Genomic DNA, 72,089 nt, shown 5'->3' with positions numbered 1-72,089 from the left:
CCATGATAGATTTATGTTCAGCATTTTTCTCGGTACCAATTCATGAGGATTCTCAAAAGATCTTTGCTTTCATGTGGGACAGTGCCCAGTGGATGTTCACTCATCTTCCACAGGGATTCTGTGACAGCCCAAGCCAATTCTCTCAAATTCTGAACAGAGACCTTAAAACAATATCATTTAAGAAAAGTAAAATAGTGCATTTTGTAGATGATATCCTCATAGCATCTCTATCTCTTAAAGTGTGTTTGAGAGATAGCAAGATTCTCTTGATTGAATTGTATAAACATGGACATAAAATCTCTAAAGCAAAACTTCAGTGGGTTTTGTCACGGGTTGAATATCTTGGTTTTTTTGTTGTCAGAGGGTTCCAGAAGTATCACTAAGAAAAGAATAGCTGATATCTAGAAACTGAGTACACCTAAGACCAAGAAGCAACTCAGAGCTGATCTTGAGACAACTGGTTTTTGTAGACAATGGATACCTGCATATAGTGAAATTACTAAATGTTTAACAGATCTAACCAGGAATACAGAACCAGAACCTTTGAAACTCAAACCTGAACATCTGTAAGCCTTAAGTAAGCTTAAGGAAGCAATTTTATCTGCACCAGCTCTTGGAATCCCAGTTCTAAACCTTTTCAATTATTTGTGCATGAGACTGAAGGTATTGCATCTGGTGTACTGACACAGACTTTAGGACAAAATTATTGTCCAATTGGATACTATAGTTGTCAGCTAGATCCAATTGCTACAGGTACAGTTCCTTGTTTAAGGCGTGTAGCTGCTGTAGCCGTGTTAGTTCAAAAGCCATCAGAATTAGTTTTGGGATGTCCATTGACAGTATTCTGTTCACATCAAATAGAAAGCGCTAATGAGGAAATTTCATTCTCAAGCATATTCAGACCAACCAATATCTAATTATGAAATTATACTTCTAGGTAGTGAAAACATCACATTGAAAAGGTGTAGTGTATTAAACCCAGCTACACTTCTTCCTGATTTGCCAAAGAACGGTGAACCATTACATGAATATTTAGAAGTAGTAAATCTAGTGGATATGCCAAGGACAGATTTATTTATTTTTCATCTTATTTTATTTTATTTTTTCCCCATTTGAATTAGTTTATTTAGTCAATTTAGAACATTATTCTTTGGTTACAATAATCACACTATTTCCCTCCCTCCCCACCACCCACCCTTCCCTCAATCAATGCTCAATTTCATTGAGAATTGCTTGTGTCCTTGATCAGAACCTATTTCCATGTTGTTGTTTGCACAAGGATGTTCATTTAGAGTCTATATCCCCAATCATATCCCTTCGATCTATGTATTCAAGCAGTTGTTTTTCTTCGGTGTTTTTATTCCCACAATTTTTCCTCTGAATGTGGATAGTGTTTTTTCTCATAGATTCCTCCTAGTTGTTCAGGATCACTGCATTGCCACTAATGGAGAAGCCCATTACATTCAATTGTACCACAGTGTATCAGTCTCTTTGTACAATGTTTTCCTGGTTCTGCTCCTCTCACTCTGCATCCATTCCTGAAGGTTGTTCCAATTCCCATGGAATTCCTCCACATTATTATTCCTTTGAGCACAATAGTATCCCATCAACAACATATACTACAATTTGTTCAGCCATTCCTCAATTGAAGGGCATCCCCTCATTTTCCAATTTTCTGCCACCACAAAGAGCACAGCTATGAATATTTTTGTACATGTCTTTTTCCTTATTATCTCTTTGGGGTACAAACCCAGCAGTCCTATGGCTGGATCAAAGGGCAGATAGTCTTTTAGCACCCTTTGGGCATAGTTCCAAATTGCCCTCCAGAATGGTTGGATCAATTCACAGCTCCACCAGCAATGCATTAATATCCCCACTTTGCCAAATACACTCCAGCATTCATTACTTTCCTTTGCTGTCATGTTAGCCAATCTGCTAGGTGTGAGGTGATACCTCAGAGTCGTTTTGATTTGCATTTCTCTGATTATATGAGATTTAGAACACTTTTTCATATGCTTATTAATAGTTTTGATTTCTTTAACTGAAAATTGCCTATTCATGTCCCTTGTCCATTTATCAATTGGAGAATGGCTTGATTTTTTGTACAATTGGTTTAGCTCTTTATAAATTTGAGTAATTAGACCTTTGTCAGAGGTTTTTTTTTTTTATTTTAAACATTATTTTATTTGGTCATTTCCAAACATTATTCACTGGAAACAAAGATCATTTTCTTTTCCTCCCCTCCCCCTCTCCCACCACATTTCCCTCTCCCATAGCTGACGCACGATTCCACTGGTTATCACATGTGTTCTTGACTTGAACCCATTTCCCTGTTGTTGGTATTTGCATTAGAGTGTTCATTTAGAGTCTCTCCTCAGTCATATCCCCTCAATCCCTGTAGTCAAGCAGTTGCTTTTCATCGGTGTTTTTACTCCCACAGTTTATCCTCTGCTTGTGGATAGTATTTTTTAGATCCCTGCAGATTGTTCAGGGACATTGCATTGCCACTAATGGAGAAGTCCATCACCTTTGATTGTACCACAATGTATCAGTCTCTGTGTACAATGTTTTCCAGGTTCTGCTCCTTTCACTCTGCATCATTTCCTGGAGGTTGTTCCAGTCTCCATGGAATTTCACTACTTTATTATTCCTTTTAGTACAATAGTATTCCATCACCAACATAGACCACAATTTGTTCAGCCATTCCCCAATTGATGGGCATCCCCTCGTTTTCCAATTTTTGGCCACCACAAAGAGTGCAGCTATGAATATTCTTGTACAAGTCTTTTTCCTTATTATCTCTTTGGGGTACAAACCCAGCAGTGCTATAGCTGGATCAAAGGGCAGACAGTCTTTTATCAGCCTTTAGGCATAGTTCCAAATTGCCCTCCAGAATGGCTGGATCAATTCACAACTCCACAAGCAATGAATTAGTGTCCCCACTTTGCCACATCCCCTACAGCATTCATTACTTTCCATAGCTGTCATGTTAGCCAATCTGCTAGGTGTGAGGTGATACCTCAGAGTCATTTTGATTTGCATCTCTCTGATTATAAGGGATGTAGAGCAGTTTTTCATGTGCTTATTAATAGTTTTGATTTCTTTGGCTGAGAACTGCCTGTTCATGTCCCTTGCCCATTTATCGATTGGAGAATGGCTTGATTTTTTGTACAATTGATTTAGTTCTTTGTAAATTTGAGTAATTAAACCTTTGTCAGAGGTTTTTATGAAGATTGTTTCCCAATTTGTTGCTACCCTTCTGATTTTGGTTACATTGGTTTTGTTTGTACAAAAACTTTTTAATTTGATGTATTCCATATTATTTATTTTGCATTTTGTAACTCTTTCTAATTCTTGCTTGGTTTTGAAGTCTTTCCCTTCCCAAAGGTCTGACATGTATGCTATTCTGTGTTTGCCTAATTTTCTTATAGTTTCCTTCTTTATGTTCAAGTCATTCACCCATTTTGAATTTATCTTGGTGTAGGGTGTGAGGTGTTGATGTAAACCTAATTTTTCCCACACTGTCCTCCAATTTTCCCAGCAGTTTTTATGAAATAGTGGATTTTTGTCCCAAAAGCTGGAATCTTTGGGTTTGTCATATACTGTCTTGCTGAGATCTCTTGCCCCCAGTCTATTCCACTGATCCTCCTTTCTGTTTCTTAGCCAGTACCAAATTGTTTTGATGACCGCTGCTTTATAATATAGTCTGAGATCTGGGACTGCAAGGCCCCCTTCCTTTGTATTTTTTTTTCATTATTTCCCTGGATATCCTTGATCTTTTGTTCTTCCAAATGAACTTTGTTATGTTTTTTTCTAAATCAGTAAAAAAATTTTTTGGAAGTTCCATGGGTATGGCACTAAATAGATAGATGAGTTTGGGTAGGATGGTCATTTTTATTATATTGGCTCGTCCTACCCATGAGCAGTTAATGTTCTTCCAATTGTTCAAGTCTAGTTTTAGTTGTATGGAAAGTGTTTTGTAGTTGTGTTCATATAGTTCCTGTGTTTGTCTCGGGAGATAGATTCCTAAGTATTTTATTTTGTCTAAAGTGATTTTGAATGGGACTTCTCTTTCTAGTTCTTGCTGCTGAGCTGTGTTGGAGATATATAGAAAAGCTGATGACTTATGTGGGTTTATTTTATATCCTGCAACTTTGCTAAAGTTGTTGATTATTTCGATTAGCTTTTTGGTTGAATCTCTAGGATTCTTTAAGTAGACCATCATGTCATCTGCAAAGAGTGATAATTTGGTCTCCTCCTTGCCTATTTTAATGCCTTCAATTTCTTTTTCTTCTCTAATTGCTACTGCTAGTGTTTCTAATACAATGTCAAATAATAGAGGTGATAATGGGCATCCTTGTTTCACTCCTGATCTTAATGGGAATGGATTTAGTTTATCCCCATTGCAGATGATATTAGTTGGTGGTTTTAGATATATACAGAGGTTTTTGTAATGAAGATTTCTTCCCAATTTATTGCTTCCCTTCTAATTTTGGATGCATTCATTTTGTTTGTACAAAAACTCTTTAATTTGATATAATAAAAATTATTGATTTTACATTTTGTGATTTTTTTTCTAGCTCTTGCTTGGTTTTAAAGTCTTTCGTTTCCCAAAGATCTGACAAGTATACTATTCTGTGTTCACCTAATTTGCTTATAGTTTCCTTCTTTATATTCAGGTCATTCACCCATTCTGAGTTTATCTTGGTGTAGGTTGTGAGATGTTGATCCAAACCGATTGTCTCCCATACTGTCTTCCAATTTTCCCAGCAGTTTTTATCAAATAGTAGGTTTTGGTCCCAATAACTGGGATCTTTGGGCTTATCATAGACTGTCTTGCTGAGGTCATTTACCACAAGTCTATTCCACTAATCCTCCTTTCTGTCTCTTAGCCAGTACTAAATTGTTTTGATGACCACTGCTTTATGGTATATAGTTTGAGAGCTGGGACTGCAAGTCCTTTTTCCTTTGCATTTTTTTTTTTATGATTTCCCTGGATATCCTTGATCTTTTGTTCTTCCAAATGAACTTTGTTATGGTTTTTTCTAATTCAGTAAAAAAGTTTTTTGGTATCAATGGGTATGGCACTAAATAAGTAAATTAATTTGGGAAGGATTGTCATTTTTATTATGTTAGCTCGTCCCACCCATGAGCAATCAATGTTTTTCCAATTGTTTAGATCTAGTTTTAATTGTGTGGAGAGTGTTTTGTAGTTGTGTTCATATAGTTCTTGTGTTTGTCTTGGCAGATAGATTCCTAAGTATTTTATATTGTCTAGGGTGATTTTAAATGGAATTTCTCTTTCTAATTCTTGCTACTGAAATGGGTTGGAGATATATAGAAATGCTTATGACTTCTGTAGGTTTATTTTGTATCCTGCAACTTTTCTAAAGTTGTTAATTATTTCACCTAGCTTTTTGGTTGATTCCCTAGGATTCTTTAAATAGACTATCATATCATTTGCAAAGAGTGATAGCTTGGTTTCCTCATTGCCAATTTTAATACCTTCAATTTCTTTTTCTTCTCTAATTGCTACTGCTAGTGTTTCTAGTACAATGTTAAATAATAGAGGTGATAAGGACATCCTTGTTTCACTCCTGATCTTATTGGGAAGGCTTCTAGTTTATCCCCATTTCAGATGATATTTGCTGATGGTTTTATATACTGCTTATTATTTTTAGGAAAGGCCCTTCCATTAATATGCTTTCTAGTATTTTCAATACAAATGGGTGTTGTATTTTATCAAAGGCTTTTTCTGCATCTATTGAGATAATCATGTGATTTTTGTCGGTTTGCTTGTTAATATGGTCAATTATGTGGATGGTTTTCCTAATATTGAACTATCCTTGCATTCCTGGTATGAATCCTACCTGGTCTTAGTGAATATCCCTTGTGATGACTTGCTGGAGTCTTTTTGCTAGTATCCTATTTAAGATTTTTGCATCTATATTCATTAAGGAAATTGGTCTATAAGTTTTCTTTGTTTTTGACCTTCCTGGCTTTGGGATCAGTACCATATTTGTGTTGTAGAATGAATTTGGTAGAACCTCATCTCTCATCTCCTTTGCCTCATTTTCAAGCTGGTTGATTTTGGTTTTCAAGACATTATTTTCTGTTTCCAGATGACTTATCTTAGTTTTTTAATTCTTTTCCCAATTGTCTTCAGCCTCTTATTGTGTTTTGAACTGCATTTTGAATTCTTCCAAAGCCTGTATCCAATTCGCTGGGATTTCTGTTTTATTGCTTGCCCCCTCTTTTGTTCCATTTGCTCTTAGATCGTTGCCTGTACAGAAGCTGTCGGTTGTAATTTCTTTCTTCTTTTTCTGTTGTTTGCTCATATTTACCCCTTCTTTGCTCCCCATATTTGTCTGTGCTCTTGCTCCTCTCATTTTTTTGGTTTTGGGGCTTTCTGTCAGTCTCCCCTCTTGGAGCTTTGTCAGGAGATCTCTCTGTGCAGTCTGTGGGGGATGGGTGTTGGAGTTTGAGCTTCCCTGTCCTCTGGAGGCTTTTGATTGGATTAAAGTCTAGCAGTCTGTGGGGGAGGGGTATTAGAGCTTGGGCTTTCCTGACCTCTGAAGACTTTTGATGGGATTAAGTTCAGCTGGGTTGGGCTGAATGTGCTCTGAGGCCAAAACCTCCTGAAAGGCTGGAGCAATATGGAGGGTCTCTGCAACTCTGACTAGGCTGCCCACTCTATGCTCCCTCTCCAGCTCCTTCCCCATCACCTGTGTTCAATACTCTGAGCCTGGCACAGCCCTGCCCACATGGTACACCCTCCAGACCAGCGCCTTTGCCCGTCCAGAGGTTCCTGCTGCTACTGGAGGCTTAGCGCTCTACGTGGGGGGAAGGGGTCCTGAGAGCTTCCTTCTGCCTTCCCCTTAAACCTGAGTGTTCTCGGATTCCGGCTTTTGGGGGGGGGCGCACCTTTTGAAGTGAGTCCAGCAGGAGGGTTCCTTGGCTCAGTCTTGTTGTTAGGTTTGATTTTCAGTCCCCTAGGAGCATTCAGTTTGTGATCAGTAAGGAAGGGTATTCAGAGGTCTGAACTTCTGCTGCTTCTAGGCCACCATCTTGACTCATCCCTCCCAAGGATAGATTTAAAAGACTCAGATTAAAAATCCATATTTGGTTTTATTCACAGATAGATCTTCATATTTGTGCAATGGAATTAGATGTATAGGTGCTGCAGTTGTCACAGAATTTGAGAAGCTGTGATATGGATCGATACCTAGTAACCTTAGCACTCAAACCACAGAGTTAATTGCTTTAAAGCAAGCATTTCTTCTGGCAGCTGGTAAAAGTACAAACATTTACATAGACTCTCATTATGATTTTTCTGTTTGTAATGCCACAGGAAAGATTTGGAAACAACGAGGTTTTATTACTGCTTTGGGAAAACCAACTGCTCATGCAGAAATAATAACCGAGTTCTTGGATGCTATTCAGAAGCCTAAACAGCTAGCGGTAATCCATTGTAGAAGTCATATTAATAGAAGAGATTCTGTTTCTAAAGGAAATCACAGAGCTGACATGAAGGCAAAATTTGCGGCCAGAAATGCTCCAGTGTATATTATGAACTTATCAACTACAGAATCTGATGATCTAGAAAAAGTTTATGTTGACTCAGAAATACAAAAATGGAAAGAAAAGTTTGGAGCTAGAAAAGAACATGGTATATGGTTAACAGATACAGGAAAGCCACTGTTACCAAAATACCTGTATACCTATTTGTGTCAAGCCATTCACACAAAAGGTCATTTTGGTAATCAAGTTGTAATTGACACCATAAAGAGACAATGGGTTGCTCCTGGAATTAGTACTGTAGCAAATAAGATCTGCTCAAGCTGTTCTGTTTGCCAAAAATTCAATCAAGGGGTATTCAGACAGAAAGGTTTAGGTGGTAGACCTTTAGCATATTGTCCATTTATGAGTCTGCAGATTGATTATATCAGCATGCCAAAAGCTAGAAGATATAAGTATTACTTGGTAATTGTTGATAGATTAACCAAATGGCCCGAAGGTTTTCCATCAAATACAAATTCAGCTAGCTTTGTGGTGAAAGTGTTGATTAAGGAAATTATACCTAGATTTGGAGTACCAGTAACAATAGACTCTGATAAAAGATCACATTTCACTCATGATATCCTGAAAAGAGACTGTGAAAATCTAGGAATAACACCAAAATATCATGTGCCATATCATCCCCAAAGTTCAGGCCAAGTTGAGCACATGAATGAGGAAATAAAGACTATGGTAGGGAAGCTCTGTGCTGAAACTGATCTCAAATGGCTAGAGATTCTTCCCATAGCTTTGTTTTACTCATGTCCAAGGCCAAGAGCAGATTTGCATATATCATCCTATGAAATGCTCTTTGGACATGCTCTACTACAAGCAAAAACTTGTAAGACAGTCTATACATCTCTCTTAGGAGGAGATTGTCAACGTGCTTCTTACTTAAGTGCTTTACAACAAAGACTAAAAGAATTATATGATATGGGAATATTAATTCAAACTGGTCCTTTGGATTATTCTCTTCATAATTATGAAGCAGGAGATATGATATATGTAAAAATTTTGCTAAAACATCGGCAACACAGGAAAGTTGGTTAGGTCCTTACACTATTGTGTTGGTTTCTCCATTTTCCGTAAAACTTTTGGGTAGAGATTCTTGGTATCATTGTTCACATATAAAATTAGCACATGGTATAAATAATGAAAATGTACAAATCACTGAAGAAGAAGGAAATGAAGAGATTGCAGAAAGAATCATCACAAATTGAGTGCGCAGTCAAAAAGATCAGTAAGGAGAGTACCATTCCTGCGGAAGAGGATAGAAGAGAACAATCCAGATGAAGAGGAGAATTCAGGAATTAATGGACAGTGATGAAAGACTGAGAACTTAAAAAATTTAAAGACTTTGTGAAATTTGCAATGAAGAGGATTACAGGATAAATGGACTAATGGTTTTATACTTTGAGTAATGTTTTATAGTGTATAACAACATACATTTATTCACATACAAACAAATATATTGAATACTATGGAATTGCAGAAGGATATTCAAGAGGAAGGAAGTAGGAGTAAATATATTGCATACAACAGTAACATAACTCTTATATAATAGTAACACTGACATTTAAATAGCAAAACAACATGACATAACAAAAGTAACAACATAATAAAATATAAATACTGTGAATCTTAAAACTGCTCAGACTCTACCTTAGGACATTTGGTTAAGGTTATTCCCTTATTATAACAAATGGAGGTACTTGATCAGGAATGTATTGAGAACTTTACATTACTTCACCCATACTTGGGCATACCTTAGGGGAAGATAAAGTTGTAAACTCCTTACTGAACAATGAAAAGTCCCCAACTCATACTTATAGTGAAGCAAAAACCCTTAAGCTAGGTCTATTTTTAGATCTAATACAAAAGGGTACTAAGTACCTATAAAGGCTAAATTAGTCACTAAAAAGGTCAAGCAACTTACAAAGGGCAAGCTTAGCAAGAGGTGTGAAGTTTTAGTCTACTCAGGGAAGGTGATAACAAAAGATGTGAATTAAGAATGGACAGTCCTGTGGAAAATGTCTACTGTGATTGGTAGATGTGAAAATTTAGGGGAGGTGACATAAGAAAAATTTCTCTTTAAAAGGAGCTGGTCTCTCTGAACTTAGCTAGTTGAGTTTGGAAGCTGAATTGGAGGGTCTCTCTGAACACTGGAGTTTTGCTTGGAAAGACCTTGTGGTGAGTGATTAAAGACTGACTAGTCTCTCTTAAAGCTCAGGCCTAGGCCATTTAATTCCCTTAATTCCTTCATTTGTATTAATTAAAATCTCCATAAAACCCAGGTGACTTGGGTATTTCATATTTGGAAATTTTTCCCATGGCGACCACTTATTTTTTATTTATATCAAGACACTAAAAATTATCTTTACAGTTTGGCCGAAACCTTCAGTTTTGGCAATTTACAGTCTTGAAACCCACATTTTCGCAGTCACAACACAAAACATAAACATGGTTAGGTTACATTGATTCACTACTTAAATAAGTGAAACAATGTGTAGTTAGGGTACTAACAGTGCTATGATTAGCTATAGATATGTTATTTTCTAACAAAATGTAGTTCTATACTTAGATTTAGTTTAGGTATAGAAATTTAGTTAGGAGAAGTATTTTGAAGTTAGGTAAAAAAAATACTTCTCCTAACTAAATTTAAGTAAGGTAAGAAAATTAGATACTGACTTGCCCTGCATCATACATTACATTACACAACAGAAACAACATATGACATCACACATGAAACAAAATTGTAATAAATATGTAAATATATGTAAATAGGGTATATAATAGGATTGTAAATTAATTGTATTAGTGTATGTAAATATGAAACTATGTGTAAATATGAAGTTTACATAAGTGTATATATAGCATACATGTATATATTATATGTATGCACTACATGTATATATGTAAATTATGTACACAGCTCACTCTTAGATGTATTTGCATAAATGAGTTTATTGTTTTGTTTAATTTTCATTGTAAAACTTGTGCAATGTTGTGTTTATTGTGATTTTCACATTTTTTTCTCTAAGTTTAATGTTAATATGCTGCAATAGTAGTACAATTTTCTATTTTAGCTGAGTATTTTAAGTTTGATATTTGCATGGAAGTTATGTTCATCTATTTGATGTTATTTGCTGTTCTGACTTAGCTTCTGTTTGACTTTTATACTTGTTCATTATTTACTTTGTTTTCCTTTTCCTTTTTCCCTTGTTACAATTCCTTAGAATAGGTTAGTATAAGTTAGAATAAGATAGTTGAGTGTAGGTTGTTTGTTATTTTGGGTAGATTTCTTAGTTTAGGTAACTGGTATTTTAGATTGTGCACAAATTGAAAAATAGTGTTTCCAACACTATTTTTGAGTCATGCAATAGGGGGAAATTGTGATAAAGGATGGAAAGGTTTGCAATTTGCAAAAATGAGCAAAAATTGAAAAGTGCAAATCTAGGTATGATTGACATTAGCATGTGACCAAAGGTCACATGGGAGCCTGAGCTGGAGCATCTGGGAAGATTCCATCTTGCCCCAATGGACTTTTCTTCTGGTCTCCTGAGGAAGTTGAGAGGAAGGTATCAAGAGGATTTCCCTGTGTTGAACAGAGGAAGGATTCCTGTATCTAGCTGCTGGCAGCATTCCGTCTCATTTGGACATCAGGACTTATTCAGATATCTAACAACAGATCCTGACTCTAACTGGTTCTGGACCCCTGCTGTGATATTTGCATATTTTGTTAAGTTTTTTTAGTTTAGTAACCTAGTTAGCATAGTTAGTTGGGTTTTTAAATAAGGATAAGCATAAGTAAATCCCTAAGCCCTTATTCCTTCCCCTTCCAAAAAAATAAAGTAGATTTTTATTTTTTTTTCCTCTTGTGTTTCCCTTATTCAAAATCTTATCCTAACAGGTGACAGTGTCAAAGACTGGCCAAAGCTGTAACAGTTAAAATTTAGGAATATGGGGAGACTGAGGCAGGTAGAAATTAGTTTCTCTCTGCAAGGAGTATTATATTTTTTAGAGGTTCATTAAGGATTAAGGATTAAAGAAAATACAGGATAAGGAAAACGTGCCTAGGCCAGAGGCCTAGACAGGACCTCACCTACATTATGGAAAGAGCCATGTCTGCTCCAAAACGGAAGTCCAAAAAGAGCGAGAGAGATCAAAAGCCTTTGCCATCAGCTTAAATCCTTCCTCCATCTTGGTCCACCTCAGAACTGCATGAGATTACAAAGCATTCTGGGGAAGTGGAGCAAGGGCTTGTGGGGATTGAAGTCCAGAGTTCAAATCTCAATTTTACAAAGCCAGAAAGGGATGAGAACTGACATGAGAAAAAGACCACTGGATTGGGGAACTAAGACATCTGGTTGGATGACAGCAGTTTCAGTTGGATGATGGCACTGTCAACTTTAAATCTGGAGACCCCAATTCTGCCCTGGTTCCCTGAGAATTCACCCCAGGGAAATCTCAGACTGAACAATAATCTTAGGTGGGGCTAGCAGACCTAAGCAAATGCTAAGTACCCTTTTAGTCTTGGAAGTTTCCCCTACAGTATCATATGGGTTCCCAAGAAGACTAATACCAGTGCAAGAACTATTATTTTAATATCCATTGTAAGTAGACTACTCCCCATGCCCCCCAGCCTCTGGCTAAGGTTTCTTTCCCAAGTCTGTCTGTATCCAGTCTGTGTAATTTGGACCTCTAGTTTCCTTATAACCATGGTAATGTCAATCAATCATACTTCTTGGTCCTTAGTTCCTCAAAAGGTATACAAGTTAACCAAATTCTATTGTTCTCCTGGAGAATCATCTAGCGGTGCATTCTGGGGGTGGGATGTCAACTTGAAATCTGGAGACTCCAATTCTGCTTGTTCCCTGAAAATGAATTCATAACATCATATCGTTTTAGGCCCTGCCACAACATTAAATAAAGGCAAATACACTCCATGTACGTTGACCTGAAAGTGTCTAAATAAAAATACTATTCCTAATTGTCCTAGGAGGGTTTACCTATCTAGACCACCCTGAAGCATCTGACCATGCTAATCTAAATTCTAACTCATGGGTTCCTAATACTTTGTGACCTGAAACAGTTTGGTTTACTTGAAATGTTGCATATTAGCCCTAAAGGAAACGAAGTATTTGGGGATGGGTCTCTCTTACTCATAACTGTTTTTCCTCACACATATCATCATCCATAAGTACCTTTATACAGGTTTTTAATTTAATTTTTAGTGTCCTCTGCCTTGTATAAGTTATATATCGAATGAAAAGCACCTTTTCAGTGTTGATTTATTTTTGTCCCCTCTGTATTTCAAAAAAATGAGATTTAACTATATTTCAGCTTTTAAGAAAAATTAATGAATTCTCAGGGAACAAGACAGAATTGGGATTTCAAGTTGACAGGGCTGAACGCCAACCTACAGTTAAGCAGAGGATGAGAAAGGGGGGAAGTGGAAGCCGAAATGCAGGCGGCCTTCTCAAGGAATCTAGCCAAGAAAGGAAGAAGGGAAGCCTCGACAGAGAGGTCAGTTCCAATTAGAAAAGGAGAAATCGGGTACTTTCTTCACTATGGGTCTCGTCCGAGATCCCTTAGCACGTAGGACGCCCAGGAGTGACTAGATTGCTGGGGGCAGACGGCCTCCTTCTTGTGGCCACATGCCCAGCGCACAGTGGGAGACCCGTAAGAGCTTCCCGAGTCTGTTACAAGAGTCCAAAATAGTCAGAGGGAGCAGAGAGCTGGCATTGGGTGCGTGGGGGAGAAGGGGGCGGAGACGGGAGCCGGATGTGAGTAACTGAGGTTCCCCTCTTCCTGACTCAGTTTCCTTATCTGTAGCAAGCCAGCCATTAGGAAAGTTTCCGGCAGAGTAGAAGTTTGTCTTGCTGGAGGAACTTGGGGGCTACAGAGGGTTAGAGGAGAAGAGGGCTGAGCCAGCAGCAAAGCCGGAGAGAATCGGCTTTTCAGTCTTTCTGGTCTAGGAAATAGGGTCACGTGAACACTACCTACCTACATGGGAGGTAAGCGCTTGGACCTAGGGCGCAGAGGAGACCGACTGGAGCCCCGCGCCCGCTGCAAGCCCCGCCCAGGACGTGACGCGCACCGACCCTCGGCCAATGGTAGCTCACCACGCTCCCCGGCAGCCGTCAGGTTGTCGGGATTCTGGGCGCTCGGCCCCGCCCCGCTGACTAAGTGCAACTGTTAAAACCTTTCCCGCAGCCCGATGGCTGAAACTGTTGTTCCGGCTTTGCTCCCGACCCGTAGAAGGCCGGGTCGTCTTTCTGATTGGCTCGCTTGAAGCGGGAGAGGGGCCGAAACAGTCAAGCTTTACGGGATGGACCACTTCCGACCGCGCGAGGCCGGAAGTCATGAGCTGCCGGAAGTTATCTGGTGCCTTCAGAATCCTTTCAGCAAAGTGGGAGGCTCCGGCCAGCGGAACAGTTGAGGAGTTGGGTCGGCTCTCCGATCCAGGTCCAAAGCCGCCTCCGCGAGCCTCGACTCGGCCTGGTCGCGGCGAGCTCGCCTCCGACCCGCGCAGCACCACGGCCCCCTCGTCCAGCCCGTGGCCCGGCGCGGCCGCCCTGCCCGGGACGCTGGCCCGGGCCCTGCCCAGGCTCCCTCCGGCCCCCCGGGGCCGCCCCCCCGCCCTAAGCTAGTTTACTTCTGCCGCGCGGCTCGGTCAGGCCATGTCTCCCACCCTGTCGCACAAGGACAGCAGCCGGCAGCGGCGGCTCGGGCCCATGAACCACTGCCTGGATATGAAGAGCGGGTCTCTGCCGCCGGGTACCTGGGAAGCCGAGCAGCCCGTCGACAGCATCGGGGGTGAGGGGGACAGCGAGGCCCTGCTACTCGCCACTGGCACCCGTTCCCCTCGCGGCCCAAGGGGCTACCGGGCCGAGCTGAGTAACATCCTGCTGCTGCTCTTTCTTTACGTACTCCAGGGCATCCCGCTGGGGCTAGCCGGCAGCATCCCGCTCATACTGCAGAGCAAAAATGTCAGCTACACCGACCAGGCATTCTTTAGCCTAGTCTTCTGGCCCTTCAGCCTCAAGCTGCTCTGGGCCCCGCTCGTGGACGCTGTCTACTTCAAGAGTTTTGGCCGCCGCAAGTCGTGGCTGGTGCCCACGCAGTACATCCTGGGGCTCTTCATGATCTACCTGTCCACGCAGGTGGACCACATGCTAGGCACCGCGGACGGTGGCAGCCCCGACGTCATGGCGCTCACCCTCACCTTCTTCTTGTTTGAATTTCTGGCCGCCACGCAGGACATTGCCGTGGACGGTTGGGCGCTGACGATGCTCTCTCGAGAGAATGTGGGCTATGCTTCCACCTGCAATTCTGTGGGTCAAACAGCCGGCTACTTCTTGGGCAATGTTCTGTTCTTGGCCCTCGAGTCTGCAGACTTCTGCAACAAGTATTTGCGGTTTCAGCCCCAACCCAGAGGGATTGTTACACTTTCAGGTATACTTTCTCTTTAATTGGTCATCTGGGGGGCAGTCACCGGGCTACACTTTATAGCTCACAGTGTGACCCTGAGTAAATCACTTAACCCTCACTGCCTATCCCTTACTGCTCTTCTGCCTTAGAAACAATACACATTATTCTTAGACTGAAGGTAAGAGTTAAAAAATGCAATGACATCCTCTCAAATATGATTTTTTTCGAATTAATGACATTTCTTATACAGTAATTTCCCCCAAATCACAATGTAAGAAAATCTTAAAACGTGATAAAAACAAAAAACAATATTATGGATTTAAAGCACGAAACAAAACAAGAGCTACCAATATGCCAGCTAGCCCCTCCCCAAGGAGCTCACTCTTCAGTGGGGAGATCTAGCACATAGAGGGAAAATGCAGCAGCAAAGCAGGTGGTGGTGAATCTTCTTTAATTGTCATTTCTATTGATTTTTACTAAACCATTTGACTACCAAGGACTTTGGTGGAAGTCCTTTATTGGTCTTTGGTAGTCTCAGCTTCAGCTGAGACAGGTCACAGAATCTCCTGCTCCTGGACTTTTGCTGCAGGAAGCCAGGCAGGCTTTGCACCTTATCCCTATCTATCCTATGTTGGTAGGCTTAGAAATGGGGTGCAAAGTCTGTGGATCATTCCTCAGCTCAAGAGGAAGTGATAATTGAGGTGGATGATACTTTTACCTGCTCCATGGATGTTTCTTGAACTCCTTACTGCTGACTCCAATTGGCTTTCCTGCCTTACTGGTGGTAGTTGATGACATTTGAGGGACGAGGGCCACCTCTGATAGGGCTTATTTCTCTGCATGTAGGTTTTGGGGGCCAGTTTGAAAGTGAGACCGATGGTTTGGAGGGTGTTGCTCCCTCTGGGGTTCTTGGGCTTACTTGCCCCTCCAAGGATGTTGGCTAATCTCATTTCCACTTGTGTCAGTTCCCTCAGTTATGCTTTTGGGGCATCTGGATCTTTGGTTTAAATGTAGTAACATAGAAATTATATGTGGAAGAGATCCTTTAGATCATTTAATTCATCCTCCTCCTTGTACAGTAAAAAAGTTGAAATCAGGGGTAAAGTGACTAGACTGTGGTAAAGAAGGTGGTGGAAGTTGCACCATCTTCATGTAGCTTAGATGACTTTTGAGGCAGAGAGATATGCATCTTTGGCCCAGCAAGCAAAGATAGACGATTGGATGCCATTCCACTGTATCTGATGTTCCAATTCTTTTTAGTTCTGGAGATTATTTGTTAGACAAATGTGGCAGCTGATCCAAGGTAGAACCTGCAAATGAGTTGACTGATTGGGATGGTAAGGATGGATACTCCATCCTGGAGTAACCTGGGAATTGTAGTCCATTTTAGTAAAGTATCCTTGTTCTGTAGGGAGGACTTAAATTACTATAGCAGTACCATTCATTTTGCTATTATTTTATTGATGCCTTCTGTATTTTATAGCACAATCATTTCCCAACACTATTCCCTACCCCTTGTAACAAATAAAAGCATTTAAGCAAAGTGGTCTCAACAACATATGCAATTTTTCAAACCTTCCAATTTTAACAAGAAGTCAGGAAAACATTTTTTCCCCCTCAAATTGATATTGGGCTTTATTTAGCTCCCTTCTTTTGTACAATCCAATGACTATTATAAACAGTTCCCAGAATTTCTTCATTTGGTTTTTCTCAGACTTGCTGCATCTTCCTCCAGAGGTTTATATATGCTAGCTCAGGGTGCGCCTGGCTTATGTAGAGTAAAAGCATCTGAACTCTGAAATTTTGAGTCTGTTAACATTTACTTCATTGGCTAATCATTTCCTAATGCATGCATAAATGGATTACATAGGTCATTTATTGTCCCCTAAAGAATGAGATGTGGACTAGTCATTAATATTTTCATATAGAAATCAAGGTCTGATTCAGCCATCATTTATTAAGTGTCCATGATGGGCAGAGCACTATGCTAGGTACTGGATAATATGCAAAGTTAGTCAAGATATAGCCCCTGACCTTGTAAAGTCTAATGAAAGAATAAGAAAGGCACAGGCAACATACCATATTTAATGTAGTAAGGAATTTCTAAAACATTGTGTTATGTGGGGCCTGGACAGCCTCTCAAGGAAGACTTTAATAAAAGATAAAGGTAGCATTTTAAATTGGGCTTTAAAGAATGGGAAAAAAGAACATTTGAGGAGCCAGGGCAAAAACATGGAAAAGAATAGAGGGTGCTAAGAGGACAGAAAGTAGGCCATTTGGTTAAAACAGAGCCTATAAAGGGTAACGATGGGAGATAAAACTGAAACAGAAGAGTGCTGGTCAAATTTTGGAGACCGAAGAATGTCAAAGTTTGAACTTTACTCAGTAACCAGTTGGGAAACATTGAGAATTTGGGAATAGAGAAGTGACTTATCTACAAAAGTACAATTAACTTGGCAGTGGCATGAAGGATTGATTAGCAAGGGAGAGAATAGGTAGGAATACCATTTAGGAACATGTTGAAATGGGTCCAGTAAATAGTAATGAAGCCTGTAGTGAGGTTATAAGAAAACCTGAAGAATGCCATGATTTCAGATGTTGAAGACCAACTGGGAAGAGGTTGGAACTGAACTTGTCTGTCTCATTTCTCATAAGAATTTGCTTGAATGGATATCAATACATAAGTTGTAAAAATAGACTCTCATCCTTTGCCAGCAAGGTATCGACAATAAGATGGGAATCATATTGTTCAACTTGTTTGAAAGATTATTCTGTATGGACTTTGAACTTTTAATTTCTGGAATCTTCCTTTAAAAGGTTGCATTACAGTTTTAATGTATTATTTTGAGTTTCTTGTAAAGATGCTGGAGTAGTTAACTATTTCCTTCTCAGCTCATTTTACAGATGAGGAAACTGAAGTCAACAGGGTTAAGTGACTTTTCAGGCATCATCAAGCTGGTAATTGTCTGAGGCCAGATTTTAACTCAGAAGATGAGTCTTCCTGACTCTGGATCCTGCACTCTTAGCCACCCATTTTTCATGATTAGAAATGTCTCTAGAAATCTTTACAGGTCTTTCTCCTTTTTGTTTATTCATCGTTTTCTATTTTCATCCAAAAGCTGTCTGGCTGATCTGACTTAGGGTCTCTCACCAAATTATCTATAAGTTCTTTTTTCCCTTTCCATTCCTCACTGTTTTATGAAGAGTATTGTTTGTAATCTTCCATCATTGTCCTTCATAGGATTTTTAAAATTATATTTTATTTGGGACAGTTCTCAGTGAATAGAGAATCTGGCCTAGAGATGAGAGGACCTAGATTGAAATCTAGCCTCTAACATTTCCTAGCTGTGTGATTCTGGACAAGTCACCTACCTCCCATTGCCTATTCTTTCAGCAAAAATCTACCTTCTCTATCTCTCATCCCAACTCACCAACCCACAACTGAGATAGAGTAGAACAAAACCACTCTCATGAATGCATATAATCAAGCAAAACAAATTTCCACGATGTCCATGTCCAAAAAAAATTTCTCATTCTGTACTCTGTGCCTTTCACTTCTCTGTCATATTTCATCATTAGTCATATTGGTCATTCTGCTGATCAGTGTTCCTCATTTTCTCAAAGTTGTTTTGTCATTATGTAAGTTGTCCTACTGGTTATGCTCACTTCACTCTACATCAGTACAAGTCTTCCAGTTCTCAGGTCGTACCCTTCATTATTTCATATGGCACAATAATATTCCATTACATTCATATACTATCACTTATCATCAATTTATATATTCAGATTGCCATTCTTTGCCATCTCAAAAAGAGCCATAAATGTTTTTGTGCATCTTTGAGTTTGGTTTGCTTCAGATTAATCTGTTTATGTTTTTTCTTCCCAGTTTATATGTGAGGTTTAGGTGTTAGCCACTCTTCAGTTTCCTTCCCTTTGTTTGCATAGATATCTCCTTCTATAACTTGATTATGTGAGATAGTTTTCCCTAATCTTTGTTTCTCTTACCTTTGTATATTTTTCTTCCCTTCTTTTTCCCTCCTCTAAATTAACTGAACCCCTCCTGGGCCTTTACTACTTGGACTTCTGTATTTCCCCTACTGATCATAGGGGTTCAGTGGGCACACTTAGATCATCTTCACATATTTGAGTGGAAGCAGTTTATTCTTATGTAGTTCTTTATGATTGTTTATTAGTGTTTACTGTTTTATGTTTCTCTTCATTCCTGTGTTTGAACTTGAATTTTTCCACAGCTCTTCTCTTTGCATCAGGAGTATTTGGAAGTCTTCTGTTTCATTGTCCATTTTTTTCCCAGTAGCATGAAACTTAGTTTTGCTAGGTGGGTTATTCTTGTCCTTTAATCTATTATCTGTTGCCTTCTAGAATATAATTTTAAGTTAAATACATTGATAGTTGCTAGATTGTGATTCTGACTGGTTCCTCATTGTTTCTGGCAGTATTTTTTATTTGACTTGCAAACTGGCTTTTGGATATGATGTTTCTTTCTTTTTTTTTTTCCAAAATTTTCTTCCTCAGGAGACCTCAGCCCCCTTCAGCGACCCTTCCTCCTATAGCACCCAGCACTGGGCCTGGCTCATAGTGGGCACTAATAAATTATTATTATTATTTTTTAATTTGGTCAGTTTCGAACATTATTCTCTGGTTACAAAAATCATTTTCTGTTCCTCCCTCCCCTTCCCCCTCCCTTTCCGTCCCCTCCCATGGGTATGATGTTTCTGGGAGTTTCCTTTTCAAGGTTTCTTTAAGGAGGTAATTTCTATTCCCCCCCCCCCCCCAGTGGTTCTAAGAGATCAGGGTAATTTTCTTTTAACATTTCTTGACATATATTTCTTGACATAAATACTTTATTTTCTTGTGATTATACTATTCAGGTAGTCTAATGATTTGTAAATTTTTTTCCCAGACCAGTTGTTTATACAATGAAATTCCTTGGTTTTTTCTTTTCTGTTTTTTTTCCTAGTCTTTTGAGTTTGTTTCAATATTTCTTGTTTTTTTTTCTTTTTTTATGGAGTCATTACCTTCTTTTTGGTAATTATGATTTTCAGGGAGTTTGTCATTTGGACAAAGTTGTTCCAAATTAATTGTTAATTTCCTTTCAAATTCTTCTACAAATCTCATTTATTTTTCCTTTTTTTTTAGAGGTCTCATTTCATTTAAAACAGTGGTCCCTAAACTTTTTACACAGGGGATCAGTTCAGTGTCCCTCAGACCGCTGGAGGACCAGACTATTTAAAAAAAAAACTATGAAAAATCTGTATACCCCTGTCTGGGATAGCAGAGGCTGCAGCCCCCCTGACTGGGGTGGGCCTGTCACACCTTGCACAGACCCATCACTGCCAGCACTATACAGGGCAGCAGTATATACATATTGAGGAATCCCCTCCCCAAGATCCGCAGCTCACCATGCTGATGTCTTCCATTGTGCAGCCACATAATCCTTTGTGTGGCGCCTCTTTCTCGTTCAGTTACTCTCAGAACAAGGCTCCACGCAAAGGATTATGTCACGGGAAGTAGTACTGTATGGGAGCACCGCCGCCACATACAGTACTCCTCTCACTTACCACCAATGAAAGAGGTGCCCCTTCCGGAAGTGCAGTGGGGGCAGGATAAATGGCCTGGGCCTTTCCCCCACCTCTGCATGTGGCCTGTGGGTTGTAGTTTGGGGACCCCTGATCATTTAAACTCTTTAAAAAAAACTTGCATCATTTCTTCTAGGAATTTTAGTTGAATTTGTTTTTCTCTGAGGTTTTGCTTGTGGATGTTTTGGATTCATTATCTTCTTCTGGTCTTATGTCTTCCTATCACCAGAATAATTTGTTCCTAACTTCAGACTCGATATTAGGACTGGGTTCTTTGCATACTTCTGGAGAGAATGTCCAGGCTGGTCTCTTTGCTATTTATTTAGAGGATTGCATGTTGTATTTCAGGATCTCAGGGACATCTCAGGCTGGGGACCTACAAGTAATCCTAATAAATTTTACTAAAATATAAGGACCAGAGTCCTAATTTTATTAAAACACAGTATTCACACAATGGTCTAATCCAGATCAAAGACTGAGCTCTGTAAATTCCTGGCCCAGATTATGATTTAAATAACAGTAATAATAAGTAGCTGACATTTATGTAGTACTTACTGTGTGCCAGCCATTGTGCTAAGTGCTGTGGGGTTATCTCATTTACTCCTCACAGCAGCCCTTAGAGGTGGGTAGGTGCTATTCATAGTTCCTGTCAGTCATCTGGAAAGTTCTGGTTCAGAGGAGACAGAACTACTGATTGCACTTTGGTCAGGTCCTATGTAGGTTTCAGACTGGAATATAAGCTCTGCTCCTAGGGTTCAAGCCACATGACTGATGTTTGATTCTGAATTTGCTTTCTTCTCCATAAACCCCTCACGGACTATGGCAGCTCCTTACCTTGCAGTTCCATCCCAGGCTCAAATCATCTCCTTGTATCCCAAATTAGGTTGTGTCAGTTAGCATTTTGGAGGGATGTGGGATCTCTGCTTGCCCTGATGTCCTTAGACTTGTCTCTCTCTTTATATCCAGCTGGGCTAGACAAAGTACTTGCTGTGACTTTTTCTGGATTTCCCCATCAGAATTCAGTGGGGCATTTTCTAGATCTGGTTGAAGAAGCTAGAGAAATAGCTCAAAGTCCTTCTTCCTGCAACTCTGCTGTTTTGGTTCCATCCTCTAGTCTTTTCCATTGTCTGACCTGTTGGTTCCTTGTGACCGGTCCCATTTCATCTATGAGCAATATTTGAAATAATTGTTCAGATTGTGCTAAATTAGCTCTGCTCATAAAAGACAAAAAAGGAATGAGATAATCTCTTTTGTAAACAGCAATTAGGTACATGTTCAAACTTGCTTAACTTGTTAACTTTGATTTCTTTATATTTCTTTTCTAAAGAGTTAGAGAAATCTTTGGCTTATGCTTCAGCAAACAAAATATAAAGTTTTTGCAAATATCAACCCTTATATGCCAGTGAACTAGCATCATTTTCACTTGAGTCTTTTATGTGTAAAGGGCATTCATTAGAATTTAAACTCCTGTTGGTGCTACCAAGTTAATGTAATTTGAGTCTCAAACTGCCAGTCAGGTGCTATTGCTATTAGCTTTTGAACCCTGGTAACCCAGGATGCTCAGTCATGCTCAGTGTTCTCTGCCCCACTGGATATCCTGTCTCCTGCCATTTTTGATGAAATTTAAAGTCAGGTGGTTAATTAAGGAACATTTGTTGTACAGACAAGAGAGGCCATTTGAAAAGTTTAATGTTTGGGGAAAAAAAGATTGTAAATGGCATTGTATGTAATTGTATGTAAATTTACATGCATAAATTTACATACATAAATACATTAAAATACATACATAAAATTACAATGTAAAATTACATTGAAATGTAAATTCAGCTGACCTTCAATAATATTGGACCCACAAGATGGCAGAATTCTCATGCTTGGCTCTCATGAGACTATTAGAGAGAAAACAGGGCAGACCCCAAAGACCTACAACATATAAACACTGAGCTTGAAGATGGAGAAATAGCTTAGGGGGACCTCAGCCCAGCTTTCCCTCCTGGAGATGTACATCTGATACTCCCTAGCACAGGCATCTCCAATTCCAGAGCATCTCATTGACCTTCTCTTTGTACAAATGAGAAGCCTGAGGGCAAGACATGTTAAATGACTTCCTGGGCTCACACAAGTGGCAGAATTGGAGTTCCTGACTCTCCCCTGGACACTTTGCTGCCTGATTGATTTCCTGGATCCCTGCTGGTGGGAACTTGAGGTCCCCAGCTTCCAGCTTTCTCCAACCTGTTTGCGTCCTCCTCTGGAACATGGAGAGAACATGTGTAGTTCCCTACTTCAGGAAGTGTTGGGAGGATGCGCTACAATTGACATATAGCATCAGTATAGAATTGTCAGCTAGAGCTTTAGCTTGCTCATCTACAGAACAGAAGTAATAATGCTTTCATGAAAATGAATGAATTGGTTTATAATTCTTTTAAGGACTCTATAGATGCTTGTTGTTATTATTGTCCATAAGGGGGGAGGGCAAATTAAGTTCTTGGAAAAGGGAATTGAAAAAAACACAACAGAAGTGAAAGGTAAAATGTAGATTATCTCTATTTGCACATTTAATTTCTTAAATGCTCTGATAGGGAAGAGTTTCATAAGGCCTCACAAAGTATGTGTGTGGGGGGTGGGGGGTTGACCCTTAATTGTATTGCTTGCTCTGCCTTGTGTATCCCACCTCATATACCTTAGTGCTGTTGGTTTCTGAACCTGGGGCATGTTATCCTTTGGAATATTCACTGTGTTGGCAAATCTTCATCCTTTCAGGATGTATTTGACTTAGAAATAGCTAACAAATCACTTGGAGCCAAGTCTTTTGCATATGGCAAGGAATTAAGCTGGCTAATATGAATTATTATACTATTGGCTGGTACAGGTTAGAAAACAAGGAATGAGGGGATAGCTGGGTAGTTCAGTGGATTGAGAGCCGGGAGGTCCTGTGTTCAAATATAGCCTCAAACACTTCCTAGCCACGTGACCCCTGGCAAATCCCTTAACTCCCATTGCCTAGCCCTTACCATTCTTTTGCCTTGGACCCAATACACAATATTGATTCTAAGGCAGAAGTTGAGGTTGTGTTTTTTTTGTTTTTTTTTATTTGAATAAGTTTATTTAGTCAATTTAGAACATTATTCCTTGGTTACAATAATCACATTAATTCCCTCTTTCCCCTCCTCCCACTCTTCCTGCAGCCAGCGTGCAATTTCATTAGGTATTTCTTGTGTCCTTGATCAGAGCCTTATTTCCATGTTGATGTTTGCACTAGGATGTTCATTTAGAGTCCACATCCTCAACCATATCCCTTCGACCCATGTATTCAAGCAGTTGTTTTTCTTCGGTGTTTTTACTCCCACAGTGTTTCCTCTGGGTGTGGATAGTGTTTTTTCTCGTATATTCCTCCAAGTTGTTCAGGATCATTGCCTCTAATGGAGAAGTCTGTTACATTCGATTGTACCACAGTGTATCCGTCTCTGTGTACAATGTTCTCCTGGTTCTGCTCCTCTCACTCTGCATCCATTCCTGGAGGTTGTTCCAATTCCCATGGAACTCCTCCACTTTATTATTCCTTTGAGCACAATAGTATTCCATCACCAACATATACCACAGTTTGTTCAGGTATTCTCCAATTGACGGGCATCCCCTCATTTTCCAATTTCTTGCCACCACAAACAGTGCAGCTATGAATATTCTTGTACAAGTCCTTTTACTTACTGTCTCTTTGGGGTACAAACCCAGCAGTGCTATGGCTGGATCAAAGGGCAGACAGTCTTCTATCGCCCTTTGGGCATAGCTCCAAATTGCCCTCCAGAATGGTTGAATCAGTTCACAACTCCACCAGCAATGAATTAATGTTTCACTTTGCCACATCCCCTCCAGCATTCATTATTTCCTTTGCTATCATGTTAGCCAATCTGCTAGGTGTGAGGTGATACCTCAGAGTTGTTTTGATTTGCACCTCTCTGATTATAAGAGATTTAGAACACTTCTTCATGTGCTTATTAATAGTTTTGATTTCTTTGACTGAAAACTGCCTGTTCATGTCCCTTGCCCATTTTTCAATTGGAGAATGGCTTGATTTTTTTGTACAACTGGTTTAGCTCTTTATAAATTTGAGTAATTAGACCTTTGTCAGAGGTTTTTGTAATGAAGATTGTTTCCCAATTTGTTGTTTTTTTTTAAACAAGGAACAGGAAGTTTTTCTTATTGCTCATAAACTTTTTTATTTTAGTTCTTAATTTATTTTAAAGTATTTTTCCATGGTTACATGATTCATGTGCTCTCCCTCCCCTCTTCCCTCCCCCACCTCCTGGAGCTGACAAGCAATTGAACTGGGTTATATATGTATTATCACTTGGTACCTATTTCTATATTATTCATTTTTGTAATAGAGTGATCTTTTAAAACCAGAACACCAAATCAGATTTCTATATAAACAAGTGATCAATCATAAGTTTTTCTTCTGTGTTTCTGCTCTCACAATTCTTTCTCTGGATGTGGAGAATGTTCCTTCTCCTAAGTCCATTCTTGTCTTGGGTCATTGCATTGCTGCTAGTAGTCCATTACATTTGATTGTGCCACAGTGTATCAGTCTCTGTGTACAATGTTCTCCTGGTTCTACTCCTTTCGTTCTGCCGCAATTCCTGGAGGTTGTTCCAGTTCACATAGAAATCTTCTAGTTCTTTATTCCTTTTAACACAATAATATTCCATCACCCTCAGATACTACAGTTTGTTCAGCCATTTCCCAATTGAGGGACATCCCCATATTTTCCAATTTTTTGCCACCACAAAGAGTGTGACTGTGAATATTTTTGTACAAGTTTTTTTCCTTATTATCTTTGGGGTACAAACCCAGCAGTAGTGTGGCTGGATCCAAGGGCAGACAGTCTTTTAGAGCCTTTTGGGCATAATTCCAAGTTGCCTTCCAGAATGGTTGGACCAATTCACAACTCCACCAGCAAAGCATTAGTGTTTCAATTTTGTAACATCCCCTCCAACATTGATTATTTTCCTTTTCTGTCATGTTGGCCAATCTGCTAGGTGTGAGGTGGTACCTCAGAGTTGTTTTGATTTGCATTTCTCTATTCAGGAGGGATTTAGAACACTTTTTCATGTGCTTATTGATAGTTTTGATTTCTTTATCTGAAAGCTACCTATTCCTATCCCTTGACCATTTTATCAATTGGGGAATAGCTTGATTTCTTTTACGTTTGACTTAGTTCTTTATAAATTTGAGAAATTAGACCTTTGTTAGATTTTTTTAATAAATTTTTTCCCCAGTTTGTTGCTTCCCATCTAATTCTGGTTGCATTGGTTTTGTTTGCACAAAACCTTTTTACTTTCATATAATTGAAATTATTCATTTTATATTTAATGTTCTCCATCTTTTGCTTTGTCTTAAATTCTTTCCTTTCCTATAAATCTGAGAGGTATACTATCCTATATTCACCTAATTTACTTATAATTTCCCTCTTTATATTTGTCATTTACCCATTCTGAATTTATCTTGGTTAAAGGTTGTGAGATGTTGATCCAAACCTAATTTTTCCCACACTTTTTCCAATTTTCCCAGCAGTTTTTGTCAAATAGTGGCTTCTTTTCTCAAAAGCTGGGATCTTTGAGTTTATCGAACACCATCTTGCTGAGGTCATTTACCCCAAGTCTACCCATTGATCCACTCTTCTATCTCTTAGACGGTACCATATTGTTTAGATGATCACTGCTTTATAGTACAGTTTAAGATCTGGAGCTGCTAGGCCCCCATCACATTTTTTTTCCATTAGTTCTCTTGTTCTTCGAGATGAACTTTGTACATAATTTTTTTCTAAATCTATAAAGTTTTTTGGTAGTCTGATAGGTATAATATTGAATAAGTAAATTAATTTAGGTAGGATTATAATTTTTATTATATTAGCTTGTCCTACCCATGACCAATTAATGTTTTTCCAATTGTTTAGATCCAGTTTTATTTGTGTGAAAAGTATTTTGTAGTTGTATTCATATAATTCTTGAGTTTGTCTTGATAAAGAGATTCCCAAGTGTTTTATATTGTCTAGAGTCATTTTAAATGGAGTTTCTCTAACTCTTGTTACTGAGTTTTGTAGGAAACATAGAAATGCTGCTGATTTATGTGGGTTTATTTTGTACCTTGCAACTTTGCTAATGTTATTAATTATTTCCATTAGTTTTTTAGTTGATTTTCTGGGATTCTCAAAGTAGACCATCATATCATCTGCAAAGAGTGACAGTTTAGTTTCCTCATTGCCTATTTTGATTCTTTCAATTTCTTTTTCTTCTCTAATTATTACTGCTAGTGTTTCTAGTACAGTATTAAAAAGTAGTGGTGATAATGGGCATCCTTGCTTGACTCCTGATCTTATTGGAAAGGCTCCTAACTTATCCCCTTTGCAGATGATACTTGCTGCTGGTTTTAAATAAATATTGCTTATTATTTTTAGGAAAGGCCCTTCTATTCCTATGCTTTCTAGTGTTTTCAATAGGAATGATTGTTTTACGTTGTCAAAGGCTTTTTCTGCTTCTATTGAGATAATTCTGTGATTTCTATTAGTTTGGTTGTTGGTATGGTCAGTTATGCAGATTGTTTTTCCTAATAAACCATCCTTGCATTCCTGGTATAAATCCCACTTGGTTGTAGTGAATAATCCTTGTGACAGTTTGCTTTAGTCTTTTAGCTAGTATTTTATTTAAGAGTTTTGCATCTGTGTTCATTAAGGAGCCAAACTATTCCTCAGGAATTTTTCAATGCTATTTTTATCAATAGTCATTGTTTTGGCTTCCTCTTCATTCCCTAGTATACCTTCCCAGTGAGCTATTTCTTGTAACAGTGATCCAAAAGAGAGAGGGTAAAGGAAAGCCAACCAAACCAGTGCAGGAGCAGTCTATCAGCACTTCTCCCCCCAGCCAAGCAGAGAATTCAGGGGCTGCACTTTCTCAGCTCTGCTGTCTGGCATTCATTGTAGCTCTACGGGCATTGGGCCGCTTTAGCCCATTGCAATTGTTTGATGAGCCTATTAATCTCTTGGTTCAACTTCACTAGGTATTAGTTGAGCTATCTTCTAAAGCCAGCTCTCAAAAGTTCTAAATGATTTGGGCCAGGACTGCTGAATGCAAGAGGCTATAGAGCCTCCCCAAATCATTCTTCTAAGACAAAAGCCAGTTCTGGCATTCAAATAACAAAATAAGCCTTGACTCTTTATGTAGTCACCCTTCATGTGTCACAGGGTCATTACCTAGCACTCTTACCTTGTAAAGATAACATAAACCTTCCTAGTCTGTTTTTCTTGTGATTGGCCTTGGTGGCTCATCTCAGTTTCTGCATGCTGTTCTCTTTTTATTATGTCAATAGGTCTGCCTTTTCAGGTTAATGACCATTCCTTAGCTAATTATTATTTAATATGTGCTCCTTACACATATTTATTTTAGGCTATTGTTAGTGATCCAGCTTTTTAAGACTTTTATAACTTAGTTCTCTACCACATAGTAGAAGAGATTTTAAAATATACATAAATTTCAAAACCATAAACTAGAAAATTCTCCTAAAATTCCTTATGTTATTCAGTGAAGTATCTCAAAGACCAACATATGATACATTTCATACATTCTTCACTCAAACAAAAATATAGAAACAGCCTAAACTCAATTCTCATGTGCTTGTTTTGAGATGAATAATAGAGAAAATCCTTTATTTTTGTGTTTTAGATTTCCTATTTTTCTGGGGAACCATATTTTTTATAACAACAACATTAATTGCCCTTCTTAAAAAAGAAAACAAAGAAGTTACACCATCAAAAGAAGAAACCAAAGGGATCACTGACACATACAAGCTGCTCTTTACAATTATAAAAATGCCAGCAGTTATGACTTTCTGCTTCATGATTTTAACTGCAAAAGTAAGTACACTTAAAATAAACATTCATATAATTCTGTTATTACCAATTCCTTCCATTTATGTTTATTTTATAGGTGAGCTCAGTATATGTAAGTATTTTTAAGTGTTTTCATAGTTTAGCCTGTATTAAAGAAGTACCATTAAAAGGTTTAGGCCATATACAGTTTGTCAGTCTTTATCACCTCCTCATCTTACTGCTATATATAAAATTTTCAGATGTTTCAAATCCTTTAAAAGGAAGAAAAAAACTTGTTGTCAGAATCTAAATTTAACAAGTAATATAAACTTTAAATCAGAAGTGGTCTTGACATCATAGTGTAAACTTTAAAATTCATGAAATTAAATAATATTTTCAGTATTTTAATAAACACTATGAATTGATGCATTTGTAATTCTAAGTAGTAGTCTTTCATTCTAGAGTTTATACTTTTGGTCTTTCTTATTCTCTCAGCTATTCTGTCATCCTGATTACTTCCTATTTTTGTAAATACTTTACTCTTTGTAAAATGTGTCTGTGATTATGGCCAGAAGATCATACGTTGGGATTTGGAGGGCCTTTCATTTAGTCTTACTCCTTCAGTTTTCAGATGAGGTCCCTGAGGCCCAAAAAAGGTAAGCAACTCATTCCAGGCCACAAAGTGAGAGAGCAGCAGAGCTAGAATATCGGTGTCTGTGGCTCCCACAGGCCACTCAGCTTTCTCTCTTTTTATCTTCTTCGCTGCACTTCTTCCTCCTCCTTTATAGTGTTTATAGTGTTTCTTTCCCTTCAGTACTTAGCAACAAGAATATTGGGCAGTAAATGCCAGTCCTAGATAATGATATAAAATGTATTTTCAGAGTCTGTTACATGACTTAGGTCCCAAATCAGCACCATACAGATAACACTGATAATAAAAATCATTGTATTTAATTATCAATAAAAATTAAAAGGAAATGCCATAATAAAAATAAAAGTATCTGCACTGCAGTAACTAGCATAAATATTGGGTTAGGAAGAATAGTACTTTTCTTACTGTGTGTGGTCTTGGAGGGTTTCATCTATTGATGAAACATCCCATGTTCTCTAATTGGCATGTAATTATATTATATATTATATTATATATTATTATTTTATATATTATATATATAATATATTATATATATTATATATTATTATTACAATATAATATAAATATATTAACCACCTAAGTAATTTTTTCACCTATCTTTTGGATTTACACAAGGAAAATGATCATAAATTAACTTTCGTAGTATTTGTATAACTTTTGAGACAGTGTTGAATGAATATAAACAGCTTTTACAAAGAAATAGTGATATAAGTGGAATTCTCTACCTAAACAGCGAGAAATCTGCTATCCTTTAATTTTTTTAACAAAAGAATTTTTACTTTAGATCATTTAGAACTTTTACTTTACATCTTTTTTTTAAAGAGTAAACAATTTCCTCATTTATAAAATGAGCTAGAGATGAAAATGACAAACTATTCTGCTATCTTCACCAAAAAAAACCCAAATGGGGTCACAGAGAATCAGTCTGAAATTACCGAACAACAAAAAAGATGAGACAGAGGTTAAAGGATGATCAAGTTTACATAGCATATAATTATCTGAAATTAGATTCGAATTAACTCTTTCTGACTCTTAAGTCCAGTGCTCTGACTACTGAAACTTAGTTCCTATCTCCCCTCTAATACAAACTTGTCAAATGATCAACTAATCTTTGCCTTAAGAACTCTAGAACAGAAGAATCCATTCCCTCCATAGAGCCCACCACACAATTCTAGTTGTTGGGAGTTTTTTCTTTACCTCAAACCTAAAATTGCCTCTTTGCAGTTACTACCCTTGATCCTAGTTATATTCTCTGGAGGCAAGCAAAATGAGTCTTGTATGGAAATAGTGATCTAGATACAGTAAAGAAAATCGTAAAACTCTAAAAATTAAAACAAATAAATAAAAGAGTACAACATGCTTTTTATATACAATTTTATAGGGATATATATATATATGTATATGTATGTGTATATGTAATGTGGAAAACACTGAATTTGGAGTTAAAAGCCTGGCATTTAAATCCTGGGAATTCTAAGTCATTGGGCAAATTATTGAATCTCTCAGGGTTTTAGTTTCTTTATCTGCATTATGAAAAGTTTCCACTAGATGAACCTATAAAGTCTTGTCCTACCTCTTAAATCTGTGACCCTTTAAGTCCATCTTCCCATATTTTCCCTCATTAAAAAAAATTTTAACTCTTATTTTCTGTCTTAATAACAAAAGGGCAAGGTGAGGCAAAAGAGGTTATGTGACTTGCCGAGGGTCACACAACTAGGAAGTGTCTGAGACCAAGATTTGAACCTAAGGTTCTCCTGAATCCAGCTGGGCCTGGTGCTCTATCCACTATGCCACCTAGCTGCCCCATTTCTGTCATTCTTACTGATTATATTTTCTCAAAGAAAATATTCAGATTTTTTGGAAAAGACTGAAAGACTCTTGGAGCTAGTAATTTAGAAATTAGTTTTAAAGGGAGAAAGATCTTTACTTTTTCCATCACTGGTAGAAATATAGTTTATAAACATAAAAGGTAACTACGTTTTGGTGTTTTTATCATATTAGAGTATGAGTGGCAGAGAAATAGAATTTGATGAGTAACTAATGAAGTACAATAGAAGTGCTGAAATTTACTTATAATTTCATTAGAATTATTCTAGGCAAGTTCCCTTTCTTTGCTTTTATTTTATTTTATTTTTTAATTTATAAGCTGGAAGCAATAATGTCTTACTCGGTCATGAAATGGACATAGATTTAGAATGAAATCACTTGTGTTTCAAAGGAGAGATGAATGGCACAGTTAGATGAGCTTTTTACCTTGAGCAGGGACATGTGTGTTCTAGTCCTGGCCCTTTGGGCAATACCTTCATCTGCTTAGGCCTCAGTTTCTTTGTCTTCAACAGAGTGTTTTCCAGCTCTAAAAACACTTGACTCTATGATTCTGCTTTGGTGAAAGACATCGCAAGTCAAAAGTTAAATTCTCCCTTTGCTTTTCTATTTCAGGTTGGCTTTTCAGCAGCAGATGCAGTGACAGGACTGAAATTGGTAGAAGAGGGAGTGCCCAAAGAGCACTTGGCACTATTGGCAGTCCCAATGGTTCCCTTACAGATCATACTGCCTCTGATTATCAGCAAGTATACAGCAGGCCCACAGCCACTAAATGTGTTTTATAAAGCCATGCCCTACAGGTAAGTGTGAAAGGAAGTGTTGCCAATAGACACATTCCATTATCTCTCTTCCCATTAGAGATACATGGCCATGCATTAAAGATGTTTGAAAATCAGACTGCCCTTTGTTTCTTTAAATGAGTTTTTTCTCATCAGTCTCAAGTACATTTTAGATGCAGGACTCTGTCAATCATAGGTGCACATGAATAATTTTCTAAGATTTGGCGTGCCCCCAAAATTGAAAGCAGCTTCTAATTCTTTATTTCTATGCAGATTATTACTTGGCTTGGAATATGCTTTGATGGTTTGGTGGACTCCCAAAGTAGCGTATCAAGGAGGATTCCCACTCTATTACTATATTATAGTGCTGCTGAGTTACGCCTTACATCAGGTAAAAAAGTAGTGATTGTCTGCTCAGGAGGTATCCTCTTCATATATGCGATCTCTTCCATTCCTAGGGAAGAGGCAGTTTCCCAGATAGGCCCTACTTTTAATTATCAATTCAAAAAGCAAGATGGTATTTAGAGGACAGGATTGGTAGTTAGGAACTTATTTGAATAACTGGAACTTAACTGTGAACAGACCAGAAAGGCCTTTTTCTCCTAAAGCTGAGTTTTCCAGAATGCTGTGGGGCTATGTAATAAGAATACCTTGAGTGGTTGTCATTCAGCATATACCATTGAGACGGAAAAGGCTATTTTTTCAAGACCCTGATCAGGTCTCCACTATGTATGTGTGATGTATTTTTAATGATGTCCCAATCATATGATCAAGAAGGCACTTTAATTGGGATTTTTTTTTAGTAAGCTACTTGGTAGAGCCAGGAGGTAAATGACCATATGATACAATAGCAAGTAATAAAAATCTAAGCTAGGCAACTTTCAAAAAAAAAAAGAATATTTGCATATGAGGATTATTGGACACAGGACTCATTAAATTATCAAACAAATTATTTGCAGCTTAATGGATCTAAACAGTAAACCAAAATGTGTCTAGCTAAGATGGGACTATATATTCATTAGAAGACCAAAAATTGCTCCCTAGTCTCCTTGAGGCCATAAGGCTATCTCTTTTATTGCTTATTGGCATGTAGTTCATGTCCCAATATGTATGGATTCAACTCTGTAGTCCAGAAGACCCCACTGAAGGTTACAAAAGGTCTTGGAGCTGAATATACCTAATTTATAAATATTAATGAGTCTCTTGTTGAAATGGTATCATTCATTTAACACAGTTATGTGTCACAAAGTCCTCTTACTCTCCAAATATCTCTATCTATCTGGTCCTCTTTAGGTTTTAGGTATTCCCCTCTCAACTTCAGTTATTGTTTTTTGAAAATGCTTGTTCAGTAGGGACAACTGAGGGGACAGGGATAATTCTTTATTCCTCTGCTGCTTTTGATGGTCTCAGGTTGCTAACTTGAGCTGAGCAGAATTTGCTCTGCAGAATTGGGGGATGTGGAGCAGTGTCAGATAGATAAGACAGACAGACCTTGCACACTACACCTTACTTAGGCACTGAGTACTTTTTTCTGTTAGGAATACATTTGTAGACTCCCATGATTCAACAGTTTATGGGAGCCTGGAAAAAGAGCTAATCATTCCTTGGCATTAGTTTTACTTAAACTGCTTCATCTGAGTAAGTTGTGTTATTTTGAGGAAAGTAGCTCAAACAAACATTTAGGGAGTAGTGATACAATGGAAAAATCCCCAACTGGGAGGTCAGAGATTTTGAGTTCACATTACACCTGGGCACTTCCCTTTGTGGATGTGGACAAGTTAATTCCCTTCTTTCCCTTTAGTTTTCTTCTCTGTAATTTGAGGGGTTTGAGGTAGCTAGAAAGACCCAAATTTATGGTCCTAGAAGGCATTTCAAGAACCTGGGAGATTTAGCAGTTGATCTAGGTTGGATCCTTTGGGGCTTCTGCCTGTTTAACAGTTCACCCAGATATACCTAGTGCTCCAAAAGATCAATCTGGTTACTGGGTGATCCAAACTTCATAGATTAGAGTTTCTGTGCTAATTATAAAGAGTGATCATAGAGCAAATACTAAAAATATTTCCATTTGATTTTGAGTTAACACTAGTTGATTAAAGGGGTATGCACTCAATTCTTTCTTATCATGTTTCTTAGGTTAATGTTAAAATAGTTTGTATTATCTTCTAATCATATAAACATACCAATTGTCAGATAAGTTTTTAAGATTTTTTTTAAACCTTATTTTCTAGTTTGGAATGACTCTTAAGACAGAGGGGCAAGGGCTAGACAAATGAGGATGTGACTTGCCCAAGGTCATACAACTATGGAGTGTCTGAAAGCAGATTTAAACCTACTTTCTCTCAAATCTAGGCCTAGTGTTTTATCCACTGTGCTGCCTAGCTGCCCCATAGCATTTAAAGTAGTAATCAATGTGCAAATAATTTGACTTGGCTTCTGCCACTTTAGGATTAACTAACATTTTTCTTTACTAGTACATGTCACTTGGAAATCCAACTCCAGACTTCGCTATAAAATTATGAATGTGAAAAGTAAATTTGGATTTTGTAACATCCAGTATCTTTAGATTTTAGAACCTAACATTAGAAAAAAATAAAAAAATTTTCCTAGAACCATGCTCCCACACAAGGAGTTCATTACTACCGTCCTAACCCAGATTGCCCCATCCCTGCCTGAATATTTGACAGGCAGCTCACTACTTTTCAGTGTGATTGGTTCTGTTTTGAGCTGTCTTACTGCTAATCATTTATCTTTATGTTGAACAAAATTTATCTACCTGTGACTTCCACTCATTGGTGCTGATTTTTCCCTCAGGAACAACACAGGAAAATTCTAACTCCCCTTTTACAAGCTAAGTCTCCAAGTCAGCAGTCTATCCCATCCCCTTCTGACTTCACGTCCCCCAGAAAAATCTCTTTACTTGACTAACCTTTCTAGTTCCTTGATGTGATTTGTTTTACCTTCTTTCTGCAGATCACATTGTACAGCATGTATGTTTCCATAATGGCTTTTAATGCCAAAGTTAGCGACCCACTTATTGGAGGCACATATATGACCCTTTTAAACACTGTGTCCAATCTGGGAGGGAACTGGCCTTCAACCGTCGCTCTTTGGCTGGTGGATCCTCTCACAGTGAAGGAGTGCGTGGGAGCATCGAACCAGAATTGTTGGACTCCTGAAGCAATCGAAGTGAGTAGAGTTATTGGCTTGGTGCTGCCCAGAATTGAAAGTTCCCATTTAGTTTATCTGACAGCAGTGGCATGACTTTAGTTCCTTAAAGTCTCTGCAGCACTGCTCTGATCAAGTGTTCTGCACCCCCTAGGCACCAGTGAATGTCCAATGAATCCTTCACCACTTCTGTAACAAGAGTAGATTAAACAAGTGCACTGATTATGCACTTTGGGCCAGGCCTCTGGGGGAGGGGGCCAAGACCCAGCAACAATTCCTGTTCTCAAGGAGCTCACAGATTCAGTTAGAGGAGAAAGACTAATGACAGGTTCTGAATAACTGATTACTGAAGTAATCAGAGTAGCTAAAAACAGATTCTCCTTATCTATATAGTATACCACTGTTGCCGATGAGAACAGTCTAGAATAAGGCTAAAATTTGTGGAAAATACCTACAGATTTCAAAAAGTCTGATTTAATTTTTTTAAGTTTTAATGCAAATGACTAATTATACAAGGGAGAAAGTATGCAGAAATGGTCTCTAAAAATCTTTAGTGAGGTTAGTTTATAAATGAAATTATTTGAAATATTCTAGAAGTCAACAAATTATTGAAGAACTTAAATTTTGATTGTTTGATTTATTAAGTACTTTGAAAACACATTCTCATTAATATTTTTGTTTTTACAGCTTTGCAAAAAACTTGGTGGCTCTTGTGTTACTGCATTGGATGGCTATTATGTGGAATCTATTGTCTGTGTTATTATTGGATTCGGTTGGTGGTTCTTTCTTGGTCCAAAATTTAAAAAACTCCAGGATGAAGGAGCATCATCCTGGAAATGCAGGAGGGATAATTGATGCAATTCACTACAGAACATACCAGAAAGTGGGGGTGGGGGAATACTTTTCATTGTAATGCAAATGTTATGGTAATCAATACACCAGAGTATAAATACACTTTCCAAAGAAGAAAATTATTCATATAAAAATGCCAAATGGTTGAAAAGCTGAGACCTCTTTATGTATATGTGATCTTTTTTCCCATACTTTTTCAATGCAAAAAAGTATACTTAAAGGTTAGAAAATTGGTTCTAAAAATAGTCTCTCTGCTTTTTCTTGAATCCTATTTTTGGTTTTTACTGACCAAGCCATATTTCAGACTGCAGGGCAGTAGCTTGTCTCCCAAGTATTGTGGTTTGCCTGCTCAGCTGAGATAGGATTCAAGATACTTTGCTTTTGGGGCAGATGCATTAGGTGGAACAGAAGAACAATGTACAAATAGAAGTAGGGCCTTGTGAGATGAAAAGCTAGCAATCTCATTTTGGTTTTCAGATACAGTAATTATACTTGGAATTGGCTGAGAGGGGAAATTTAGATTAAGAAGTCATTTTAACTGTCACTTTTCTGACCATGACTATGCTTTAAAGGGTTGGAGCTTTGTGTTTAAAAAAACAACAACAACAGCAAAAAACACTTTAAAATGTATTTTCTGGCTTTTGTAAGCATTTCAAGATTTATAAGAAGATGAAACAAAATATTTTTTGTAAAATGAAAGTTAAACTTTTTACTTTATTGGCTTCCTTTGGGGGAAAGGAAGCATTCGGAAGTTTCGTTAATTCTGAACACTAAATTGGAAGGGGTGTGGGGCTTTGTGTCTCACCAACAGACTTGTAGAGAGGGTTACATTTTAATTCCATGTATATTTAATGGCATAATTTCAGAAATAAAAAGAAAGCACAATGTTATTCAAGTAGTTTTCCTTTGTTCCTAGAAAAATAATAAAACTTAGTGACATTCCTTTTCTCCCTCCCCATTTAATTTTTAGTAAAACAGGTTTTTTAAACATCTGATCTGTTTCAAAGAAAAAGGTCAAAGACATTAGTGCCTTTGATGGGGGCAAGTCATGATGCTAATGGAAAGACCAAGGAAGAAAGCACTTTATAATGAAGTGAGGAAAAACCTCACAATTAATTTGCTTAGGCCAAACAAGGTGTTTGTCACATTATTTCCACTTGCTGTCACAGAAGCTTCTGTGGCTAACCAATATTTTCTGAGCAAGACTTGCTGTATTGCCCAAGTTAAGTGAATTCATTCTGAGTGCCTTAGCAATTTCCAGCACATGTATGTGTATATCCACTGACAAGGCACTTTGCATACTTTCTGTTTTAAATCATTATGTCTCTTTAGAGAGAAGATTAATACCTTTAAAAGGTAAAGATAGAAAGAGAATATCTTCTGATATTTTTATCCTTATGAAATTAAATTTCATAAAGTGCTCTTTCTGTTTCCCTAACCATATTTGGTTTTGTTTAGTGAATTAATTTTGGCTGAAAACTGTTTACTAATTTATAATCTTTTTAATTTGGGGGGCAGAGTTATGATTATTGGAACAAGAACTGGGTGCTTTTTTTTTTTTAAAGGCAGTCAGCATAGGAAGGCTATACGAAAGATGTTCTTTAAGCCTCTAGGATTGCCAGTATTTTGGGCCCACTACTGATATTGGGAGTGGAGGCCACATCCTGAAGAATCACTGAGGAGACGCTCATCCTAGATAGAAAGAAGGTGGCAACATCAAGTCCAGCAGATATACAAGCCAGCTGTCAAAGTGCTTGTAGATTGGGTCTTCCTCCACTGGTCCAGCTTCCTGTATTTCATTTAAAACAATTTACTTGAAGAAAAAAATAGCTTCTAATGTGAAATGTATTTTTGTCTTTAGTATTTTGAATTGAAAAGCTTAAAGTTTAGATAGTGACATGATTGCATTGTTTTCCTGTTCCCATTGGAAGGACACTACAAAGTATATGAATTATATGGATTCTAACTTTAAGCTTTAAATATGTACATTTAAACAGTTTGGGCACTTGAAAAACTTTTTTTAAGGTAAGACGGCAGTAAAAAAATCATTTATTGCAACTAGAAAAATTTACAATACTCGGTCACTTTAAAGAGATCCATGTAATAACTAATATCTAGTCATGAGTTAGGTATTTAGTATAAATGATTATAATGTGCCAAGGTGACTTGTTAATAAAACTTCACATTTGAAGTATCAGCCAAGATGTTTGCATAGATTATAGTCACCAATGGCATCATCTTCAAAAGGAACTCGCCTATATAAAAGAAGCCAATGTAATCTTAAATCCCTAAGAACAGCACCTTCTGTCTTGTGATTCTGTCACTCTTGACCAATCTGTTAAAATAAACTTTCAAGGGGGAAGGAGTTTCTGCATTGTTTTCTTTTATACTGTGAGTATTTGGCATCCTCTCTGGTTAAGCTAGCTGCTGTGTGCAGTCAATTTAGAGAACTAAAGAAAGGGAATGCTTCAGTGTCTGCTGTGTTTAAAATGCTGTTGGGCCAGAGGGACACAAGAGTGAACACAGGCAGCCTTCACCCATAAGGCGTGTACACTCTAGCAAGAGGAAAAACTTTGCAGGTGCCCAGAGAACTTGCACAGACTACCCTGTGATCTAGGGCAGAGGAAAGTCAGGTGGGAGCACGAGGTTCCGGCTGGGGAGTGTCGGTGCTAGACACTGACTTGTCATTGACTAGCTCCAGGGACATGCCTCCCTACAGAAGCATGATGTGTAGCTGATGCCCAGCATTCAATATGAACAAAAACACAAAATGCTCTTCTTGGTGCATAGCGAAACTTGTTTTATTGGGTCAATGGGGAAAGACACATTTAACAAATAGATTTGTTCAAACCTTCTGGTATTTGAGTTTGCTTTGAAATTAAACCTGGCAGGGTAATGTGATATTTTAGACCATAAATGGAAAAAATAGCTTTAATGTGTATCAACACTTCACTTTGAAATAGCTTCATTAGTTACTGATTTTAAATCTCATGGATATTGCATTGAAGGAACAATTTGGAGCAAAACTGAAAACACAGAATGTGTTTTGGTCATAGAAAATTTAAACAAGACCAGGAAAGAGAGGGGATGGGAGAAGAGTTATGTGAGCAGAAATAGCACTGAAACAATTCACCTGGGGCTGTGCAAGTCCAAATAGCAGACTCTCTCACACAAAGAACACCTCTCCTTTCCAGTAGTTGAGCCACCAAGTAAATTGGACCTAACTTTAGGCATATTCATAATTAAGTTGTCAGATGTTCATATTTATGTTTAGTGTTTCTAGTCTGCATTACCCCTCCCGCCAGTTGTCCTCTTTGCCAATTTGTTTTGTTGGGCGTATAAAGCCTGAAATTGCTTGATTTCCATAATTTGCAGTTCTTTGGACTCACTCATTCTTTAGGATGAGATTCAGTTTCCAATTAGCTTTTAATCTGTTAATCACAGCCTTTCATTATTTTTAAGTTTTTGTGAAGATGCTTTGTATAGCACAGCTACTGTTCTCATTTGGCTTTTCCCAAAGGCCTACCTCTTCTAATAGTCGATTCATTTCCTTGAGTTCTTTCTTAATATAACTATTTTATAGTTAGATTTATTTCCCTGTGAGAGGGGAAAAGTTGAGGTAGCTTCCACAAGTATACCTTTACTGTCTATTGCCTTCTGTATTTCATTTAACTTTTCCTTAAAGAATTTGAATGGTATGTTATTTGGCACATATATATTTAGTCTTGGTATTTATTTCTTTTGAGAATTATTTATCTCTTTTTATCACTTATTTGTGAGATCACTGGGGGGGGGGTTATACATTTGTGTTAGTTCCTTTTTTGTCTTTGATAGCTGACCCTTTAAATTAAAGATGTAAAAAGTTACCTTTTTACATTTTCAATACTTAACATTCCTCATTTCCATTGTAATGACAATTTTTTTTAGAATTATCATTATGATAGCTTGTAATTTGAGAGTCAGACAAGTATTTTCCTTTATCTCTAATTTTAAATGGCAGACATGGGTTTTCTCTCTTGAGCTTCTCTGTAGACTGAGTTAGCAATACCACAAATCCCCATCTGTTTTCTGTGGGATCTATGCTTGAGAACCTTAAAAGGACACCAGCTAGAGTAATGCATTCTGCAAAATTTTGCCCTAATTTGTTAGTATGATATGGTGACATAATCACTTGGGCAGAGACTCGTCATTTGGTAGCCAAAAAGTTTGTGTTCCTTATATTAAATTTCTTATGTAAAAAGAAAGATTCAGTTAGGCTTGCTTGTTTGTTGTTATCTTATTTTTGTGCCATTGTTTTAGAGTTTTAAGCATTCAAAATGTCTCCATGTATGGTTTTTGGTGATTTATTGTTTTTCATGTAAGATACTTTTTTTGGTCATGTACAGAAAATTACTATTGGAATTATAGTTATTTATTTTGATAGATCACATGAGGACAAAGCACATTTATACAGGTGTGTATATTGTATGATTCCCAGTATTGTACCGTAATTTAACTTAGTATTTATAGCTTTTTATAGGAACATTACATAGGGAATAAATGGTTAAGTAGCAAGACTAGTAAGGTACTAGTATAATTTGTAGGGAAATGTAAATTAGCTTACTTCAAATTGTATTTATAACATATTACCCTAGTAGATATTCAATATGTAAATTTATTTAAAATATGAACAGTGAATTCCATATACCTTTTCTAAAAGGCTCAAAATATCTAAATTGAGTATTAAAAACTAAAACTTGATTATAAAATTATGAAAATGCTCATAAAATTCATGAAGTTGGATTTGTAACATTAAAAATAAATTGGTTTAATCATGCTACTTTTTAGAAATTACTGATGGAAAAATTTGTACTGTTAAATTTTTGTCAGGCTCGATCATCTCCACTATTAAATTTTAATCTGCTTATCCTTAGAAGAATTGCTATGAAACTGAAGGGGAGCACCACATGCTAAAAGATACTGGGTTAATTGTCAGTGTTTATTTTTTTTATTCATTTATAGTTCAGGGTTTAAAAATAAAAGTGAGCAATTATGCTCATAATTTTGAGGAAAAACGAATGTTAACTGTAATATTTTGATATGTTAGTATACAAATCCTGTTGCCTCATTTAAAAAACCAAATTGTAAATAACATCTATGTATATGTATACACATACATGTAGATATATTTAGTACCAAAATGCTTAAAAGATTTTTTAAAATAGATTTTTTTTATGTTTTGCCTAGATTCTGGCACGTGTCCTTCTCTCTTCCCCCTTTCTGAGCAGATCCATCCCTTTTAGTTAAGAATGTTTTTAAAAAGAAAAAAGAAGAGAAAAAAGTAAAACTAAAGCACACATTGAAATCTAACATTATATGGAACGGTTCCCACCTGTAGAGTTGTTTGCTCCCATTTTTCCTGTGCTTGGTTTGTTCCTTACAATTAAGTACCTCTCAGTTTCCTTTGTGTTAGTTCTTCTCATTTAACTTGTATGTATGTATTGTTTTCCTGGCTCTGATCACTCATATCCATGCCACATTGTATTCATTGTGCTTGTTATTTCTTACAGCATAGTAACCTCTGATTATATTTGGTTACCACAATTATTATTATTATTCCATTTGGTAACCACAATTTGGTTAGGTATTCCCCTACTTTTTACCAGGTCTAAACCATCACAAAAAATGCTGCTACAAATAATTTTGATGCATGTGGACTCTTTTTAAAGATGTTTTTTAATGCTCAAAGGAGGTTGATTTTAAACAAAAAGAATAAATCTTTTTCTTTTTTTTTTAACCCTTACCTTCCGTCTTGGAATCAATACTGTGTATTGGTTCCAAGGTAGAAAAATGGTAAGATGCTAGGCAGTAGGATAAGTGACTTGCCCAGGGTCATACAGCTAGGAAGTGTCTGAGTCCAGAAGGTAGTATTCTCTTAAAATTTGGAACCAAAGTATCATAATGGTCATTAAATATAAATTCTGCCATTGCAAAGCTGCAAGAAATTTAGTTATAAAAGTTTTCCTTTTATTTTTTTTCTAAAAAGTTACAAATTATGGACAGTTCTGGTTTAATTTTCCTTTTTTTTAGTATTCCAGGTTGGGAGTGGGGAGGCAGAGATTCTTCAATATGTGGAGAGATGAGGCAACAATTAATCTTTTGTTGGGCAGTAAATATCTGGAGGAAATTGCAGAAATTATCTGTGAACTTCATGGTTGTATTTGAATATTTTGAAACCACTTGTTTTGGGATATTTTACAGTTTCTTTTGCTGAGACATTTTCCACATACATTTCTCTCAAAATAAAATAATTTATTCAATATATATGGTTATTAGAATTTAATACTACATCAGTAGAACCATACCATATGCCATTTTCTCTGTTCTAGTACTCTATATGGTCATTGTTAACTCAGAATAAAGAAATAAGTGTTTCTTATGTGTATGGCACTGTGCTTAGCAATGGGGTATCCAAATACAGGTAAGTAAGATAACCTTTGCCTTCCAAGGAGCTTACATTCTAAATGGAGGAAGACAACACATAAATGGCAGCTGGAAGGGAAGGGAGAGAGTATTGCAAAGTAGTAAGTGGAATAGAGGTCTTGTCCCAGTAAGATAAGGAAAAAACAAACCTGTCAAAGGTCAGGGCGCCCAGACAATCCAAGCAAGAGGAACAAGTTCTAAAGGATGTCTGGTGTCTGGAGTGTAGGCTGCATGGTGTGGAGTGCTGGAGTTAGAAGATCCAAGAAGTCACATATATTTTTTCATTCCCCCATTTCTAGGTGGAGATAATGCCTATTCAACATAAGATAGATAATGTGAGGACTCGTGTAAGAATATGAAAAATTTTTTTTATTGTGTACAAGATTCTGTGAATTCAAAATGGAAAAACCAGGTCCTGACCTCAAAATGGTTACATTGCACAGAGAGATACACGGATACAAGATAATTTTGGGCAGAAGACCCCACTGGCAATTCAGAGGAATGAGCCTTAAAGGAAATTAAGTGGCGGGAATGAGGAGAAAGTGCATTCCATGTAATGACAAAAACAGAGGGTGAGGACAGTGTGAAATTAGTCTAGAAAAGTAAACTGGAACCAAATGGTTTTCAGCTGTTTTCTAAAGGTTCAGTTAAAGGTGACTAGAATATCTTTTTAACATGAAGTTCAGATAGTGAAAGGAAATTGCTATTTAAGAGTTTCCCAGATGTAAGTAGAGCAGAAATAGTATCACAATTCAGAAGAAATCAACCATTTTATGAATAGGCCACCTTTCTATAAATTGCCAGTTTTTCTCAGTTGCAGAGAAAAGCTTGAGTTAAGATTTTAAAACTCATAGGTTTTTAAGGAAGAATCATTTTCATCATTTTACTTCCATAACAGCTTTTCCTTGTATTTGGATAATGATAATGCTTATTGCCAAAAGAATGTCCAACAAAAGGCTCTGAAAACTACAGTGGTGCAAACAAAAAATCACAGGGCCAATAAGGCACACAGTTCTCAATTGAAATGTTTGTGGAATGGTAATGACTGACTCCTAAAGACAGAAAAGAGCATTAGAAAAGCAAAAGATTGAAGAAAATGAAAATATCTGATTGAAAAACCAACTGATCTCTAAAATTGGTCAAAGAGAGATCATTTAAGGATCACTTCATTCCTTGAAAACCATGATTAAGGGTAGTAAAACACGTTGCTACATTTTGAGAAATAGACAAAAACTGCCCAAATCTATTAAAACTAAGGGGGTAAAATGAAGATAGAATTACTTTAATTTCCTGAAAGGGACCTCAAGGTTTTTCAAAATAAATAAGATTCTAGAGAAATGAAAAAAATATTCCAGATGGCAACATTTTTTAAAAAAAGGTGACCAAGATGGCATCAGCAGTGACAACTAATAGTATGCATGGTGTGAGAAGGCATGGAAGGCTTATTGTCTGGCCTACTGGAGGAAGAACTCACATTGTGAAAGTCAGATCATTGAAATATCCACCTCCATATGCATTGAGGATATCCCTCGTAAGCAAGGAATGGGAAAGGGTTTGGTGTTTTGTTTTTTTCGACTTTAAAATCTTAACTGGCTGATAGATGAGAATGTATGATTCTGTTGTGTATATTTGATTTTTAAAAGTAATTTAACTTGGCAGAACAAAAGGTAGACTTAAAAAGTTCTCAAAGTACAGATAGGATATAGGATATGATGGCAAAGGAGAATGAAGAGTCGAGGAGTGTCAAGGTTGAGAGTCTGAGGGACTGAAAGAAAGGCCCAATGGATTTTAAAGTAAAGGAGATAGTAATGCCTCTTTAATATAATTTCTGCTGATAACATCTTTTTCTGATGTTGAACAATCAAGGAGTGCCAAGGACTTTGATGAAGAGAACTTTTTATTTTCTGGATCTCCAGCACCTGCAGTTACTGAATCAAGTAAAGTTGGGCCCAGTTTTCAGAATTTTTTGCTTCCTTTCAAAAACAAAATGAAGCCATTTTTCTGTCTTTTAGTTCTGGCACACTTTTCTTGCTCTCTGATTTTTTAAAATCACCGTCAGGAACAGCTAGGTGGGTCAGTGGATTGAGAGCCAGGCTTGGATATAGGAGGACCTGGGTTTGAATTTAAATAGACTCTTCCTAGCTGTGTGACCCTGGGCTAGTCACTTAACCCTCATTGCCTAGCCCTTACCACTCTTATGCCTTGGATTCGAAGACAGAAAGTAGGAGGTTTTTGATTTTTTTGTTTTAAATCACTGACAGTGGCTTAGCAATCTTTTGCCTGTTCTTCTGCACTCTACTGCATATGGGCCTAGAGGCAAGCTCAGGAGCAGTTAAGCAGTTTATTATAATCTTCCAGCTACCTTAAGTATTAATCCTCAGCCAGTATTTACTTCACAGACTTCTGTGTTTATCATGTTGTGAAAGAAGATACTGCTTAGAGAAAAATTCATGGAGGAAATAAAATGAATGGCAAATCTGTTCCTTTAAAAGCAGTGGATAGTCTTTAATTTTTTTTTTGGTCAAGTTCCCTGGAATTGTCTTGGATCTCCAAGTTGCTGATAATAGTTGTCCTTCACATTGAGCATTGAACTTTATTGCTGTTACTGTGTACAATGTTCTGCTTCTGCTCACTTCACTTTGTATCACTTCATAAAAGGCTATGATTTTTTTTGTGATCATCTTATTTTTAGTTGTGCAATAGTAGTCCATTAAATCATACACTGCAACTTTTTCAGCTATTCCTCAATTGATGGACATCCCTTCAGTTTTCAGTTCTTTGCTACCACAAAAAGAGCTATAAATATTTTTTACAAGTACTTAACCCCTATCTTTGATCTTTTTGAGATACAGATCTAGTAGTGGTATTACTGGGTCAAATGGTCTGCAGAGGTAGGAATGGTTCCAAATTGCTCTTCAGCGTTTATCAATGTCCTAATTTTTCTACATCCCCATCAATATTTATCATTTTTCCTTTTTGGTCACATTAGCCAGGCTGATGATAGATGTGAGGTGGTACCTCAGAGTTGTATTAATTTGCTTTTGCATAATTAATATAAGCCATTTCAGTCAGGATTTTACTGGCCTGTTCTCTTTTTTAAACCAATCTTCCATTTGGATAGGCAAGGACACTAGTCATTGGTGGGAAAGGAGCTTAGGTCAAGCCGGCTCCTGTTTGTGGGGTAAACAAAAACCAGGGTCTCTTCCCAGGCAGATACCTTGGGGGTTGGGAACAATTACCTCACTCGATTATAACCTTCAGAAGTGGAGTTTGAGAAAATGGATTCACCAAGAGACATCGGCTATAAATAATACAATCCAACGTTAATTTTCCTCATCTTTCAATTACAAAGTATGGTCAACGTCAATGCAATTTTATATCTATATATATTGGGGGGTAGGTAAGGCATAAGCACTAACACAAGTGAGAACTCGGGTCTGGCTGCCTATGGCTTGAAACCACCTGTCATGTCCTTCCCTTCTGAACCAAATCCCTGACAAGGTATCCCTAATAAGACTCCTTGTCTTCCCGTTGATAAGTACCTCCCTGGCCCTCCAACCAAGTTCCCGCGACAAGACACGCCTTAGTTAAGGCAATCAGCACACATTCAGCGCCATCTACCGACCAGCCAGGAAAGGGCATGAAACGCTGGGTCCACGGAGATGAAACGAGAGATGAACCGAAAGCAAGAGCGGGGAGGGTGTACTGAAACACCCCCGAGGTCCCCTCATTATCCATCCCCCCCATGGAGCAGGGTGAAGGTTAAGGGGCGGGGATGAGAAATAGAGAAAAGGGCTCCCGGTAATCAGAAAAAAGGAACAGCCGCCTGGAGACGTCGCCGTCCTCCTCACACGTGGGTCTTCGAAGCCGCATGCTCAGTGCTTGGGGGCGGAGCTACATAACAAGGTTTGAGCATCGGTGCCCTATGACCGAGGGGCGTGCGCGCACGCTCAGGAGGGGAGGGGCATCGCGAAGTATGGCCAGACGTCGGAGGCGAGGTTAGCTATGGGCTCGAGGCGCGGCCCGACTCCGGCGGCCCTTGTCGGCATCCCCATACAGGCAGAAACAACAACAGCAGTAGCCGCAGAGGCGTAGGCGCAGATCCGCCTCGCCCGGCCGACTATAATAAATACAGGTCGGGAGCCAACCCCGCCCCCTTCAAGATGGAGGATCCTTGCTCCAGGTGTTCGCAGGAGCAGACGCTGGAGCGGGCACAGACACCGCCTCCAGATCAACCTGGCCATCAGTTGATCCGCTTGATTCCCCGGGTCCCCAGGACGCAGCAGATGCCGGGCTCCCCAAACAACGTCAGCTTCCCGGAGATGTCGGAGCTCTTGAACCGCCCCCCCAAAGTTCCGAGCCCGCCATCCTCCCGGCAGGAAGGGCAGCTCTCCGACCGCGACGATGACGGGGCCGAGTTCGATTTCAACGTGGTGGCGCGCCTGTCGCAGTGGGCGGACGAAAACCTGTGCCTTATTCGGGTACCCGCGAGGGCGGGACGGAGGGCGGGGCCCTCACTGGACACGAGGTTGAGAGCCTCAGCCAGGTGGTTCTGGTTTCAAATGATCTCAGCTACGATCCGGCTGGGTGATCCTGGGCAGGTCACTTAACCCCATTGCCCATTCTTTAGCGCCCTTCTGCCTTGGTACCAATACCCAGTACTGCCTCTGAGGCGGGAGGGAAGGGGGTAAATAAATGAATCCAAGATGGAGGAGATCAGCACATGGCTTAGACCGAGCCTGGGCAGGGGTTCCTAGTGAGGTTGGGCACCGTCATTCCGGGAACTAACGGTTTGTGTCTGCTTCTTCCAGAACATCAGCACCGGAATGGCGGTGGTGGGTCTCATCTTACTCGCGAAAAGTATTAAGCTGGTGAGTTCACGTGGGCCGTCGCACTTAGTCCATGCAAACGCTCACCTTGGGGAGGCCCCCCACAGCTGAGCTCCCAGCCTTCCCCGGTGGTCATGGGATTGAGCATAACCGAGTGTCGTCATTAAAAATTGGCATTTCCCCTTCCTCCGCGACTTTCCCTGGGTTCTGTGGCTCAGGAGAAATTAACTTTTGCCCCCCCCCCCCCCCCCCATGGCCTCGGATAGTTTATTGCTCTTGGGACCATTTTTTAAAAAGTATTTCTTGAATTGAAACTTATTTTGAGAATACTTCTTAAGAAATGCAGAAATCAATGAACTGTTTTACTCCTGTCAGTCCATTGTGTGACTGAGTAGTTGATCCTCACCTGAATTTTTGTTTCCCTTTCTTGACTGTTGTAAAGCAAAAAGCTCTTATTTTATTCCCTTCCTTCATCCATAAAGTAATACATGACTTTTCTCTTTAGTCGTTTTTTGCTTTGTAATCCAGAATTCTATTGTTTAAATGTCATGAATTCAGGTTAAATTTTTAAAAAATCATCAGCCTAATGACTGCTATAACAGAAAAAGTCAAGTGAACAAGCAAGGGAATGATTTCCCCATCTTTAATAAGGCTGGAAGAAAAAAATGAACTGAAAAGCAGGTTCATATTTGGATATACTTTTTAAAAATGTTAACCCAGAATTTTCAAGTAGAGGGAAATTTTGTTTTCTTTTTCCTAGTTAACTATTATGGTTTTGTTTTTGTTTCATGAATTACTCAGGGAAGTTAATCTTTTAGCATTTTTTTTAAACTTAACATATCTTGAGATTCATTTGATCGTCACAATTATTTTTAGTGGCTTTCCCTATAAAGCTATTTCTTGCTCCAAATTAGTTTTTGCACAGACTACTTTTATGCCTTGAAACTTAAATATGCCTCTAAAGGGCTCAGGTAGCAGATCTTGCTTCTACTGCTGCTATATGGCATTTTATAAAAACAAAGATTCTTTATGTCTCCTGCTAGGCCTTTCCTCATCCTTATCTAAGAAACCTCCTGTATACGTGGTCCTGGAGATGCGGTATTAATCTAACCACAACTGATTGACTCCATGCTTGGTGCTAATCCTCCACCCTTTCTTATATTGTCTTCCTTTTTGGACCAACCCTTCCCAGGGTCCTCTTACTTTGCCTTCCCTTTCACCCTTCCTTTCCTTAATTAGAAACACTATTTCAGGGTATTTTGAAGCTACAAATTACAAGTTGGATAAGAAATAGCAGAGTGAGGATTATGTTGTTTTAAGTTATTTTGCTAGCAGTATGATTCAATAAATTCTTGTTTTAATGACAAGAACATGAAAACATTGTTTTGGCAAGAATTTTTGTGTTATATTTTTCTTCCTGCAAATCAACAGACAAACAAATTTATAAGTTCTTCAGATATTCCAGAGGAATTTATAAAAAATAACGTGAAATTACAAGGACGATTACGCCGGATCACTGAAAATGGACTGAAGGTGGAACATACTCCCATTACCGTCCCTCTGATTTCAAGATGGAGAAGTAAGTAAAGGTAGAGGAAATAATGAGAACAAATAAATAACATTCGAAATGCCCTAGTACTCTGTTTTTGGTAAAATAGGAAAAAACATATGATTTTACTTAACAATAAGAAAATGTTTAAAATGACTCCTTATCTTATGCCCATTGGATCAGTGACAGAAGAGAGAAAGCATTTATTGAGCTCTATATCACTCCAAGCCTGGATTATTGTAGCAGCTGCTAGTTGGTCTTCCTGCCCCAAGTCTCCATCCACTCCATTCTATCTTCTACTTGGCAGGCACATTGATCTTCCTAAATGTTCAAAACAAGTCTTTCCGCAAACTCAGGTTTCTTCTCACCTCCTTGAGGGCAGAGCCTCTTTTTTGCCATTGTTTGCATCTCCAGTTTAGCACAGTGTCTGGCATGTAGTAAGGCTTTGGGGAATGCTTATTGACTCATCATATGTCAGGTACCCTGCTAAGAGAATAAAGCATTAGCAGAAAGAAAGTTCCTAACACTTAAGAGGATGACCTTTTAATGGGAGAAGACCATTAAAGTGAGAGGGAACAGGCAGGAAAGCTGCTTTCAATAACATATACCTCATAGTAGGCCATAAGGATGACTGAAAAGCCATCCAGTTGCTGTTTACCTATATCGGGACATACACATCTCATCCCTTCATACGTTATTTTAGCTTTAAAACAGCATCTCCTGTAAGCTTAATCACTTTATTTACTAGGCTTGATTCCAAAGGACTTGTGACTTCAAAAAATTGTCCCTGAAAGGGGGAAAATGTTCCCCAACATGTTCAAAAGGGTATATATATAGTTTAGTGACTTTTTGAAAGAAAAACACTCTAGAATGGGGCTCTTAACACTTTAAGAAACGAATTCTGATTTCTGTTCTAACCTCTCCAAGTCATTTTTCATGAAATGATTTTGTCTACTTTTTGCCCTTTATGCCTTCGAACAGGTTTTGTCCAAAAGCAGTACAATTCTGACCTGAGCATAAGAAACTACTCCTTATCCTGAAGGCCAGCATTGTTTTTAAGAAATGCATCATTTCCAGAGTGATTGCTTTGAAGGAGTCAGCATTCATTTTAATCTACAAATTCTAGTGTATTTGTTTTTTTTAAAAATCAAATTACTTTTCAGCCATACTTTATACTGATAGAAGAGAGTATTAGAAAGGGTGTTTGTTATTTAATAATAGTAAGATGAGTATAAGACACAGTCCTGGAATATGTAGAATGCTTTCAAAAAAACTTAGTCTAATCAGGAAAAATCCCAAATAACTGGTCTAAGGGAGAGTGATGGAGGTGAGTTTGAGTGAGGACTGATGAAATTTGAGGGAATAGATATCATTTACCAGACAGCTAGATGACACCATTGTAGATAGAGCATTAAGCTTAGAATCAAGAAGACTTCTCTTCATGAGTTCAAATCTGGCCTCAGACACTAGTTGTGTGATTCTGAGTAAGTCACTTAACCCTATTTGCCTCAGTTTCCTGCTGGGTAAAGTGAGCTGGAGAAGGAAATGGTAAACCACTCAAGTATCTTTTTTTTTTTTTAAACCCTTACCTTCTGTCTTGGAGTCAATACTGTGTATTGGCTCCAAGGCAGAAGAGTGGTAAGGGTAGGCAATGGGGGTCAAGTGACTTGCCCAGGGTCACACAGCTGGGAAGTGTCTGAGGCCAGATTTAAACCTAGGACCTCCCATCTCTAGGGCTGGCTCTCAATTCACTGAGCTACCCAGCTGCCCCCACCACTCAAGTATCTTAAGAAAATCCTAAAATGAGGTCAGGAAAATTCAGACCCAACTGAACACCAACAAAGGGGCCGCTAAGAGGCACAGTGATTAGAGTCTTGGACCTGGAGTCAGGAAGATCGAATTCCATCCTGGACTCAGATTCTTGCTAGCTGTGAGACTCTGGACAAGTTACCCCCTTTTTGCCTTAGTTTCTTGTAAAATGGGGACACACTGGAGAAAGAAAGGAGAAACATCATTTTAGTAACTCAGCAACTTTGCCAAGAAAATAGTCAGACACAATGGAACAACATCTTTTCACTTAATATGGTGAGCTTGTTGACTTGGTTTTCACCTTAGAGATTCTGAGAAGGCTTTGTAGAGATGGTGCTGTCCAGGCTAGGCCTTGAAGGAGTGAGGGGAAAGATTTCAGGAGAAAGATGAAGGATTGGGGAGGAAGCCTGGGGGCCCTGAGAGGGCCTAAAGGAAACTGGAAAAGGTCTGTTGATGATTTGGGCTCAAGCTTCTGTTTTCCAGATCAGTGTGGGATTTGGGACAGAACCTTTCCCACATGGGCTGACCAAAGCAGTTTCTAGGTGCTTTTGGTCTCTTTGACAACAGTGTCTATCAATTAAGTTTCTGTAGGAAATGATCTTTTCCTTTATTCCTTTCCCATTCCAGAGCATCAGTAACTACCTAAGTACAGATGTTTGGGGAATTGTGCTTAGCCACAGTGTCCTCCTTAGTTTGTCATTTCATGTAATTTGGTGTTGATTTGTGTCCTTAGATATTGACTTAATGAGTTGACTGTACACAGACATCTGATTCTGAAATGATTCCCCCATTGGTCACCAGTCGGGTTTTGTGGAGGTTATTTTGTTTTTTGGGGGGTTGTATTTGCAGTTCCTAATACTAGTTGAGTTATTGCCTCCCGGGGAGTGATTTAGGAAGTTGCTAATCCCTAAGCTAAATGTTAGTCAAGAACACATCAAGTCATAGGTTCTAGAGTTTCTTTTTGTTCTTGGGTTGTCTAGATTTTGTTCCCTTTAGCATTAAATCCTTGTGGAATTCAGCAAACTCAAATGCCACTTAGCAGTGGTGAGAACTTTTGTCCACATCTGTAATTACTCAAAACGAAAGACTGGCTTAAGAATTTTTGTTAACAACTGTGTAATCAGTTGACAAAATACTTGGTGTGTGTGGAGGTTTGTAAACTCTTGAACTGTGTGCCATAAATCACTGGCAGGTGGTGTTTCTTTGGCATTTTAATCCCTGTCACGACCCTTTCCATTTCCTAAGGAAAATTGAAGGTGAAGAAATAGGTGTAGGTAGGAGTTGGAGTCGTTTGAAAATAAATGTTACCTTGTGACTTTGAAAAACAAATTTGGAAATGATGATTTTGCATTATGTTTATACAGCTAAAAGCATGTCTCTTTTCACCTGTCTAGAGCAGCCATATGGGGTTTTGCTGGTAAAGATAGCTGGAGTGGAGCTCACTGAGGCTGGTTGGGGGTGGCTGCAAAAGGAATTAAAACCTTCTCAAAAACTGTGGTTCCAGCTGCTGGCGAAGGAGAATTCAGCCCTTCTTTGCCTCCTTTTAGTGGAGAAAGTAAGTACTGCTTTAAAAAGTAACTGGGGGGCTTAAGTTGTTCATCTGTAGCCCCAGTTTGGGGTACTCACTCATTTATAATACCGTGGATGTCATCATTGGCGCTGATGTTCTGGAATGGGAGAGCTGGGGAACCCAAACCAAAACGTAGCTCTTTGTACGTAGGCCTTAAGGCACCGAATGGCTTTAGGAACAAGAGGAAGTCTTTGCAAGGGTCGTCCTTGGAGCCATGTCGGATGAAAGCCAGGAGCAGGGGGTCACTTTGTCCCCTCTCTCTCCATCTCCTCTGCTCCTTTCACATAGACAACCCCTCTGCATTTGGCAATGTTTCTGCCTTGTTTTTTTTTTTTAACCCTTACCTTCCGTCTTGGAGTCAATAACCATGTATTGGCTCCAAGGCAGAAGAGTGGTCAGGGTAAGCAATGGGGGTCAAGTGACTCGCCCAGGGTCACACAGCTGGGAAGTGTCTGAGGCTAGATTTGAACCTAGAACCTCTAGGTTCTAGTCTCTAGGACTGGCTCTCAATCCACTGAGCTACCCAGCTGCCCCCTATGCCTTGTTTTTTAGACGGCCTCTCCTTTTAGGCTCATTGATTCCCCTTATTCTGTCCCTTTCTCTTACTTTCTCACTCCGTCTGTCGTACTCATGTGCAGCTTTAGTTCAGAATTGGGTCATTCCAAGGCCAGGCTTCCTACCCTGCTCTGCTTTAGGGTGTCACCTTTAGCCCTGCTTAGTCTTGCCCAGGGTCCCCGCACTGACCTCTTGCCTTCTGGGCTTAGGCTGCCCTAGATACGTCACTCAGTCAGTCAACACTTATTCATGTCTACTGTGTGTCAGGCACTGTGCTGGGGCCTTTGAGGTTCAGAGGGCTGGATGTGCAGGGCTGTCCCCATCTTGTCAGGACAGAGGCCCCTGGCTCTGAGCCCTGCCGGATTGAAGCTGTTCTTGAGCACTTCGAAGATGACACCCGCCCACCACCCTCACCCCTGGCTTGCTCGGGGTGACCCCTGCTCTCGGCGTCTCAAGCCTCACAGGCCGCACGAACATGTTGCTGAGCATTCTGGGGGGTGACCTGCCCTGTGTGCCCTGGCTTTGCTGCTAGGACCTTTTCCCCCTGATTCTGATGCAGTTCTGGGAAGAACAGAGGAAAACCATTGATTGTGATTTCACCAGATTTCTTGAATCTTTTGGGGGGCAGGTTCCAGTTTAAGGGATGTTTTGGAGCTGATTGCTGTGATATTGGTGCCTCCTCTTAAGTGGCCAGATGGTGGGAACCTCAAACACAGCCCATCAGTTTTATGGTCATCTGCCCGTCGGCCTCCTGTTGGTTCCCTGGAGACATCTGTCAGTCCTCTGTAGTAAGCACCGCTCTGCTTTCTTTCTTTTTAAACCCTCACCTTCCGCCTTCGAATCAATACTATGCATTGGTTCCAAAGCAGAAAAGTGATAAGGGCTAGGCAATGGGGGGTTAAGTGACTTGCCCAGGGTCACACAGCTAGGAAGTGTCTGAGGACAGATTTGAACTCAGGATCTCCCATCTCCAGGCCTAACTCAATCCACTGAGCCACCCAGCTGCTCCCACTGTTCTGCTTTCTTATGGCTAGATCTATGACTCTTAAATTCCAGAAAATCAAGCCCATGAAAATTAGAATTGACTCCTGCATGACATGTCATTGAAAAGACAGAGAAAGAGAAAGACAGCATCCGTGTAAACGTACTCGAGGATTTGGCCTCTGCCCATCGGGACTGGCAGGAGATGTCCCCCAAGCACCCCACGTGTGCCTCGGCCCCCGCTGTGGCCTCTGCCAACATTCAAGGGCAGACTCTCCTCCCCCTCGTGCCTGATTTCCATCTTTTTAAAGGATGGAGTTTGGAGATGCTGTGACTGACTTGGCAGGAAAGAGACGATTTGGAGGGTCGGCGGGGCCGGTCGTTGTCCTTCTTCATACGTGGGGAGAGCAGCTTTGTCACTGCTCGTGCTTTGAAGGGAGTATAAAGTGGATTTCAGTGAGGCAGAGCTGCACTCTCTTCCAAAGTCATCAAAAGCTGGATGTGGGACAAAAGTCAGGATGCCCAACCATGGCCCTGGATGCAGTGGACAACCTGGGCCTCTTCCACGGCTGACCAAATTCCAAGCACTCCACAGCCTGCTTCATGGCCGTTGGGACAAATTGTGCTCTTCCCTCCTGTTCCACTGGGAAGTCTTCTCCTGCTTGGAGTAGACACCCCCTGACTCACCAGGGGGTTGGGGGCCTCTCGGCCCCCCTCCATCTGGCTTCGCCCGTCTACTGGGATGGTGGCCAGAAGGTGGCCACTGTCCGCACTCTAGCTTCTTGGAGCCACAGGGGAGAGCTATGGGGCAGGTGGACACCCGGGGGTGGAGGGAATGAGCAGCCTTGAAAGGGCCCAGCAGACTTTCAGCCCAGAGGGACCAGGCTACCCCAGAGACCCCAGACAGCCCATTCAAAGGGAAGATGTCTTGGTCTAAGGGCTGCCCCTTATGGCTCTTCCCTTGCCACAGCAGGTTTTTCATGCAGGACTTAACAAAAATGCTCATCCCGTGGCCCCCTCGTGTCTTCTGTGGTTCTGCAGTTCTACCGTTCATTGCCACAGACGTGCCTTCCATTGGGGTGGATCTGGGCCTTCACGAGCCGGGCGACTCAGGCTTGTTTGTTTTGACGTTTTGCGAGTTCTGGTGGAACATTCAAGCTGTTCGTCAGTCGCCGTTGAGCCGTTCTCACTGAGCCCATCGGAATCAATGAGTTCTTTCAGGGTAATTAAAAAGGGCAGTGGCTAGGCTTGGGCCTATCCCTGGCCGAGAGCTAGAAGCATCTAGTAAGCAGAGGATGCCTAGGACAGGACTGTGGGCCAGCTCCTGGCTGAAGCACTTTACATGCATTCTCATTTGATCCTCAGAGGAATTCTGGGAGGGAGAAGGTGGGATGATCCCTGTTTTACCATTGGGGAAACTTAAGGCACCCAGAGGTGCTGTGATTTGGCCAGGCCCCATAGCCCAGAAGTGTCAGGCAGGATTTGAATCTGTCTCCCAGACACCAAGCTGAGGGCCACATCACAGCATGCCCCCTTGCTGGTGAGCCTGTGCCTGCAATGGTCCTGTCTTGGATCTCCCCAGCTTCTCTTGTCTTTCCTGAATCTGGCCACTCGCACCCTTGCTCTTCCCTCTCCGGGAGCAGACGGTCCTGAGGCCCCCCTTCTGCGGGCATCCTGTGGATCCTTTCCCAAGATGGAAGGTGCTGGCAGATCCAGGCTAGTTCTGAGGGGAGGCCTGGAAGAGCTTCTTCTGCCTCAGGAAGGCATCTTCCACAGCCCCCAGCACCATAGGATCCTCCCGCTCAGAGGAGAAGGGAGAAACTGCACTTTGTCCCTGCTCACCCAGCTCACAGGCTGCAGGGCTGAGCCTCAAAGCCAAGGACCCAATGTTGGGCCATAATGATGAGGCTTAGAATCAGCCCTGCACCCAGGAGTGTCTGCGGTCATGTTGGAATCCAGGACCTCCCACCTCCAGGCCTGGCTCCCATCCCCTGGGCCACCCTCAATGACAGGATTTATCAAGCATCCGAGAGCTCGTTCGAGGAGAAGCGAGGACCTAGCCTCTAGCCTAGCTCCAGAGCTTGGACAGGCCATTCAGGCCCCGTGCTCTCGTCTCTAAAAGGAGAACATTCCCGTGGGTAGGTGTTGGGAAGTGCTCTTGGGTAAGGGCGCCACTGTATCCCACTCCCACTCTCCCAAGTCCTTTGGCAAAGAATGGGTGCCCTGTGCAGGATTTCAGCTTGCTTTTCTACAGGCTTTATGTGGAAGTATTTGAAAAGTCTTTTTAGATCTCTTTTTCTATCTCCATTCTAGATGATGTTGATTTATTCTCCTCGGTCACCTCAGGCCACTGTGATGACCACCCATGATGGCCTTAGCTTTTGTCTCTTGTTTTGCTCATTGTCCTGCTGCTCGCTGCCCTCCCACCTCCCTGCTGACGCTCTTTCTAGTTTGCTGATTTTAGTCTGTCTACCTTACGCCTGAAACCAGGCAGTTGGACCAAAAAGATTGGCACAATCAACAAAAATACTGGGGCAGAAGCCTATGGGAGGGGGGAGCCTCAGGGCTTCCTTGGGAGCAAAGAGCAAACTCCAGGGCTGGCTCAGGCCCTTGGACAGCTCCTTGGCTCTGTCAGTGGATGGACCCTACTTGGGATGAAGCAGGTGTTTGTACATTTGCAGCCTGGGAGTGGCATGTCTTCTAGCATATGATAAGAATGTATTCTCTTTTATTCAAGGGCAGATTTTTTAATGTGTGTTTGAACGAAGAGATTTTGAGAAGAGGGCTCGGCCGAACTGTTCTCATCAAGGAGCTAGACCATGAATCTAAAATATTCTGGACAGTTCACAAAAATCTCCTAAAAGCTGAGCTGAAAGCTATGAAAAAAGGAGAAGGACTTTGGAAAGAACAATCTGAGATAGTGACATATGTAAAGAAATTTAAAGGTTCATGGAGAGAAATATGGTGTGAAGACGGACAGTCTGTTAAGAAAGGTGTAAGCTTGGATACAGTACTCAAGACATCAACTTATTATCAAATGTTAAAGCGTCGTTATGAAAAATACAAAGAAAATGTAAGTAATTCCTTTTTTGTGATGAAGATCAAAGAGTTTCTTGCTGGTTTGAAAGCTGGTAAAAGAAAGTGAAGTATGTAAAGATTTCTGGAGGTTCTGGAAAATACATGAGAAACCTGTGAAGTTAAATATGTTTTTTGAGAAATATTGACGAGCCCAAGACAATCAGTTTTAGAATTTGTAAGAAAAGCCTAATGGAATTTAGATGGTTAAAAAAAGATGACTTTTATACCCTTTAGTTCAGAGTTTCAACAGATTGTAGTGAATATGCTTTTTATGAGCTTTCATGGAGATGAAAAATACTGTATAATAAATCACCAAATTTCAGGTTGTACAGGAATTGTGGTCTTATTTAAAAAAAACCAACCAAAACCAAAACCTGAAATTGTTAATGGATAACACTGTGCAATTGCATTTGAGCTCAACTTTTATTTATTTAAAAATTGGATCATCTTTTACAAATTTGGAATCTTTGGAGGGAGACGGCCACTCTCCTAGCCCCAGGCCTTCCTTTCACCTTATGGGATGCAAGCTCTGCTGTATTCACAAGAGAAAGTTCTGTAACAGAAAGACTTGGTTCAGATCTTGCCTTGGGAGCCCTGGCAAATCACTTAATTTTTGATTTCTGGAGGTCATTTACCTTTCAGACAGTTCTTTAAGAGGAATGGCCCTTTCAGTCACAGATGATGTAGGGGAAGGGCTGATTTTATTTATTCATCTAGTCAAGTATGTTTGTTTTTTAAAATATGAAATGTAATTATTTCTGTTTGTGGCCTGCTTATGAAAAGTGTTAGGATTAAAATTCTCTGGAGACTGTATATTAATTTATAATTATTGATTAAATAGTAAGAGCTGGAGTTAGATAGAAAGAAAAGCACCTAGTTGCATTGCTGCGTTTAGCTAATCTGAGTTTGCAGCTCATCTCTCCAGCTTCTAGGCAAGAGAGGCCGTACCAGGAAAAGCCAAAGGGGCCTCAGACCAAGTGCCCAGAGCTAGAAAGACAAAAAAAGACCCTGTTGCTTCCTCAGCTCCCTCATATTCCCAGTGGTGTCACTCCTTCTGGGGCTCCCTGGTTGGACAGACTTCACCTCAGTGGGGTCAAAGGCCAGTCTGCCGCAAGCCAAGAGTTACAGGGACGGGGACCAAGAGGTAAGCAAGGCCTCTTCATTCTCCTGCAGTACACATGGGCCTAATCAAGGGACAGGGCTATTTCCTAACTTTCCTTTTTTAAAATGAGAGAGGGGTACAGTTTATATTAACTTCACACAAGAAGCAAGATAAATTAACAGCTACACATGATGCAATTAATGTTTTATTGTGAACAAAAAAGTTTTCTGAATTCTCTTAAGAATTTTTGGATTTTTAGAAAAATGAAATTTTACTCATCTCTGTCTATACCATATGGTTTAAAGCTAGTAAGTAGCTTTTATGCCTTTGCTTCTGGTACAAATACAAGCAGCTATTTTTAAAAGGGTTTGGATTGGATTATTTAAGAGTGTGGTCACCAGGAATTAATTTATTCCAAAGAGATTTATTTATTTGCAAAATATATTCATTTATAATATAATATATTAATTTATTTGCAAAATGTAGAAAGAGTGAAGTAACAAAATCAGAGAGAAGATAGGGTAAGATATCTAGCTTAAGCACTAAGTAATTTACTCCCGGCCCTAGGCAGAGAGAGTTAGTCCTTAGACCTCGGCAAAGCTGAGGACCTGGGGAAGTCTTCAGAAAAATCCAGCAGTTGAGTCAGCTTTTTCACTCACCACATGTTGGTTCAAATGAAGAGATTTTAGAACAGCCTCACCAGAAACAGGGTCTCAGGTCCAGGCAGCACATCTTTCAGCCTCTACTCCAAGTAGAACTGCCAGTAGCCCTCACTCAGTTAAGTTGTCACTCCCTTTTAAAAACACTTTCTCTTGCATCAAATCTTCTGCCTTTCCCTAATTCTACATCTACCAATCACAGTTGAAGCCCTGCTTTAGGACTGCCTTGGAGGCAGTCAGCCGATTCTGATTCAGCATCCACTATTGCACATGTGGGTCACAGACCTCTCACTAAATGATTAAGTAGGATATCTACATTTTTGGTGAAAAGATCTAAAAATGGGCAGATCTCCATACTCAACTTTTAAGTAGGGTGTTTACACTTTTGGTGATTAAAATCTAAAAAGAGGCAGGAGTCACAATTTAATCTTCACAATCAGGAGAGAGTTAAATTTAATTTTCACAATCACCCCCAATGATCATTGGGGAGACTAGTCTCCCCATTGATCATTTAACATAATCATCTTGTATCCCTAAAAATTTTCTAACTATAGGTGTATACAATATTGCACCTTTTGAGCAGAAATTATAATAGTTGGAGATAAGAGGGAAATAGAACCGAGAGAAAGCAAAACCGGTGTTTTGCTAGACACATTGATAAAAAGCCAATTAGTGGGCAAACCCCTTTCACATAAAAGTGTACATTTACAATAAATGTTCAATCCCCCTCAGTTCAATCAATTACACCCAAAAGTTCATTTTGGATCTTCTTGACACAGTGTAGGTTTCTGCAGGCATCTTTCTTCAAATAGTTCATTCTCTGGATTCAAGGAGTTAGCAAACTTCTTTTCCTGAAATTTTTCTCAAACAAAATTTTAAATCTTGGATTTTTTTTTTTATAAAAATACAATACAATCCTCCCTTAAGAGGGTGTTCACAAATACCCGGATCAACTTAAAAGTGGTTGAGTTATGCAGTGTCTGAGTCAATTATTAAAAGAAAAACCAAAAATATAAAAAGAAAAATTAAACTTTGGGAGAAATAAAAATTTCAGAATCAAAGTATCAAAAATTATATATAGAGAGTTTCTGAATAAGACAATAAATTCATAATAGACCCTTGTATTAAGGTCCAATTAAAGTAAATTTCTTTCCTATAAATCTGTAGGGAAAAAAATTCAGTAATATAGTATTTAACCATTATAAGCTAGAGCTATAGGAAGTTGCCATACTATAAGAGAGAAAAAAGGACTAGATTTTTGTGCAAGAAGGAAGTGTCATTCCCTGGTCTGATCTTTCCTCAATTCTCAGGGATAGGGGAGCCAAAACAGCCAATTGTTATGTACTTTAATTGAAAGTATTTTAAAAGATGTGTGGTTCAAGGAGTCCTAAGTCTTAACATGTGTCAAGTGCCGCAACCTCGAGTCTTAGGTTCAAGTCCTTTCATGTTGGCATAGAAGTTCATTAATCCCACCTGGATTTTGGTTTCTTTTTTTGACTTATGTGCTGGGTTTTTGGTTTGTTTTTTTGGGGGGGGGGCACTATTCAGGTATAATCTGTGCTTCTATGGACTACATAGATAAAGTCTGTGCTCCTTTTTTATCCCATTTCCTAGAATCAGACATAAACATTAACCACAGTCTCATAATATTTATCAATAAATGATAGGTTTCCATAGTCTAAAGCTTTTTTTTTGTATGCTAGGTAAATGGACATCTAGCTTTTTCTACGGCAAAATTCAAAAGTAGTTAAAAGAAAATCTTTTCAATACTGATGATGTACTTCACATGCAAAAAATGAGAGAAAAATCAAATACTGTATGGCACAAATAAAGTTCAACAAAATAGTACAGATCCATCATTAGAGAAGTCTTATAATCAATGATCAAATACAATCAGTACAAGTAATTATTCATTATCAACAGAAGGTACTCATTTTAAATGGCTACAATGAATCCATGATTCCCTCTCCCCAATTTTAATAGCTGTCAGGATAATTAATAGGAATTGGAATGGTCCATCATGAGCAGGTTCAGGTTCAAATCATGAAATGAGAAGTCTATGGAGCCAGCAGCTCCAGAGTCATGGAGTTCTCGCAATTTTGTTTATAATAAATGGGAGGAGGACCCCAGGACTCTACCAGTCGGTCCAGCACTGTTTAGGCTTTGTCAAAATATGGGTTACAAGTTGCACCTAATAAAATTCAAACTGAACTTCCTATTCAATATTTAGAATGTACTATTGGAAATGCAAATCATATATCCCACCATAATTTGCAGCTGATGATAGACTATCTTAAAACTTAAATGATTTTCAAAACTTATTGGGGGATATCAATTGGATTTTTTTTGAAAATTTTTTGAAAATTACTACTGCAGATCTTAAGCCTCTATTTGAAATCTTAAAGGGAAATCCTTCCCCCACCTACCCCCACCCCCCTCACCCCCACCCCCCAGACTCTCACAGAAGAGGGAACTCAAGCCTTGGCTTTAGTGAATCAGCCTGTTAATAATCAACAGCTCTCACGCCTAGATTATAGTCTGCTTTGGTCATTAATAACACTGTCCATTGCATATTGTCCAACTGGATGCTTGTGGCAGAATGCCCCGCTTGAATGGCTTCACTTGCACAGTTCTACTTGGAAAGTTATTTCCTCACATGTCATGCTAATTGCTGATTTAATTTTGAAAGACCAAAGGCGAAGCAGAGAACTTTTTGGTGCAGACCATCCTCAATTATTACACCTTTAAATGCAACATAAATAAATGATTTCTACTATCATTCAACTGATTGGCAAATTGCTGTAGCAAGCTACTCTGGAGAAATTCTTTACCACACCCCCTCTCACTCCCTCCTGTAGTTCTTAAAAAGACAGGCACTTATTTTTCCTACCTGGTCATCCCCAAGCCTACTCTCTCCACCCGCTGCAATTGTTTTTACAGATGGATCCTCTAATGGAAAAGCTGTAACAGTCAATAATGAACCTTTCATCCAGGAAGCAATGGAAACCTCAGCTCAACACACAGAAATAATTTCAGTCACCTTTGCTTTTCAGAAAATGGCTAATGTGCCTTTTAATCTGTACTCTGATTCTCAGTATGTGGTTAAACTTTCCCCACATCAAAACAGTGAGCTTGCCTTCTTCTAAGAGTTCTACTTTCCCACTTCTATTTAGAGCTCCAGAAGTAAATTCAAGCCCGTGAAACTCCATTTCATACTGGCTATGTTGGGCCCATTCATCATTACCAGGCCCAATTCATGAAGGCGATCGACTTGCCGATTCCCTGACCTGTGGAGTCTTCAAGGCACTACAATACGCCGAAGCCAGTCGTAAAACGCTTCATCCAAATGCCTCCTCACTTCGGCAGCAGTTTCGTATTACTGCCAGAGAGGCTGCCAGAACTATTGTCTATAATTCTTTATATACACACTATCACCAGGGTTCCTTTTACGTTTTCCTTCTCCTAACTTTGGTGTTATCCTCCGGGCCTTGGACCCAGTCACCTTTGGCAGATGGACATGACACGTCCCCTCCTTTGGTTGTCTGTCTTATGGGCATGTCTCTGTTGACACTTTCTCATGTCATCTTAGCAACAGCCCATACAGGAGAAGGTTTCAGGATGTCTCTCAACATTTATTTTCATGTTTCTCTTATTTAGGAATGCATAAGGCATTAAAGACAGACGATGGGCCTGCATATACTTCTCAGGCTTTTGCAAAATTTTGTGCCACTTTTCAGATTTCTCATTCCACAGAAATTCCTTATAATCCACAAGGACAAGCACTAAAAACACAAATTTCTAAGTTGCAGGATGGTGATTTTTCACATTTCTCTCCTCGCCACATTCTGACTCATGTTTGTCATTAATCATTTGAATCGTAACAGTGGCGCTCTGTCACCCGTGGACAGACACCAGAAACCTGAAAATGCTATTCCCAACCTCTCGTACAATGGGAAGATGTTCTGTCTGTGTCTGGAAAGGCCCCGATCCGCCGTTAACATCGGGACGAGGTTCTGCTTGTGTTTTTCCACAGGACTGACTCAACAATTTGGATTCCTGACCGATTCATCCAAGCAGCAAAAGCATCCCTGCCCCCCTCCACCCCCCAGTAGTGCTTCTTCATCCTCTACAACTCCGCCGCCTCCCGATCCTGTTGACAACTCGACCGATCCGGTGGACCGACTCTCTTCATTCTCACGCCCTGCCCCGATCCGTCAGCGACGCCTGGCTGCCTCAACTTGTACTCCTGGCCCCGACGTGGGGGCAGCTGAAAGGTCTCTCCCAGCAAGCTGGTGATGTAGTAAGTCGCCAGAACACAGAGCCGAGCCCAGATGGGGGTTTTGTGGCTGGGCCCGTCAGGTAATGTCAGTTTCCGCCACTGCTCAGGGGGCTTATTTCCCTGCACCTCCCAGAGATGTTCAGGTGTACCCCAATGATTCTGATTTCTTTGGTGGTCTACAAATACCTACATGTTGCGTAAGTCCTTCTTTACCTCGACTTGCTCTGGTTTGTCCCACCTGCCGCCTTTATGTTGCACCATCGGCCCTCTTCCCACTCCAGGCTGCTTGTTGGCAGATGTTCATTCATGCCTTGCTGACTCCCCTGGAAAGGACGGTACAAAACTTGGGCAATTACTTCGTATGTTATCCCCTCCTTATTCCCTGAATACATTCCTGAATGTAAACACATCTCTGATAAACTTGGGCGTCAAGTGGATGATAGATATGGATTCCCTCCTTTGAGAGAATGTGGATTCCCCAAGAAGGGTGTCCACTCTCCCATTATTGATGGTTCATTTTTTGTTTGTGACTGGTCGGTTTTTAGTCCAGATTATAACTTGAGAGGATTTCAAAAACTTGCAACTGGCATTTCCAATTTTAATTGGACTAAAATTCATCAGATTTTCCCCACTGAGACAATTTCTCACTGGTATGAGCCTGGTTGGCTTTCACCCTCTTTGATCTTTTTTGAAAATCTCTCATCTCCCATTACTCACTTTTCTTTATGGAAACTCATTGCCTCTCTCCACCCTTCTGTATTACTGCTCCCCAGTGGCAAGAAAGATTTCAGACCCATTCAAGCTTGTGTTAGGTCCCCTTATGCCTAGCTTATCCAAATAAACAAGGGCTTTTCTTCCTTACAACGTACTTCCCCCATGACTTTTAGAATTTCTTGTTCAGGATATATCTTGACAAATTATCTTAATCCCTCCATTTCTGCTACCAGTCAAACAACCACCCTTTATTATGTTTCCCGTTAATATGACTACTGACTGGTATGATGATCCAGGCATTTATGCTCTACAATTAATTTCCCATAATTTAAGTTGCCCTAAGTGCTTCATTGCATCCCTTATCCTGGGTATCACCGCACTTCGACGACTGCTCCTGTCCAGGAAGTCTACACTGCACGACATATAGATAATCTTTCAAAAAATGTCTCCCTTGCTCTTTTAACCCAGGAACACATAGACAAAGGGTTAGAAGCTTGTATAAATGTCCTGGAAGAAGCCATTCTTTATGTTGGAAATCAGTTACAAAATACCAAAGTAAGATTCAAATCAAAATATCATGCTGACTTTAAGTGGATCTGTGTTTCTCCCCTCCCTTACAATCAATCAGATGTTCCTTGGGAGAACACACAACAACACATTTTTGGTATTTGGAACCATTCCGAGTTTTCTGTTGATCTTAAAACATTATATAAATAAATTATGGATATTAGTCATTACAGCTCTTCCCTCTGTTCAGCCTCATCCATTGCAAACTCCTTCTATGATAATATTTCATCCTTTATCTCCCACAATGATTTTATTCACACACTTATTACTTGTGGATTTGCTCTTGTCTTATTTTTTCTTATTTTTTGTTTTCCAGTCATCATCCAATATCTAGATTCTACCATTCATCAAGTTCAAATCGAACTGAAGTCACTCTAGCTAAAAAACAGAAAAGGGGAAGATGCTGGGGGCTGCCTGACATGGTCGCACGTGGAAACCAGGGTTGCAAAGCGACCCTCCGGAAAGATGAGACACCCACTCAGCCCCTCCTTTTTTTTCATGTGACTTTTCCCATTAACTTTCCTTACTATTGGAATTGGTATGATTGTTGTTCTCTCCCCAGTTTCAGGAGAAATAATATGAGAGCAAATACTCGCAGGATTAATACATATGTCCCATTTTTAATCCCCCCAGAATACCACCCCAAAGTTCCACCCCAAAGATCTTATTCACAGAATTAAAACCTAAAGAATTTTTTATGTACCCACTACCCTCCTCTTTTCTTTTAGTTAGCAGAATCACACTTAGATTCCCAACAGCCATTACAAGCCAGGCATGTCAGGAACATCACTCACCTTTCAAGCCCAGACTGATAGGACATACTTCATTGATTTGTTGTGTTTACAATAGCCAGAGCAACGTCACTAGATGCTTGAATGAAACATAGAAAAATGTAACTTGGACATTGGAAAATACCTAATTCTGGCTTTTATTAAATTTACTCTTTAATCCTGTACCTAGCAGCAAATGTTTTTGTTACTTATATCTTAAGTAATTCTGATTGATTATGAAAGCCAATTAAAAGCAACAATGATTCTCTTAGCTGGTCATCCCACAGGTCAGTGGGAACTGACCCCTGGTTACCCTGCCTGTGTCATTAAACTATTTGTTAAAAGCTAATGTGGGACATATCCAATTATCTGCAAGAAATTATGTATGTTGAAAAATGAGACTGTGTACCAAGAAAAAATGTAATCACTAGGTATAAAAATAAAGATGACTGTGCCAAGCAAAGGAGCTTCTTGCCATGCCTGTGCAATAAGTCTGAAACACCCAAGCTGTCTTCCACTTCTTATTTGCCTTCACCTTCCCACCTAACCAGAGGGGAAACCTGAGTTCACAGACTGCTGGACAGCTCTTGAAAACTTGGAAAAAAATGCTCCAGATCACTAGTAGAGAAATAGAAATGTAAAGTAACTTAGGTTCTATCTCACATCTAACAGACTGGTAAAGTTAACCCAAAATGGAAATGATCGGTCTTTGAGGGTCTACAGGAAAAGAGGGATGTCAGTCCACTTCGGGTAGGGCTGTGACCTGCTGGAAAACAATTTACCTCCAAAAGTTACTCAACTCTGCATATCCTTTGAGTGGGTGCAGCCACTTTTGGGTTTACCCATAAAGGAGGGCAGAGAGAAAGGTCCAGTGGGGATAGAAATGTTTGTGGCGCCTCTTGGTGGTGGCAAGAACTGGAAACCAAGGGCTGTTGTCTACCCACCAGAGAGTGGCTGAACAAGTGGGATAGGAATGTAATTGTTAGATTACAATTCTCTGGAGGTTTTATCTCAATGTATAATAATAAAAAGTGGGTCAAGGAAAGAAAAGTCATCACAAGCCTCCTCCCCTGGCCAGTTGCACCAACTTCACAGGTGTGCTGGGCTTTCCTGAGCAGCCCTAACCCCAACCGTATGTGGGCAACAGAACTCACTAGCCTTCCCTCACCACCCTGACACTCTCCTAGGTGCCCTGGCCGTACCACTGGGGCGCCAGTGCTTTCCTAGCCACCTTGTCTCAGCAGTTCTGAGGCAAAAGAGACCTTCCGTCAATGGCCATTTCTGCTCCCCGAGATTCCCCTTCCCAGGGTCACTTGTGTTTGGAGGCCTCCAGCCCCCCTCAGGACAGAGGTAGGTCTGCCAGATGCCAGGAGGGAAGACTCCAGTGAGACGGAGCAGAGGTTCCAAAGACAGACCCTTTGCTTTACAATCCAGAGGTTGTCTCAGCAGTCACATAACTATTTCTGCGCCATGAGAGACAATGAAAGGGGAAGATTTCAGAGAAAACAGGGAAGACTTGTATGAATGGGTGTTGAATGAGGTAAAAAGGAGAACAGAAGATGGTAACCGTATTCCAAATAAATGCATCAACATTCTAAAGATAACGACATTGAAAGCCTAAAGAACTTGGCCTGGTACAGTGGCCAACCGTGCGTGTCTCCAAGAGGATGGATGAGGAGTGCCATTCATGCTGTTGATGGAAAGGTGAGGATGCAAGCTGCTGAGAGAGACTGCGATGTTGTCAAAATGCATTTTTTTCCCTTTATACATACTGTTTACAAAGATTTTATTGATGTGGTTTCGTATAGGGGGGAGAAAATTTGAAGAAAAAATATATTTTTAAATTAGGGAGATGCACTGTAGAAATATTAAAATGTTCCAATTCAGTTATTTTAGACCTATTTGTAGATAAAATTAGCTGTTAGAATTCAGATTTTTAAGAAAAGGATGTAAAACATCACAGCTAAAACTATGTGCTTGAGTAATTAGCAGTTCCAGAGAGAGACTGCTAAAAGGAGATAGTAAGTGAAAGCAACCTATTCCTGTTTCCCTAGATAAAAATATTGCTTTGCGAGTTCACGTTACTGAATAGATACTTGCAAAGCTATTGAACACAGTAAGCAGTGGATGTGGTACCCAAAGATTTATTGAGAGAGAGGCAGCTCCTCAGGTTCAGTGAGCTCAAAGGCCTCAGATGAGAACAGTCAGAGCTTCACTGGAGCTTCTTGGAAGGAGCTTTGGGCGCCATTGTGCATGCCTTCCTGTTAGCCCCTTTGTCTTTGGGCTTCTTCATGTGGGGGCCCCTCATTCATCCCCCCTTTCTGCAGCCTCCATGGTTATCTCCTGAGCGGGTCTCTATCAGACTAGTCCTTCCTGTGCATAACTCTGAGCCCACCTTTGTCAAGCATTCAAGGCCTTTACAAGTGTGGCAGCCTCCCTTTTAGCCTTAGTTTATGCCCCCTTCCATCTAGTTAGACCTGGTTACGCTGCCCTTTAAATATGTCCTGCCTCCTGTGATAAAGGATGAAAAGGTTTGCAATTTGCAAAAACTTGCAAAAACTGAGAAATGCAAACTTTAGAGAATGATTGACAGTAGCATGTGACCAAGGGTCACATGGGAGCCTGAGCCTTGGGATCTGGCAAAATTCTATGCCCAATGGTGGTTACTTCTCAGAGTCTGCTCTCCTGGAAGGACTTAAAGCTTGAAGAGGATTTTTCCTTGTGATCAACAGAGGAAGGAGGTTTTCTGGATCTGGCTGCTGGCAGCATCAATGAGAAGATCTCTGAACCTACTTGGACATCTACCAACTTAAGCTCCTGACCCTATTTGATTTGGACTCTTGGTGTGATATTGGAATATTTGGAAGTTGATGTTTTAGCTTAGAGTTATAGATATTATCTTTTAAATTAAGTGTAAGATTAAGTTTATTCCTAAACCCTTATTCCTTCCTACCTTTCCCAAACAATAAATCAGAATTTATTTATATGTTTTTTATTTATATGTTATTTATATGTTCTTTCCTCACTCCAAATCCTACCATAACAGTTTGGCTGAGCTAGCTAGGTTGAAGAGTCTGTTTATTGTATAATAATTTTTTAAAAGTATAAGTCAACATTCTACTCTGTATTCAGGTGGCTATGTAGTTAGGGAGCTTAGGGAGAAGGCCACATAGAATTCTAAGGACTTGCTGAAGGGTGTTAGTGAAGTTGCACCACAGACCTGCCCCCCGCCCCCAGTAGCCATCTTGAGAAAAAAACTTTTTGAATTTTTAAAATTTATTTTTGTTTGTTTCCTTTGTTATATGTACAAGTTACACTGTAATAATATTGTTATTTCTAATTTTACAATGGAAGCTGGCATGTCAGTAGATGTGTTTAGCAATATGCTAGTGATGTTTTTCAACTATTTGATGTATATTCCAACATTTGTATTTGTGTCATTCCCTAGTTACTGCCATTATGTTTTTAATATGGATTGTCTGAAGCCATTGATGGATTTAAAGCTTTGTGACATTATGGCATATGTACCCCTTGCTGTGATCTGTGGATGTATTGTTTATAAGTCTCGTGCCTCTGTATGCCTTTGTGTTAAGCATCTTAAAGATCTGGTAGCCTGGTTCAGAAGGGATTCTGACATAAAGATGATGGTTATACAAATGAAGACTCAACTGGATACACTGGAGCAATTTATAACCATGAATATGAATCAAGGCTGTGCACATGATAACAGATTAAACACTAATGGGAAAAACTTAAATAGGATAGAAAAAGAAGAAGCAGCAGGAATAGTTAATTTATGCCCACTTAGAGATATGCCAGTGGTTAAGCAAAGTAAAGTACATAAAGTAAAGATACATAAGAGTTTTTCCCCGGAGGACCTTGAATCCATCAAAAGGAGGACCCCAAATTTCAATGACGAACCTAATAGAGTAATTAAAGACATGCATACAGCAATTGCTAAAGGAAATCATAGAACTGATATAATGGCAAAATTTGCTGCCAGAAATGCCCCAATGTATATTATGAACTTATCAACTATAGAATCTGATGATCTAGAAGAAGTTTATGTAGACTCAGAAATACAAAAATGGAAAGAGAAGTTTGGAGCAAGAAAAGAACATGGTATATGGTTAACAGATACAGGAAAGTCACTGATACCAAAAGAACTGTATACCTATTTGTGTCAAGCCATTCACATAAAAGGTCATTTTGGTACTCAAGCAGTAATTGACACAATAAAGAGACAATGGGTTGCTCCTGGAATAAGTACTATAGCAAATAAGATCTGCTCAGGCTGTTCTGTTTGCCAAAAATTCAATCAAGGAACATTCAGACAGAAAGGTTTTGGTGGTAGACCTTTAGCATATTGTCCATTTGAGAGTCTGCAGATTGATTACATCAGCATGCCAAAAGCTGGAAGATATAAGTTATTACTCCTGAAGCTTTTCCATCAAATACAAATATAGCTAACTTTGTGGTGAAAGTGTTGATTAAGGAAATTATATCTAGATTTGGAGTACTATTAACAATAGACTCTGATAAAGGATCCCATTTCACTCAAGACATCCTGAAAAGAGTCTTTGAAAATCTAGGAATAACACCAAAATATCATGTGCCTTATGATCCACAAAGTTCAGGGCAAGTTGAGTGCATAAATAAGGAAATAAAGACTATGTTAGGGAAGCTCTGTGCTGAAACTCATCTCAAATGGCCAGAGATTCTTCCCATGGCTTTGTTTTACTTGCTTACAAGGCCAAGAGCAGATTTACATATATCATCCTTTGAAATGCTCTTTGAACATGCTCCACTACAAGCAAAATCTTGTAAGACAGTCCTTACACTATTGTGTTGGTTTCTCCATCTTCAGTAAAACTTTTGGGTAGAGATTCTTGGTATCATTGTTCATATATAAAATCAGCACATGGTATAAATAATGGAAATGTACAAATCATTGAAGAAGAAGGAAATGAAGAGATTGCAGAAAGATAGAATTATCAGTCAAATTGAGTGCGCAGTCAAAAAGATCAATAAAGAGAGGACCATTCCTGCAGAATAGGATAGAAGAGAACAATGCAGATGAAGAGGAGAATTCAGGAATTAATGGATATTGTTAAAAGGTTGAAAATGTATAAATTTAAAAGACTTTATGACATTTGCAATGAAGAGGATTATAGGATAAATGGACTAATGAATTTATACTTTGGATAATGTATTATAGTAAATAATAACATAGCATTTATTCACATACAAACACAAATATATTTACTACTATGGAATGGCAGAAAAATATTCAAGATGAGGTGAGAAGAGATAGAAAGATCCGAAGTAGGGGTAAGGATGTTGCATACAACAGTAACATAACTCTTATATAACAGTAACACTGACATTAAAATAGCAAAATAACATGATATAGCAAAAGTAACAGCATAATAAAACATAAACCCAAAACATAAACATGGTTAGGTTACATTGAATCATTACTTAAAATAGTGAAACAATGTGTAGTTAGGGTACCAACAGTGTTATGATTAGCTATAGATATGTTATTTACTAACAAAATGTAGTTGCATACTTAGATTTAGTTTAGGTATAGAAATTTAGTTAGGAGAAGTATTTTGAAGATAGAGATTAGATTGGTAAAATTAAGTAAGATAAGATGAGAAAATGAGATACTGACTTGTATTACATCATTACACAACACAGACAACATATGACATCACATATCAAACAAAATTCTAAATAAATATGTAAATATATGTAAATAGGGTGTATAATAGGATTGTAAGTTAATTGTATTATAGTGTTTATATGTAAACTATATGTAAAAATTAAGTGTATATAAATGTATATGCATATGTATAGCATACATGTATATATTGTATGTATATACTAATATGCATATATGTAAATTATGTACAAGCTCACTAATATCTATTGTTGCATGTATTTGCATAAATGAGTTTAATGTTTTGTTTGATTTTCAGTGTGGAACTTATGCAATGTTGTTTATTGTAATTTCCAAATTTTTTTTCTCTATGTTTAATGTTAATGTTTTGCAATAGTAGTACAATGTTCTGTTTTAGCTGACTTTAAGTATTTTAAGTTTGATGTTTGCATAGAAGTTATGTTCATCTTTTGGTTGATGTTATTTGCTGTTTTGATTTTGCTTCTGTTTGACTTTTGTACTTGTTCATTATTTGTTTTCCTTTTCCTTTTTTCCTTGTTAAAATTCCTTAGAATAGGTTAGAGTAAGATAGTTGAGTGTTGGTTGTTTGTTATTTTGGGTAGATTTCTTAGTTTAGGTAACTGGCAAGTATTTTAGATTGTGCACAAATTCAAAAATCGTGTTTCCAACATGATTTTTGGTTCTTGCAAAAGGGAGGAATGTGATAAAGGATGAAAAGGTTTGCAATTTGCAAAAACTGAGAAATGCAAACTTTAGAGAATGATTGACAGTAGCATGTGACCAAGGGTCACATGGGAGCCTAAGTCTTGAGATTTGGCAAAATTCTATGCCCAATGGTGGTTTCTTCCCAGAGTCTGCTCTCCTGGAAGGACTTAAAGCTTGAAGAGGATTTTTCCCTGTGATCAACAGAGGAAGGAGGTTTTCTGGATCTGGCTGCTGGCAGCATCAGTGAGAAGATCTCTGGACCTACTTGGACATTGAAATAGAGTGTAAACTGAGGAAATTGTTTCTTCTGCAATGACTGCTGTCCTCTGGCTTTGACTAGAGAGAGCTGCTAAGGGAACCTGAAACTGCTTAGTTGTAATGGAGGTAGGAATGAGAAATGCTGAGAGATGCTAATACAGGGATGCTGCCACACAGGGGAACTGCTACACAAGGGAACTGCTCTGGGGTTTGCCTACTAATCCCTACTGATGGCTGATGGATTAATCTATTTCCTAACCTCTTTCCTCCTTCACTCCCTCCCTTAACCACCCTCTTCTGGAAGCCTTTGGCTTCCTCCCTCCCCCCTGAGTGGACTATAAAATACTCTAGTTTTCTTTCTCAGGTAAGGGGTTTATTGTGATAACAGGATGGGAAACTGAGGTAAGAGGGAAAATACAAGGCATTCCCCCCACATTCAGTGTAATAAGTTGCCAGTCTTAAGTTATTACAAAAATACACTACATAAAGCTTGATAAGTGATTCCCTTCCATGCCATTCATAAGTTATTAGATTTCCCTAAACTATAAGGAGAATTTAGGAGGGTTATGGAAATAATCAGTCTTGTCACTAATTGTGACAGAGAGACAGAGATGGAGGACAACAGTTAAAATCTTCCTTCTTCTTCTTCACAAAGTCAGCAAGGTCTCTCAGCTTAACCCCAGAGAGAAACAAAGTTCAAAATCTCTCCTTCAGCCTGGCTTTCCTTCAACTGTTGGTCAGTCAAATCTCAGAGGTTTCTCTCTTGGTCAGAGAGCCCCCCAAAACCAAGTCAGCCCT

The 72,089-nt window shown here is 39.2% G+C and overlaps 2 protein-coding genes across 8 annotated transcripts; both read left to right on the top strand.

Moving 5' to 3' along the window:
* The first annotated feature begins 13,940 nt into the window (after positions 1-13,940).
* Positions 13,941-38,083, top strand: SLC33A1 (solute carrier family 33 member 1). Its single transcript, XM_001363769.4, has 6 exons — positions 13,941-15,015; positions 28,301-28,491; positions 31,538-31,722; positions 31,975-32,092; positions 34,672-34,887; positions 35,554-38,083. Exons 1-6 carry the CDS (start codon positions 14,241-14,243, stop codon positions 35,719-35,721), a joined length of 1,653 nt encoding a protein of 550 aa, XP_001363806.1. The 5' UTR covers positions 13,941-14,240; the 3' UTR covers positions 35,722-38,083.
* Positions 38,084-46,056: 7,973 nt separating this feature from the next.
* Positions 46,057-65,148, top strand: C8H3orf33 (chromosome 8 C3orf33 homolog). Of its 7 annotated transcripts, XR_008914019.1 has the most exons (7): positions 46,082-46,661; positions 46,992-47,051; positions 48,441-48,588; positions 51,762-51,922; positions 56,211-56,546; positions 62,346-62,671; positions 64,189-65,108. XR_008914019.1 is itself a non-coding variant. In XM_056807493.1 (6 exons), the coding sequence occupies exons 1-6, from the start codon at positions 46,344-46,346 to the stop codon at positions 62,349-62,351; spliced, it is 1,029 nt and encodes a 342-aa protein (XP_056663471.1). In that variant the 5' UTR covers positions 46,057-46,343; the 3' UTR covers positions 62,352-65,108. The 7 variants fall into 7 exon arrangements, 6 of the variants coding, with proteins under 6 accessions (XP_056663471.1, XP_007502397.1, XP_007502396.1 ...); XM_056807493.1 differs by having other exon boundaries at positions 46,057-46,661; positions 62,346-65,108; XM_007502335.3 differs by having other exon boundaries at positions 46,082-46,726; positions 48,458-48,588; positions 62,346-65,148.
* Positions 65,149-72,089: the final 6,941 nt, after the last annotated feature.

The sequence above is a fragment of the Monodelphis domestica genome, chromosome 8 (genome assembly GCF_027887165.1).
Source record: "Monodelphis domestica isolate mMonDom1 chromosome 8, mMonDom1.pri, whole genome shotgun sequence".
Taxonomy (NCBI): domain Eukaryota; kingdom Metazoa; phylum Chordata; class Mammalia; order Didelphimorphia; family Didelphidae; genus Monodelphis; species Monodelphis domestica.
The sequence above is the reverse complement of the archived record's forward strand: the minus strand, read 5'-3'. Positions and strand labels throughout refer to the sequence as shown.

Bases quoted from the DNA above. Each gene is read 5' to 3' on its own strand.
- SLC33A1 (XM_001363769.4), top strand. From the start codon at position 14,241: ATGTCTCCCACCCTGTCGCACAAGGACAGCAGCCGGCAGCGGCGGCTC. The intron at 28,492-31,537 runs GTAAGTACACTT...TTTCTATTTCAG, and splicing joins TCATGATTTTAACTGCAAAA to GTTGGCTTTTCAGCAGCAGA. The intron at 31,723-31,974 runs GTAAGTGTGAAA...ATTTCTATGCAG, and splicing joins TATAAAGCCATGCCCTACAG to ATTATTACTTGGCTTGGAAT.
- C8H3orf33 (XM_007502333.3), top strand. From the start codon at position 46,344: ATGGAGGATCCTTGCTCCAGGTGTTCGCAGGAGCAGACGCTGGAGCGG. The intron at 47,052-48,457 runs GTGAGTTCACGT...CAAATTTATAAG, and splicing joins TCGCGAAAAGTATTAAGCTG to TTCTTCAGATATTCCAGAGG. The intron at 48,589-51,761 runs GTAAGTAAAGGT...TCACCTGTCTAG, and splicing joins TCTGATTTCAAGATGGAGAA to AGCAGCCATATGGGGTTTTG.